Source organism: Peromyscus eremicus, chromosome 13 (genome assembly GCF_949786415.1).
Source record: "Peromyscus eremicus chromosome 13, PerEre_H2_v1, whole genome shotgun sequence".
NCBI classification, from domain to species: domain Eukaryota; kingdom Metazoa; phylum Chordata; class Mammalia; order Rodentia; family Cricetidae; genus Peromyscus; species Peromyscus eremicus.
This window is the reverse complement of record NC_081429.1, coordinates 28,453,647-28,514,594: the sequence shown is the minus strand read 5'-3', so window position 1 is coordinate 28,514,594 and position 60,948 is coordinate 28,453,647. Positions and strand designations below refer to the sequence as shown.

Genomic DNA, 60,948 nt, shown 5'->3' with positions numbered 1-60,948 from the left:
CTTCGGTGGTCAGGAGTGCTTGTGCTTCCTTTCCCAGTAACCAACTTCTACCCACCAGAGGGCCTTTTACTTTCTCAGTAAATTAACTATACTTCTATTACTAACCATGTGTCTCTATAGCAATTCAGTTTTTGGTCAATAGCTAGCTAGTTGGAGAACAGCTAGCCAGCAAGGATGCATGAAATGTTTACTGTTCAAGAAACATTTCTAAAATAGCATTGGTAACAATTCTGTTATTCATGTACTACTCACAAAGAAGAGATATTGTTTCCAAAAAAAAAAAAGCCTCAGGGATTTTTTTTTTTTTTTTTTTTTTTTTTTGGTTTTTCGAGACAGGGTTTCTCTGTGTAGCTTTGCGCCTTTCCTGGAACTCACTTGGTAGCCCAGGCTGGCCTCGAACTCACAGAGATCCACCTGGCTCTGCCTCCCGAGTGCTGGGATTAAAGGCGTGCGCCACCACTGCCCGGCACCTCAGGGATTTTTATACTCATGTATTTGTCATGACTAAATTGAACCTTTATCAGAATATAAAATTAAAATTTAGCCTATGAAAACATCTGCACCATTCTAAATGGTAACTACAAAAAGGTGTTGCCAATGGAAAAGTAAATTTGCAATTGGAAACAGTGGCTCATGCCTGTAACTGCAGCCACTTGGGAAGCTGAGCCTAGTACAGCTCTAGACTGTGTACTGCAAAGAAGTTTGCATCTTTGTAAGGTGATTCTTCTACCCACTGCCAGAATCAGTGAAAAAATATATCTTAGAGGAAATTAAAGGGCTAAATTACGAAACAGATGGACTTCGGATTCTCAGGAAATACAACCCACCAATTTATCACGTTTTTCCATTATTACACAGCTAGGATAGAATTTTATAAATACTTATTTTATCATCTATGTGAAATGAGCTGCTGTGAGTTCTGAGTTATAACTGGCAAATATCATAATCTCCCACAGTTATTTGCTCACTTACCAGCTGAAGGAAGAAGTAATTTTGTCAACGACAATCATCCTCTGGCTCGGCATGGTGGCCCAAGTTGATTAAAATTCTGGTAGTTAAAGAGGCTGAGATGGCAGAATCCCAGCAACTTACACACCGGTCTGGGCTCTAGCCACAGATTGCAAACCAGGTAGCGGTAGCCTCCACCCCTCCATTGTGGTTGCGCTGCCGGCTGGTTCTGTTTTACCCTGACAGCATACTGAATTTGAGGAGTGCACTGGACAGGGTGAAATCAAGGGGAAAGGAAGGCAGCGGAAGGACACTGAAAGGGATAGGAGGAAAACTTGTGTGGCCCCTGCATGCAGGGAGCAGGGAGCAGATGTGTGGCCCATGGAGTCCTGAGCCAATGATGCCTTTACTCTGCCCGCCCTTCAGCCACACAAAAAAACCTAGCACCAAGTCTCAGTCTCTCTCCCAGGTAAGCAGGGTCTGCTCATCAACATGTGAGCTTGGGCTCCTCACTTCACTTAGACCTGCAACATCCTCCCCTGGCTTTGTGATTCAGCCTCTAGGATGTAGGTGGGGATGAGGCAGATGAACAACCATCCTAGCCAATGGGCTGCTCTGGGTACTTCTCTCCTTGCCCAGCCCCATGCACAAATAAAGAGACACCCTTTAGTTGGTACGAATGCTGTGGGCTTGGAATACAAAAGGAATGGGACTCCCACTTCCCAGAGCTCCTCAACTTGCCTCTTACACCACAGGGAAGAAGTCACTGGTGAGGGGACAGAGCTCAATCCTGAGCTCCAGAGCTAACACTTGTTGGTGTCATACCCCCTGAAGTTCTGGAGCTTCAAGGAAGACTATGGACATTGGCCTGGCACAATCTTCAGTCCCCTTGGTTTTGTGGGTCTCCCACCATACCCCATTCATCACTCTCAACTTGAATGACTTTGAAATCCTGAAACTCCTGCTGGCACTTTCTAAGTACCATGATTATATTCTTATGCCACTATGTTTGACTTAGGTGGCATCTTTTCAACTTCATTTACAATGAGCAGTTACACTTAACTGTATTAAAAATTCATGTATCTCCGTGAGCCTGGGATTCACCATCTGTAGAATAAGGACAGAAATCTGCCCAGGTCCTTTGATGAATTATAACAGACTTAATGATAAAGAAAAGCACTATTGTTCATAGTTGGAAGACTTTCAGGTAGGAGGGCTCATGGGACTCTTCTGTTACAGGAATTAGAACCCGAGCCTGAGTCCTAGCTACCCTTAACCAGCCCAGCTCAGCCACTTAATTCTCAATAAGTGAATTAAAAGGGCTAAATCAGTTCATTGTGATGTGCCCAACTACAATACAGGTCCTCTGCAGGCAAGGTGGGTAAATCTTTGATGTTTTGGAATCCAAGTTTCTTCTGCAATGTTGGAGCATACATCTTCAACCTACAGGCCTAGAATATCTGACAGACTTATCTGTGAAGCAGGATTTTTGAAGGACTGTCCTGCCTTGTCTGGCAAAGTTCAGCAGTCACTTTCTTTTCTGTCCTGCTCATCCAACTTGGACAGCATGCTGTCAGCATTCAGTTCAAGGCAATGGCAGTTCCTTGCCAAGTGGATAAGTTTTGCCACAAAGGAAGTAAACTCCTTACGGAGTTTCTTCAATGCCCATCATCTTCTCTGAAGTAGATCAGTGCTGCCAGCAGCAGACATGTCTCACTGTCATAAAAAACTAATGTTACTAAAACACCTTAAATGTCATATTCTGTAGATCTCTAAAGCATTTGAAGATCACTTGCCTATCTAAAATATATTTCTGTTTGACCTACCTAACATGACTACAAGTTTGATTATAATAAATGACTAACTACTAACCTGCATTTCTTTATTATCATAATTTGTAATAATAACTTGAGAAATTTACATTACATGTCAGATGAGCTGTATAGGTACAATACCTTGAATAAGAGTAGAAATGTATGTACAGTATGTTATAAACAAAATAATTTTAAATTTGTATCAATATACAAAAATCCATATCAATGTAAAATATTTAAATTAGTAGTTGCTTTTTTGCTTTAAACGTAGATTCAACAATCTACCATTTTATCTTATTTCTATATCCCCCTTTTTGAATCTAATCTCCTTTGTTCAGCTTTTTTCCTGACCATTCCCAATAACAACTTGTAACCAACCCTCCTAACCAATAACAAATATCCATAACCCACTGAATGCCCCAAAAACACCCACATCACTTCTTGGGAATTTGGGTATCATGTTCTTAAAATTACTTCTTGCTGTCTGGGATAAGGGCACCTTTAGGAGACCCTGAAAAAAATATGGATAATTGTCAAGTACTGGGAGAGCTAGCTATATCATTTGTTATCCAGTCTTTGTGCAAAGTGAAGAGCTTGTCTCAAGTACTGGCTACAGTAGTCTGTGAGGCTGGATCATCTCAGCCAGTCAACTTGAAATTCTCATGAGCAGTTTGTAGTCCAAAGCAGATCTTTAGATGGTGTTTGTCAGCTTAGTGTCATTACCACAGTCCAAGTGGAATCATTGTAGTGGCGCCCCATCCTCCTGTTGGAGCGTTAAAAGGTTGCTTTTAGGCATGGTCATAGTTCCCTACAGAAAACTTAAACATTTTAAATGTCATATGCAGTAGATTTCAAAGAAGTTAAAGGACTAGAATATGTTATATACATCCAAACATACAAAAACTTAATTCCTAGTTACCTGATAGAGACTCAAACCCAAAATCATGTACAGGAAGCTAGATGAAGCCCTTTTCTTGAATTAGTTAGTACTCTATATGACCATAAATATCATGACAAAAAGTTTAATATATATTAATCTTACAAATTTTGATATAATATTTATACCTTAATGTGGTGATATATTGTGTACCCTCTGTTTTCTGAGGATCAGAGAACAGAGCCAGCCACTAGATTAGACATTGAGGTCAGGCAGTGGTGACACACACCTTTAATCCTATCACTTGGGTGGCAGAGATTTATCTGGATCTCTGTGAGTTCAAGGCCACACTGGAAACAGAGCCAGGCAGTGGTGGCACACACCTTTAATCCCAGTACTAGGAAGAACACATGCATTTAATCCCAGGAAGTTGTATCTGAGCAGAGAAAGATATATAAGGCACAAGGAAACAGGAAATCATTCTCTTTAGGCTTAGGATTTCATAGAGTTAAGAGCTAGTGGCTGGCTGTTCTGCTTCTCTGATCTTTCAGCTTTCACCCTGATACCTAGCTCTGGGTTTTTTATTGTAAGACCATTTAAGATTCAAACAACACCAAGAAAATTTTATGAGTCAAAATATAACCAAAGGATTATGGGATTAATGTCAATAGAATAGTCCCTTAATTTTGGCTTCTCTTCTGTCCCATATCAGGTGGCTCTTGTAACATAAGACTGAGATTTTGGATTTTCCTTTTAACAAGAATGCTTTGGTTTAGAGGAGAGAGCTATGCTCCAAATTGAAAGCCAGCTTTAATTTCTAAAAGAACTGGGACTACAAAAAGACCATTTGCATTATGCATCTGTAAAGAACAACAGAAACTAACACTTGGGAAGATTTATGAAATTTTATCCTGTTGGAAATGTGATATATCAATAGGTCAATTTGCTCTTTTTCTTGGGACATTTTTTTTTTTTGATGATCTGTCCTTTTTCTTCAGATATCTCATTAGTCCAGTGGTCTTCCGATTCCTTGGCTGATTACCTCCATTCTCCTGGAAAGACAAAAACAAAACCCTGCCCTAACCCTAACTTTGGGGATTCTCCCTTTTGGCAAGTTATAGCTGATCAAATGAAAAGCATTTGTTAGTCTTATAACTTAGTTTAGATTGAATGGTTATGCTGGTTGATGAACTATCATCTTTTCTAATCAAGAGGTCATTCTTGTTCAAATCTAATCTTTATCAATGTTGATGGTTCCTTTGATAGCATTTCTTCTCCTGTAGAAACAAAAGCAAAACTTCATCCCCAATGTAATACATATCCTGATTTCCATTCTGCGGTCAACACATCTTTAAAGTATATATGCTGATTTAATTCTGTAGGGTTTTTTTTTCTATTATCCAATGTCCTTCTGCAGCTGTTATTCCTTTCTCATTACCATCTAGAAAATTAAGTTAATACAGCATTATGCAATCTATCTCTGTGAGTCTTTATTAACCCTGTTTATTTAGCATATCCTTTACAGTTCAATTAGATCTTTCTATAACTGCTTGCCATATAGGACTGTGTGGTATACCTGTAGTATACTTTATGTTGTAATATGCAAAAAAAATTTCATTTTACTAGAGACAAACAGTGGAGCATTGTCATTGTTAATTTGTACAGGTATACCCATGATGGCCATAAGTTCTAACAACTGTGTGATTATAGAATCAGCTTTTCCAGAACTCAAAGCAGGTGTCCATTAAAATCCTGAATATGTATCTATGATGTGGTGAACATATTTTAATTTTCCAAACTCTGCAAAGTGAGACACACCTATTCGCCAAATTTTATTTCTTTGAGTACCCTTTGGGACACTTCCTGCAGATACTGGAGTTTAGTTATACAAGTACCAAGTAGGGCATTTTTTTTTATAATTTCCTTGGTTTTTTGCCAAGTGATGGAAAAATCCTTTTTCAGGCCTTTGTTATTGACATGGTGTACTCAATGAAATTCTGAGGCCTCCAACACATTTCCTACTAATAAGTGATCGATGTCATCATTACCTTGTGCTAGAGGCCTGGCAGACCTGTGTGGGATCTGATATGTGTCATATATATGGGATGATTTCTATTCTTCACTAGTTCCTGTAATCATACAAATAATGAAGTTAATTCTGATTCATCAGGAAGAAGTTCATCAGTTTTGATGTATAAAACAACTCTTTCTGCATATTGAGAGTTAGTAACTATATTAAGAGGTTCTATAAAATCCATTAATACCATCAGAATAGCATATAATTTTTACTTTTGGACAAAATCATAAGGGCTTTGAGCCACTTAAATTTCTTGATTTATAACTGATTTATAACCTGCTTTTCTTGTTTTGTTTGCATCAGTATAAAATGTAGGGGCTCCAGAAATTGGTGTTCCCTACACAATGTGAGGGAGGATCAAGTTAGTTCTACTGATAAAGAGGAAATTTCAACATTAACAAAAGGTACCACAATTTCTGCTGGGTCCATTCCTGTCAATTGACAAAGTTTTAATTTTCCTTTTTGAATCAACCCAAAAACCTTTTCCAAATATGTCTTTAACTTTTTACTTTGTTTGTGTGATTAAAAATATCCATTCTAACATACTGTCTTCTCGCTGCATTAAAATACCTGTAGGGAAATGTATAGAGGGTACAACAACCAGGATGCAATAAAGTTCCAGATCCACAGGATCCACATGTGCATCCTGTAATTTCTTTTCCACCAAAACCAATTCTCTCTCAGCTTCAGTTGATAATTTTCTTGGAATATTTAAGTGTTTGTCATCTTGTAAAGTTTCAAACAAATTACTCAGTTCTTGAGTTGTTACTCCAATAGTTAGCTGTAAATAGGTAATGTCTCCCCGCAATTTTTGAAAGTCATTAAGAGTTCTCAATTGATCTCTCCTGATTTATACCTTTTTTGGGTTTAATTTTTGTAAACTTATATCCTAAATAATTAGTAGAATCTCGTCTTTGTATTTTTTCAGGAACAATTTTGTAATCCCCAACAAGGCAAATTTTTCTTTAGTTCTTCAAACATTTTCTCTAAAGTATCTACATTTGAATCAGCTAGTAAGATGTTATCCATATAATGCTAAACTATAGATTGAAGAAAGTGTACATGAATTATTTCCAATGACTATTGAACAAAATATTGGCACAGGGTAGGGCTGTTTAAAATCTCTTTTGGGAGAACTTTCCATTGATATTTCTTAACAGACTGAGAATCATTTTAAGTAGGCACCAGAATGGCAAATTTTTCTCTGTCCTTTTTCTTGTAAATGTATAGTGAAGAAAGTGTTTTAAATCAATAACTATAATAGACCATACTTTAGATAACAGAGAAGGCAGGGGAATTCCATGCTGTAAAGAGCCAATTGGCTGAATCACCTTATTAACATCTCTTAGATCTATTATCATTCTCCATTTTCCAGATTTCTTTTCAATAATACAGGGGAATTCCAGGGAATGTTCAATTCCTCAACATGTTGAGCATTTAGCTGTTCCTGTACCAGTTGTTCTAAGGCCTGTAATTTCTCTGATGTCAAAGGCCATTGTTCCATCCAAGCAGGTCTATCAATCAACTAAAAGTAGGGCTGTTGGTACCTTTGAAAGATCAATGGCTGTTGTGCCCTGTTTTTGTACAACTTGAATGGTCAATGACTATTCTTTATAATACCTTCTAAGAGTTTCCCCAGAAACATACATTAATTTATGATTTCTTCTCTGTCTTTCTGGCCTATACATTTGTGTCACACTTTGTTTTACCCAAGATAAAAGTTCCAGTCCCTAAAAGCTGAACATTTACCTCCTGAAGAGGCCAATTTGGATGCCAAGATTCTGTGGCAATTATTGTTACATCTGCCCCTATCTACATACCTTCAATTACACTGTCATTTATTCATACTTTTAGCTTTGATCTTTGATCAGTTATAGAAATCTGCCAAAATACTTGCATTCTCCTGAAATTTTTGTTTTTATCTTCTAAAGCTTTTCTATCATCCAGAGCAGTATGGTTTTTTACAATAGGCATTACATCCTTTAATTGCTCTGAGGAGGAGTTTCCCCCATGGTGACCGGGAATGAGTGAAACAAATTTGACATGGGGGCCTGTGAGAGGCCCCCCCTAAGGCATTTTCTGACTGGAAAGGGTTATCTTGTCTGTCCCTTATTGATCTGCATTCATTTGTCCAATGTCAGCCTTTGTTGCACCTTCTGCATAATCCAGAAGGGAGGGATCTTCTCTTTGTATTTTCCCAGAGAAAATATTGTTTCTAGGAATGCCCTGTCTACAATCCCTTTTTAGGTGATCTTGTTTGCCACAATTAAAACATGTGACATTTTGATTTTTCTTCAAGCTTCTGGAAATCATCTCTCCCATTCAAGCATCATCATGGTTATGAGATATTGACTGTATCTCAATCCATTCCTCTATAGGTACTGATCTTGCCTTTAAAGGCCTAATTACCCTTTTGCATTGTGAATTAGCATTTTCAAAAGCCAAAGATTTCAGTTAGCATTTGTCTAGCTTCCTGATTTGGTATCATTCTATTTACAGCTGAAATCAATCTTTGTAAAAAAAAAAAATCAGTAAAGGTTTCTTTTGGGCCCTATATAACTTTAGTAAATGAATCAGTTCTCTTTCTAACTTAAATTCTGTCCCAAGCATTCAAAGCTGCTTCATGGCATAGAGCTAGGGAGTGGTCATTATATAGACTGTCTTTGTGCATCAACATAATTGCCCTCTCCACAAAGTTGGTCTTGGGAGATTTCAATACCTCTAGCCCTACTTCATGTTTAATGGTCCTACCCTCATCTTTCCACCAGGTCCTCCACTGGAATTGAGGACAAGGCTCTAATACTGCTGTAACCAAGTCTTTCCAGTCTTGTGGGACATTTCTGTTACTAGTGGACCATGAATTTAATGCCTGCTTTACAAAAAGGGAATTCATACCATGAGACTATTGTTTCCTTAAATACAGTCAGCTCTTACACAGCATTGGGGATGTGTTATTTTGCAGTTATTTCTGTAAGGTGAATGGATAAATTAAGGTTGATTGTTAACCTTGGGCTGTTTCTCTCTAATTTTTTAATGTAATGTTGTGGTTAGATTTCCTTTAAATTCCTCTGACTGGGCCTGAATATCTCTACAGACTATTTTAATAAGCTTTTCTAAGATCTATATCTTGGCACTCATTATCAACCAACTTTTTTAGGGATAAACCAAGAATTATCAAACCAAAAATAAGAATTATCAAAATGATAAGTAACATTATGTCCATCTCAGTTGTTGATTATCCCTCCATTTAATTGTTCCATTTTTAAACCATCTGTAATCATACAGAGACCTAACTCCCTCTATTGTAATAGTGTTTCCCACTTTTTTAATGTGGGGAAAAAACTTTTTTTAAAACTAATTTCCTCCTTTAACAACTCCCAATTCTCTCACCAATTCTGCTGATGACAGTGAAGATGATGGTGAAGTGTGAGGCTGATTGCTGCTGCATAGAGCAGTAGAAGCCTGGCCAGGTGTCAAGGCAGCTACCTAGTATGGCAGAAGCCTGAGGAGGGGGTCCAGAGAAATCCCACAACCCACCAGGAGAGGGAGCTGGCTGTCTGAAAAATGCACAGGAGATGGTGGGAAAGAATCATGTGCAATGGAAGCTGCCTGGAGGCAGAGCTGGCCAATGGTAAGGGGCTAACTTCAGAGGGATTTGGAGCCCAAGCGCCTATAGAGTTTGCTGCAGAGAGCCTGCAACAGAAAAATCCCAAACTTGCTCAGAGGGCTTGGGGGGGGGGAGAAAACCTAGCCCATGAAGCAGTGACTCTGGTGGGAGCCCCTATGTGTAGCTGTGGCTTGTGCCAGTGGCTACAAAGCCATTGGCAAGTGGCTTTTTCATGAATTCATGCCCCAAAAGTTAGACACCAGATGAAGTGTGATCCTGATGCATCTTATCAATAAAAACCAGGAGTCAAATATTGGGTTAATAACCTGAAAGATCAGAGAAGCAAAGGAGCAGCCACTAGTGACTTCTTAGCTATCCAGATTCTCAGACAGAATGGGGGCTGAGATCCTGTCTGCACCCACCTTAGACTCCTATCTCTACCTCCTGATTGCTGGGATTAAAGGTGTGAGCCTCCCAATTGCTGGTATTAAAGTGTGACACACCACAGACTGGCCTCTATGGTTAACTTGTGGCTAGCTCTACTCTGATCTCCAGGCAAGCTTTATTTATCAGAACACACACGCACACATGCACACACACACACACACACACACACACACACACACACAAAATCATACAACAATGTCCTGCTGAAGGAAATATGTAACTGGGGGTATGCTTTCATAATTTACATCTGCACACTTTTTCCAGTTCCCACTCTCTGGTCCATGCTGTGGGTTGAGTATGTGAGATCATAGCCTCCTGCTATAGATGACATGTCTGACACCTGTTGCCATGCCACTTTCATGGTTATCCTGTATCCTTCTGGAACCAAGAGTCAAACTCTTTCATAAGTTGAAGCAGACATTATGTTTTATCACAACAGAAAAGGAACAAATACACATTCATACCTGAATTATTTCATGTCACTGAAGAGATGTATGAAACCTAAAAGGGTTACTTTATTATTTAAATGTGTAGGGTTTCGTCCATATGAGTTTGCAGGTACAAACAAAATAGAGGCATTATAGTGCTTGAATAGATTGTTGACATTGTCAGATTTTTTTTCTCCAGAATACTCTTGTATAATGTAAATGTGTTGGGTAAAGATATTACCAAATCCTTTATAGCCAGATTCCCTTCAGTATGAGTTTTTTCACATTCTCAAAGACTACTGTGGTATGTACAGGCTTTAACAGAATGATTGCATTTAAAAGAATGCTTTAGAGTAAAACTTTTTTACTCTTGTTTAAAGACTACCATGAAGTGCAAAACCCTACCACACTGACCTCATTCATAGGGTTTCTCTGCAGTTTGATTTTTTTCTCATGATTTCAAAGACTGCAGTAATGTCCAAAGGCTTTAGCAGATTGATTACATTCACATGGTTCCCTCCAGAGTAAGTTTTTTTGTGTATTTGGAGTCTACTGTTACATGTAAAGGCTTTCTGACATTGATTACAATCATAGGGTTTCTCTCCTGTATGTGTTCTTTTATGCCTTAGAAGATGACTATGATGTGCAAAGGCTTTACCACATTGATTACATTCATAGGGCTTCTCGCCAGTATGTGTTCTTTTATGCATTAGAACTTGACTGTAACGCGCAAAGGCTTTACCACACTGATTGCACTCATAGGGTTTCTCTCCAGTATGTGTTCTTTTATGCATTAGGAGATGACTGTAACGTGCAAAGGCTTTATCACACTGATTACATTCATAGGGTTTCTCTCCAGTATGTGATCTTTTATGTACTCGGAGACTACTATCACATGCAAAGGCTTTACCACACTGATTACATTCATAGGGTTTCTCTCCAGTATGTGTTCTTTTATGCGTTAGAAGATGACCATGACATGCAAAGGCTTTCCCACATTGATTACATTCATAGGGTTTCTCTCCAGTATGAGTTCTTTTATGAATTTGGAGATGGCACTTTTGTGAAAAAGCTTTTCCACATTGATTACATTCATAGGGTTTCTCCCCAGTATGTGTGCTTTTATGTTTTTGGAGACTACTACTAAATGCAAAGGTTTTACCACATTGATTACATTCATAGGGTTTCTCTCCAGTATGTATTCTTTTATGGGTTAGAAGATTACTCTGTCGTGAAAAGGCTTTACCACATTGATTACATTCATAGGGTTTCTCTCCAGTATGTATTCTTTTATGTATTTGGAGATATCTGTGTTGTGAAAAGACTTTACCACATTGATTACATTCATGGGGTTTCTCTCCAGTATGTGTTCTTTTATGGGTTAGAAGATTACTCTGTCGTGAAAAGGCTTTACCACATTGGTTACATTCATAGGGCTTCTCTCCAGTATGTATTCTTGTATGTGTTAGAAGATGATTGTGACGTCCAAAAGCTTTACCACATTGATTACATTCATAGGGTTTCTCTCCAATATGTGTTCTTTTATGTGTTTGGAGACTACTGTCCTGTAAAAAGACTTTACCATATTGATTACATGCATAGGGTTCCTCTCTGGTATGGATTCTTTCATTTCTTTGAAGATGATTATGATATGCATAGACTTTAACACTTTGAATGTATTCAGAAGGTTTCTCTCCAGTATGACTTCTTTCATGCCTGTAATGATAATTGGCACATGTAAAAGCTATACCACATTCATTACGCTTTTGAATATATCTGTATGAATTAATTTTACAATTTGGTCTAATTGTAAAGAGGAATCACATCTGAAGGTTTTATCACTTTGTTTACACTCATGTTGTTTCCCTTCATTAAGGGTTGTTTTGCATCTTTGAATATGCATGTGATGGTAAGATCCTTTATTACCTGGTTTACATTTATAGCACCTTTTTTCTATATGAGATTTTTCACATATTTGAAGAGAACTGGAAAAACTCAGACCTTTACCACACATATTGCATTCACAAATCTTCCTATAATGTGAGTCATACTACATTTGCAAACTGAACCAGGACAAGCAGAAGTATTTACACATTCCTAGTACTCATAAGGCTTTTCTGCAGTGTGAGTTTGTTGATGTATTTCCAATGAAGCTGGAAAAGCAATTACTTGAAAACTGGAATCACATTCAACAAGTCTTTTCAAAGTGGGGACTGCCACATATTTTCTAATTGTTCTGAGAGGGAGAGGGGTATGTGGCTTCTTTTGATATCCCTATGTTCTTATGGCTTGTATCCAGAGTGACATATGATATACTTATTAAAAGGAGAATAACAAATAAAAGTTTTCCACATTGCATTCACACAGTTTGACTTTCTGTTCCTCATAGACATATGGTATAGGGATTAAGGTTTTTCCACAACAATCCCCCATTGGCTCTTAACTTTAACTACCCCTCCTCTCACTAAACTTAAGCAAAACTACAAAAAATATATGAGTAACACAAGCTTCACTGTGGAGTATTTGCTTATTAGAAGGTTTTGGACATATACTTATCACCTATTCGATGTGCACACCTTTTGTAATATGAGTGGTATGAAACTAAAAGGAGTGGCAATTCTACAGCATTATTCTCATGAGATTATAATTCATATGGTAATATCTGTTAAGGTATTGTTTCCTTATCTTCTTAAAGTAAATCCTTCCAAACACAATTCACCTACTTCACATTGAGGTATATGATTTTGTGAAAAATTAATAATCATCAATGCACTTTAAGCTGTGTATATTTACATAGTTGCTTTCTTTAAAACTTCCAGATACATTAAAATTTCTTCAGAGGCATATTTGTATTAGCTTGCACATGAAAATTACCTTCCATGTCTTCTAGAACTTTTACAATGTTCTTCAATATTATGATCTTCCCATTTGTACCCTAAAATATAGTACCAGAAAATGTATATTATTGGAAATTGTGCAAAATTTAACTTTTAATTTAATTTAATTTAATTTGTGCAAAAATTGTCTTCAGTGAACCTAAGCACCATGCCTGGTTTATTCACATCATCCTTCCTCAGTCTCAATCGTAATTACAGAAAAGCATCAATAACCAAGAAACAGTCGCCTATTTATTATCAAATGTGAATGAAAATTCACAGTCTTACCTATAGCAGTGAGGTTCCAATAGGTCTCCAGCATCACATCTTTGTAGAGACTCTTCTGGGAAAGATCCAGCAAAGCCCATTCTTCCCGACTGAAGTCAACATGCACATCATCATAGGTCACTGCATTCTATAATATCCCATGCATGTGTACAAAAGAAAGTGATACTGACAACATTGTAAATGTATACTTATTTGAAAATACAGTCATATAATTCTCATGCTTCCCACACTATTCCATGACACAGAAGTTCTAATGTAATACCAAGTCACTTTAGAAGGAAACTGAATAGGAGGGTCACCCCTGTTATTTCTGCACCTGAGAAATGCCTATTAACAGACATAGAGAGACAAGTAAACAGATCAACAGTACTGAGTACACATCAAAGTACACATTCTATGAACAATTACTAACTACGAAAAAAAAAAAAAGGATGGGCAAGCTAGGTGTACTTGCTAATGCCTCTAATCACAGAACTCAGAAAGCAGGGGCAGGTATGTCTGCCTCTGAGTTGAATGTTAGCCTCATTTATGCAATCAGTTACACACAGCCAGAAGTATATATTAAGAATCTGTCTCTCCTGCAAAAATCAATCAAACAAACAAAAAAAGAAAGAACTCAGATTTTTTTTTTTACTGAAATTCCTACCAAGAGTTATGTATTCACTTCAGTTCTATAATTCATCTTCCAGAAACCTGAAGTGCCTACCTAAACTGTAACATTAATAAGATCTTCCTAAAAGGTACTGCATGTTTAAACAGGTAAAAACGGACAGATGAAAACATGAGCAATGTAAATACTGATCATAAATAATCAACATAGGGCAGGAGAAATGGCTCGGCAGTAAAGAGCTCTTGCTGGTCTTGTATATAGGTGGCCTCAATTACCAGTACTTACATGGAGGGTCACAACTATCCATTATTCCAAGCTCAGGGGTTTTGAAACCATCATTTGACTACTGTGAGATCAGGTACCCATGGGGTACAAATCCATGCATATAGACAAAAGATGCATTTTCATTTAAAAAAATTCAAAACAAACAAAATAGGCAAGAAGAATGTCACACACCTGCAATCCAATGACTCAGAATGCTCAGGCAGTATTAGCATCATGAATACATGCCATCCTGGGAAAGAGAATGATATTCTCTGCGAAATTTCAAAACTCACAATGCTGGTGAAGCTCAACACATCAGCACATACTCCACATATACAAGAACCTACATTTTAGGCCCATCACCCAATAATATAAGAACAAAACAAAACCCTGGAATGTTGGCTCACCTTTAATCCCACCACTTGGGAGCTAAAGTCAGGTAAAGTCTGAATTTGAGGCCAGACTGGTCTACAGAGCTACTTTCAGGATAGCCAAGTCTACATAGACAAACGATGTCTTTAAAAAAAAAAAAAATAGCAGGCTGGCAAAATTATGTATTTGCTTCTACCATATCTTATGTGATTTAGGGATAGAGTCTATAATGATGGTGAAGTTATGATAGCACAAGAAGGAAGCTGGCTGATCAGTGTCAACCACAACACAGCAAACACAAAGAACGGGAAATGGGTTGAGGCTATAGACACCCATCTCCCATCCCCAATGAGGAATTTCATCCAGAAAGGTTTCTCCTACTACAATCACCCAAAAGAGACCCACCAAAGAGAGACACATGCTCAAATACATCATCTTTTTTGGGAGGTTTTTCATTCAATCAAAAAGAACTTGGCCCAAGTCACTATAGGCTCATGGTCATCCATGAAAGACATGCATGTAGTCACTTCAATGATCCTCAAAGTCTACAACAGCCCTTATTGCTGTTCAAATATCCAAAATCTCTTCTGACACTCAAGATGAGCTCTCGACTATGACAGCTTGTAAAATCAGAAAATAAGTCCTATCTTTCCAATATACAATGGCACAAAATACCCATAATGAGGGATGACTGAGCTAAGGCGAGACTGAAATCCAGCAGGACAACCATCAAATCCTATAGTTCTGTCTCAGAAACATGGGGATTCAGTTATAGAAGGCTTAGAAAGCCCTATCCCTACAACTTCTCACACATCTCTCTCTTTGGTTATTTCGACTCCATATACACAGCTCTCCATGGCAGATGTTTCATAGCTTGGCTATCTCAACATTTTTGGTCTCAAAATATAGCCTAGGTTCATCTTAACAGCATCATGCAATGAACTCTCACAATCTCCTCACTGGGACTCTGACTCTGCCATATACAGATGCCTACAACAGTGCTGAACTGAAACCACAGATAAGATCCATGACCTGAAATTTTGCATCTTTTTTTGTTTCCAGAATCAGTACAACATTGATGATTCCTCCAAATTTGGCTTCTAAGTTGTGATGGACCCTGTCATGCTTGGACCAGAGTTGCAGCAGGTTTTGTATGAAGTTGCTTCCTGGGACTAGGAAACATGTTGCCTAATCCTGCCATTAATTGAGGGCATAGAAGGATGGATTCTTACCTTAAGCCACCTTGCTAGACTTTCAACATAGAGCAGGGTCATCTCTTTAATGGTGATAATCTCCCTGAAAATTCCTGCCTCTGTTTCAGCACTTGGCTGCCATCTGAAACTACCTAGTACTGTTTTTCCCTACAACTCACAGATTTTCATTTATTTCTTCTTGTTGCTCCCCCCCACCCGTAGTCCTGAATGAGTCATCAATAATAGCCATCTAAGAGATTCAATATTCAGCCCATTATTTTTTTTTCTTTTTGGTTTTCAAGACAGGGTTTTTCTGTGTAATGTCTCTGGCTGTCCTGGAACTTGCTCTGTAGACCAGGCTGGCCTCAAACTCACAAAGATCCCTCTGCTTTTGCCTCCTGAATTCTGGGATTAAAGTTGTATTCCACCCAGTTCAGTCCATTATTTTTTAATTCTGCCTTACTCATTTTCTCAGGCCATGGACATAAGAAAGGTTTGGGACCAAAATATCACACAAATTACCTCTAGCTTAATTTATCATGGAGTCTGTTTCCCACTGAAATTCTATGACCTGGACCTCCACTGTCTGTCATTACTCTCAACACTCATCTTCCAGATTCTACAAGAGCAGCTAATTAAGCTCTGCATACAGTATTCTATGGCTTTTGCCATCCAATGTCCTGATATCTTCCACATTCCTCTAAAAGATAACATTTTCAGGTTCTGCCCAGCATCAAAATCACTTTTTGTACACTATTTTTGTTCCAACTTGCTTCTCTGGTGCTATGATTAAATTCTCTAACCAAAAGCATATGAATGGTAGTGAATGGGTTTATTTGGCTGATTCTGTCAGATCACAATCCATCATTGTGGGAGCTTAGGACAGAAACTCAAGTTAGCAACTGAAGGCAAAAAGAACGGGGAAACTTTGTTTCCCGGATTTCTCTCTTACTTGGCCATTGTATCAAGCTGTGGTAGCTCTCTTATCCAGCCCAGGCCTACTTTCTTAGGGATATTGCCACCCTCAGTGGAAGGGACTTCACATATCCATTATCAATCAACACAACCTCTCAAAGACATAGCAATCAGCCATTCTGGTGGGGGTACATCCTCAATTGATAGTCCATCAGATGACTACAGGGTATGACATGTTGACAGCTGGAGCTAACTAGGGCACAGAGACAATAATATATAAGAAAGTTTTAAAAACCTAAAACTAATGTACTAGCCACATCAATAATTTAAATAGCAAAAATACAAATATTGATGATAGTAACAACTGGAAAACAGAGATATGCCAAGAAATGAGGAGAGGCAAGCCTCTAAGATCAAGAAGAGAAAATTAAAATTGTTTCTCCCCAAATGAATAAAAACTCAAGGAACTGAAAACATAATATAGTAATTTTTCAGAATACAAAAATAGGTAAAGGCCTATCATTCCCCAGAGAAACATCACTATAGTTACATTACAGCTAATAAAATTAGCAACATAGATGGCACCACTGATTAAAAAGGGACACAAAGACAGACCTAGAAATTTAACATGATCCCTTAAACAAGAACTCCAAGACTCTAGCCAAATTCAAAATCAAAAAAATCACCGACCACCAGTCACCCTGTGCACTCCAGTTTTCTCCTTTGCAATAACAGAAAATGGGCTGGGTGAGGAGGGCTGTCCCACCAAAACTGGATAGATTCACTTGAAGCCTTCTGATGTTTCTACACTGTAGAAAATAGTTTTGACTACTAAAAATATCTCATTCTCTTTTGATAAAGAAAAGAAAGTCTGTTAGGATAACTTAGAAATCATTTTGTTTCCTATGACTGAAGATTGGGTGTAAGTCTGCATCAGAGTGAGAAAATTAAAATGTTTTCAAACCAAATTCGAGGTAATAGATTTCTACATAAACATTGTATGATTTGTATTATGCACCTAAAGCAGCTTGTTTTGCTCTCGTTGCTTTTTAAGTCACAAGTATTTTGAAAACAAGTTTATCCCCATTTTATGTGTATGTTTGTGTGTGTGTGTGTGTGTGTGTGTGTGTGTGTGTGTGTGTGTGTGAAAGGATGTTTTCCACGTGTGTAGAGGTGATGTAACAAAGAAGAGGATGTCAGATCCCCTGGACCTGGAGTAGCAGGTATTTATGAGCCTCCCTACTTAGGTGTTGGTATATGAACTCAGGTCTACTCAAAGAAGAATACTAGCTGAGTGACATGCCCAGCCCATATAGTACTTTTTATCCAATAAACTATAAGTCTTTCACCGATAAACAACAAAAACCTAAATAAGTAAGTAAGTAAATAAATGATGCCTGGGAATCTGGTGAATCAGTGTTAAGATGTTGGGTAAGGGACCAAGTAGGCTGCCCATGAACCTTCCCACTCTCTGTTACCCAAGACCCAATAATTTGGGTTGCCCCTAAGGCTGTAACAGAACACCAGCTGCAGCTTCCTCTCCCCCTGTCTATGTCTCCTGTGAATTCTATAGACCATCCCCACATGCCCTTCCCTTCTTGCCTCATCTCTGTATCCCAGCCCCCAACTCAGGCAGACAACACCTGCTCAACTACTTACCACATCTGTGAGAAGACCAGGTAGGCTCTCCAGTCTACTACATTATCTATTACCCAAAACCCAATTTGCACAGCTGCCCTACAGCTGGAATAGAGTGCCAGAGGCAGCTTCCCCTCCCCTCCACACCTTCTGTGGATCCCTAGGATAATCCCCCCTGGCCTCCCATTCCCCTAGCCTCCAACACCAGCAAGCATTCTCCCTTGAACATACCAGCCAAGAGGGCTAGTAAAAAAGGCAGCACTTAGCCAACATACACTCTGAAACTCCAGACAGCAAACAAAAACCCAGGAACAAAACTCCCATCCAACAAAGATGAAACCAGAAATCAGCACCTAGACCTATAATCACCCAAACCCAGATGCCTAGACACCAGCATAGGAACATAATTCATAACAGACAAGGAAATATGTCACAACCAGAGCCCAACTACACTATCACAGTAGTTACTGCCTATGCCAACATAGCTGAAACAGAAGAAAAAGACCTTAAAACTAACTATATGGAGATAACAGAGGTCTTTAAATAGAAAAATGAATAAATCCCTTAAATTAATTCAGGAAAACACAAACAATAGGAGGAAATCAATAAATCCCTCACAGAGAGCCAGGAAAACACAAATAGTTAGGGGATACCAATAAACTCCCAAAATAAAGCCAAGAAAAAAACAGTTAAAGGAAACTATTAAAACTGTTCAAGACCTGAAAATGGAAATAGAAGCAGTAAAGTAAACACAAATTGTAGGAATCCTGGAAATGAAACAAGCCTGGAAGGAGTTTCAGGACTGTCTTCCTAGCACTGGGCAGCAAGGTCAGGATTAGTTGTTCAAAGCAATTCTCAAATACATTCTATGAGGCAAGCTTTAGGTACAGGAAACATTGCTCTAAGCTAGTCATTCTCAACCTTCCTAATGCTGCAACCTTTTAATACAGTTTGTAATCCTGAGGTGACTAGCAACTATAAAATCATTTCTATTGCTATTTCATAACCGTAATTTCGCCACTGTAATGAATTATACTATAAACATCTGTGTTTCCTAATGGCCTTAGGCAACCCTTGTGTTAGGGTCTTTGATCCCAGGAGTTGTAAACCACAGGTTAAAAAACACTGCTCTAAACTGATATAGATAATAAATAGAAAGAAAAGAAAGAAAGAGAGAGAGAGAGAAAGAAAGAAAGAAAGAAAGAAAGAGAGAGAGAGAGAGAGAGGGAGGGAGGGAGGAAGGAAGGAAGGAAGGAAGGAAGGAAGGAAGGAAGGAAGGAAGGAAGGAAGGAAGGAAGAAAGAAAGAAAGAAAGAAAGAAGAAAGAAGCAAAAAACAAAGAACACTTAAGAAAAAAAAAATGGAATGAAATTCTTAATGACCGGGAAATGTTGGACAACAGAAACAAACAGATATTAGAGCAGGAACACATTTAAAGAAGATGAAATTTAAAAAGTGATACCAATAACTGACTTGTTAAAGAGATAAAAATAACTGGAAGAACACTTAGCTATACTGACTTTAAGAAAGACTAGGCCATTCTCTGGTAGAGAGAATGCCATTAATAAGATATTGTATGACTTAGTCCCATGTAAAATGTTACCCACCAATTATGTCTGTCTTCATGCACATGGAAGGAACTAATACATGCTGGGAAATTACACAGAAAACCACTTACCATGCCCCATCAGATCCTTCTTTATGATGGAGACGCATGCAGCTCACTGCCCTAACCTTCAGTCTATGATTTAGCTATTATCTACTCTATTTCCCCGTATACTGTAGATAGTACACTGTTCCTCCTCTTCTGGTCTAAAGGGAGAAGCCATGCTACACACACAAATCCTTTTCCTGTTCTACAATGGACAGTCCACTATGCGACTCAAACTGATAGTTTTAGAACTCTGTGCTGCTGCAGACCTGTAATCCAAGAATTTAGGGTGGTTAGTCAGAAGGATAGCAAGGGCAATGCCCTGTAAGGCTACAGACAAACTTGAAGTCCACCTCAATCAACATCAGAGACTTTGACTCAAAACCACTTTTCAAAAAGGCTGGGGATATAGCTGTTCGAGAATTAATATACCTTTATGACACACAGGACTTAATGGTGGTTGTGACCCTATAATGATCCCTGGAGCAGCATGTTAGAGGCATGTTCTTTGATGGGGAGGGGGCTTTTGGCTGATTGTAAATCAAGATTTTCTCTGTTGTGGGAATGTAGCTTAATGGTTGATTAATCCTGGTGGACAAATATTTATATCCTAGCATCCTAATTTCTAATAGGTCTGTTTAGCCTAATACTTTCATCTTTGGGATATTTGGGAGGCAACCCTCTCTGCTAAATTCTACTTTATGTGACTTATTTATGTGACTTAATGTCTCCTACAGATTGGAAAATCCTCATACTATCAGTTTTATTACCAACAAGTCTAGTCCTCTACAGCACAGTTTAACAGTGGAGTGCTACTCTACACAGGAGATACTGTTTACAAGCTGAACAAAATTAACTCCAGAGAGATCCTAAACCTAAACGTTAAATGTCAAAAGTGCAGAACTTCTGAAAGATACTAAAGAGACCAAGGCTCTCCAAGTTTGGCAAGTCTGCCTTCCATAGCTACAATATAAGCACTACAGGTGCCTCAGTTTCACAAGTGAGCTCAAGAACAAGGACTATTTCTAAGCACAGTCCCTTCCCAATGCTCTGCATAGATGCAAACCCAGGAATGAAGTTATTCAGAGGGTGCCATCCTGGCCCAGGGAGTTGCAAGGATGATGCAGGGCATGCAGAATCACACAGGACTCTGCCTCTGGCTGCTGGCTCCCACCCAGCCCCAGGGAGGACCAACCAAACCAGCTCTAATGGCTCAGCCGGCTGCTCCTCCCTGTCTGGAGATAGTGGCCCCTTGCTCACCAGGGTATCTGCTGAGCACCTGCACTCTCCCCACAAACATTATAAACAAAGTCCATGGTGTCCAAAGATTGCAAATAGATCCATATCTGTCACCATGCATAAAACTCAAGTCCAAGTGGATCAAAGACTTCAACATAAATCCAGTTACACTGAACCTGATAGAAAAGAAATTAGGAAGTAGTCTTGAATGCACTGGCACAGGAGACCACTTCCTAAATATAACACCAGTAGCACAGACACTGAGAATAACAATTAATAAATGGGACCTCTTGAAACAGAGAAGTTTTTGAAGGGCAAAGGACACTGTCAATAAGACAAAACAACAGCCTACAGTATGGGAAAAGATCTTCACCAACCCCACATCTGACAGAGGGCTGATCTCCATAATATATAAAGAACTCAAGAAACCTGACATCAGAATACCTAACAATCCAATTAAAAAATGGGCTACAGAGCTAAACAGAGAATTCTCAACAGATTAATCTCAAATGGCTGAAAGATATTTAAGGAATTGCTCAACATCCTTAGTTATCAGGGAAATGTAAATCAAAATGACTCTGAGATACCATCTTACACCTGTCAGAATGGCTAAGATCAAAAACACTGAAGACAGCTTATGCTGGAAAGGATGTGGAGCAAGGGGAACTCTCCTCCACTGTTGGTGGGAACGCAAATTATACAGCCACTTTGGAAGTCAGTATGGCAGTTTCTCAGAAAACTGGGAATTAATCTTCCTCAAGACCCAGCTATAACACTCTTGGGCATATACCCAAGGAATGCTCAAGCATACCACAAGGACACATGCTCAACTATGTTCATAGCAGCATTATTCCTAATAGCCAGAACCTGGAAACAATCTAGATGCCCCTCAATTGAAGAATGGATAAAAAAAATGTGGTGCATTTACACAACTGAGTATTACTCAGCAGAGAAAAACAATGATATCATGAAATTTGCAGGCAAATGGATGGAACTAGAAAAAATCATCCTGAGTGAGGTAACTCAGACTCAAAAAGACAAACACAGTATGTACTCACTTATTAGTGGATATTATCTGTAAAGTAAAGAATAACCTGGCTACAACTCACAGACCCAGAGAGGCTAGGTAACAAGGAAGGCACAAAGGCGGATGCATGGACTTCTCTGAGAAGGGGAAATAGAAGAGATCTCTTAAACTGGGGGAGGGAGGAGGTGAGAACATGAGGGATCAGGCTGAGTAGATTGGTGAGCAGGAAGGAGAAGGGGGTAATAAAACAGATGTCTTGATATGGGGGGGGGCATTTGGAGTTAGGGAGAAACCTGGTGCCAGGAAAACTCACAGGAATCTACAAGGATGACCCCAGCTAGGACTCCTAGCCATAGTGGAGAGGGTACCTGAACTGGCCATCTCCTGCAATCAGATTGGTGACTACCCTAATTGTCATCAGAGAGCCTTCATCCAGTAATTGATGGAAGCAGATGCAGAGATACATGGCCAAGCACTGGGCTGAGCTCCAGGAATCCTGTTGAAGAGAAGGAGGAAGGATTGTATGAGCTGGGGTAAGGGGAGGAATGCATGTATAAAGGTCATCACAAGAGAACCCACAGAAACAACTAACCTGGGCTCATAGGAGCTCACATCTCCGGACCAACAACTAAGGAGGCTGCATAGGATCTGCCTAGGCCCTCTACATATATGTGATAGTTGTGTAGCATGGTCTATGTGTGGGACTCCTAGCAGTAGAATCAGAGCCTGTCCCTAATGTATAAGCTGGCTTTTGGGAACCTATTCCCCACACTGGTCGCCTCACCAAGCCTTAATGCAATGGGAGGAGCATAGTCCTACCTCCACTTGATATGCCATGCTTTGTTGACACCCATTGGAGGTCTGACCCTTTCTGAACAGAAACTGAGGAGGAACAGATGGGAGGAGGGGAGGCAGAGGGAGGGAAAGGGAGGAGAGGAGGGTGGGGGAACTGCAGTTGGGATATAAAATAAATGAAAAAATTTAATTAAAAAAAGATAAGCAGGAGGAGCCTTTTCATAAGTGTTCATGCAGCAGATTGCTTCTCGGGACTCTAGACTAAAACAAGAACATCTGTGTGGTGGATCTACCCTGCTCTGCCATCACTTGTATAGCCTAACCATACAAAAGCTGCATTACATGAGCTGTCACTCAAAGTTCCCTAAAGAAACAAATAACTAATTCCAGCCATGCAGTAGAAAGCTGTCTTAAGGCCACTAAAGCCAAACCAGGCTGCTCTGCTGTATGTGCCAAGGGTGTGGGGATGGAAAGAAGGACCTCACACTGCAGTTGTGATGGATCCCTGTCCTAAGTCCCTGGGCCAATGTTGTCCTCCTCCCTTCTCAGACACAACCTTTAGTAACTTACATTTCAGGATGAAGTTGCACTTGGGCGAACATTCTACACCAAGAAATGTCCAATGTAAATCTTAAGAACTACCTTAAGATTTAAAAGGAAGCCGGGTGGTAGTGGCGCACGCCTTTAATCCCAGCACTCGGGAGGCAGAGGCAGGCGGATCTTTGTGAGTTCGAGGCCAGCCTGGTCTACAGAGTGAGATCCAGGAAAGGGGCAAAGCTACACAGAGAAAGCCTGTCTCGAAAAACCAAAAAACAAACAAACAAACAAACAAACAAACAAATAAATAAATAAACAAATAAATAAAGATTTAAAAGGAAAAAGAATGTAAGATGAAAGTTATGGTGAGTTCCTGCCATTTCTATGACCCTACTCTGAAATGTAAAGTGTCTTAGTTGGTAAAAAAAAAGACTAATAATTGAGCTGAATTTAGTACACTATGAATAAATGGAAACATTACAGAAAAATATGGGTCCCCCTTTTGGAGTGTGTGTGTGTGTGTGTGTGTGTGTGTGTGTGTGTGTGTGTGTAAGTCAAAAGACAGATCAACTTCTAGTGCTATTACTTGGGAGCCATCCATGGTTTTGGGTATTTTACTGTCTAAGCTATCTACCCACCTCACCCCATTTCCATTTGGATTCTATTGAAAAGTAGAACTTACTTCTCAAGCCTTAGCCACCCCTTTATTGTACTTGTCTACAAATGATTATCAGTAAATAAATTATATCTCCTTATCATCTAAAAAAATTAATAATTTTATCTAAAGTAACAATGTAGCCAATTACTCAAATTCACTATATCCACTGGTCTGTGCAGTTGCTAGCACCAGTTACCTTGTCAGGATTGCAAGAGATTGCTACAGCTTACTCAACAACATCTGAGTTACTCTGAATCATAGCAGTTAGGAGATAGAACCTAGAAAATGGAATTTTAAATAAAACTGGTTTAATGTAGGTATTTGTAATCTGCAGCTCTACAGAGTTTCATAGAAGGAGGAACTCTCAACTTGGCATCATGTGGAATCTTCATACTAGAGGGATTATTTGCTAGTATATGTACTCTGTATTTTTTAAAGTTTAAGGAGTTCCCTGTCACCTGCCTATACCAATGGATGGTAATATCATTTGTATCCATCTTAAATTGCCAACTTTGTCCTGTGGCAAAGACATCTTGCTGATATCTGGCACTAGAGAAGTTTCTCCCTTAAAGGAGACTGGATATATAAACTAGAAATACCAGTCCTGTAATGACTGAGAATTAGTGTCACACCACTTGTTGTAGTTTCTCAAAGGTACCAGTTTAGTGTCATCCTCACTCTGGCATCAGTCAACTGATATTCTACCCAAACATCACACTGCATACACACACAAGAAGAGTTACGTTTTCAGTAAATACAACAATCATAACTTTCCTGTGACTTATAGAGCAGAAGCCCTTAAGTACATTACACTAATATTTTTTAATCTAGTTAAATAGAAATTAGTTTCAGATTGTCTTAAACAGTCAAAGTAGACCATCCAAATGTTTGTATTACAAAATAGAAATTCAATAAAATTACACTCACTGGCAATTTCTCTAAAAATAAAGCAGAATTGTAAAAATAATGACTTGACAGAACCTATAAGACAAATGACTTGTTATAATTTTTCAAATATCAAAATTGACAAGCATACATGTTTAGACCATGTGTGTGCCTATGAGTTTTCTAAAATTAAGAAAAAGTACCAGAGTTGAAACATTAAGGCACTAAGAATGCAGATTGTGGATATGGTTCCTGCACTTCAAAGCTATGGGCAGGAGGATCAAAATTCAAAGCCAGCATGGGCCACTGTCTCAAAAAGATGAAAAAATAAAAACATTACTGAGCAGCTGGAGAGAAAGCTCAGAGGGTAGAGGTGCTTGCTGCCAAGTCTGCCCTGAGTTTGATTCCCAGGCACCACATGACAGGAGGGAGAGATAACTTATGACCTGTATACATGCCCCCCAAACACAAATAGAAACTGCAACTGTTAAAAAAGGAACGAAGTAGGGACATTGAGGCAGGAGTATACTCAGTAAAGCTACTACAATAAAACTTTGTGTCAACAGAAACCAAAACAAAAAAATCAGACTATTTATATTTCAGCCTCACTCTGTTGATGACAAAATATTTACTGTGATTTTTTAACTCAAATGAGGTTTAATGAATGTAATTCTCTGTGTTGTTTTAAAGTATGATATTTTTAAAGAAAGAAAAGTATTTCTGTTTTCACTGGACCAAAAATACTTATTAGTCAATCAAATTATTGAAATACAATTATTAGTATATTAAATTATGTACCAAATTTTCAACAACATTTGTTAAAATGTAATGAAGCTTTATCATAAGAAGGGCAAGGGTTGAAACATCTCTTTAAATAGCAAACACTAGCATGTAACAACTTGGTCTAGAACTATACATGTATACCATACTATAATGTCCACTGTCCTAAATTTGACATTACAAATTAGTTAGGTAAAAAGTAACCACTGAGGAAAGTTTAATGACGGTATTATGAGTATCAAAGCCAAGTTTTAAACTAATTTATCCCATAGTAAACACTACCAAATAAGTTTTCAGTTTGTCTCACTTCTGAGTTTAGAACTTAGCACCATAGAGAGAATTTCCAAACTCCCCTATCAATAGTTTTTCATTTTATTTCCTTCTTTGTAAAATTGTAACAATAAATATACTATTTATGCTACTTTCCAATGTCAACACGAGGGTCAATTGTATCTCAGCAGTTTCTATTGTTAATTCAAAACACTCTTTAAATATACCTCAATGAGCATAAGACCACACTGAACATCATCTATTAAAAAAGACTCAGACATAATTAAATTATATCTAGAAAACTTAAATTATTTCCAATGATCAGTAATGAATAATTCTCCAAGATGCTAGTATATTACACAAGTTTTCAGTACCTTTTGATGTTTGGGGTGTCTCTTTAGACTTCACCAGCTAAGATTGTATCATCCATAAGGCTTTTCAACATTTTGACAGGATTTCAGATTTTCTGATGAGGCATGCTCAACATACCCACTGAATATATTAGAAGATGAGAACACATTTCCAGAATGTATGGGATAAAAAAAAAATCATATATGTAGAAACTTGAAAACCTTTAGAAGCAATATTTACTTTTTAAAACATGAAGTTTTCCTATCTTCTAAAAACAATTTTATTGAAGTTCCACAAATTTAGGAACTCATATTTAACTCAAACATTGCTCAACATAAAAAAAAAAAATGGCATCTACCACATACTCCAAAAATACTTATTTACACTTAATTCCTGGAGGATGAGAATCGATATTCCAAGACTGAAGTTCTGTGATTCATGGGATCCCTACAGAGACACCACAGCTTTCTTTCCTCTGCTATTTGTACCATTCTTAAGTTTCTTGTTTAAGTTTTCCAAAATTGTAAGGATCCTCTCAAGACTTTCTTTTCTTTTCTGTTTGAACACAATGAAAATAAAAATGGATCCAGAAACTGTGGATCATTCCTCTACTCCCATAACTCAGTAGACTGAGACAGTAGGATAATCACATAGCAAGGCCCTGTCCCAAAGAAAGACAAAGAAAAAGTAAACATTACATGTACATGTATAATGAACTTCAAAGATATACTGAGCTCTAGAATAAAGTGATTCTATGAGAATCAGGTGGGTCTCTGGGGATTTGGGTCAGCCTAGTCTACAATATCAAGATCCATTCCAGCCAGTTCTATACTAAAAAACAAATTCTGAATTAAAAAAAAAAAAAAAAGATTATTTTATGGTATGTTTCATTCCTGTTGTAAAGAATTATGAAGTAATGGAGTCTTGGTATCTGTTATATTCCAGGAGAAGACAGACACATGGTGGAAGTGAATTACAAAGTGAGGTGTAATTTAGCAAATGACTAAGTTTGAAAAATGACTAACAAACTGCTTGCAAACAGAAGTAATTAACAAGGATACACATGAAAAGGAAACAAAAGCCAACAAGTACTTATGAGTTCACTTAAAAAGGAAAATAAAATTTTTTAAAAATTACAAAAATATAAGCAGCTAAACCACCACTGGGCCCAAGCGTACAGCTCCTTTCTCAGGACAGGCAAACATGTCCAAGATCTCCAGCCTAACCCTCGAACAGAGACATGTTTTTGACTCAGGTACCTTATGTAATAATGAACCTGAAGATGACTTGCTACAAATGGCTAGGAAGCGATTAATGACATTTCCACTGTTCTTTCTTTCAAAATGCCACAACTACAATCAATGGATTATGAGATTACTAGGGATATTGAGACCCTGGGAGGACATATAGAGAGAGTTCAACATTTATCAGTTGTACTCAAAGAAGATACCATTGCCTATACCCATAAAGTTAACAAGTTTAAAAAATGCTCTTTATTTGATGCGACTGGTAGGATATTTAGATTTGACTATCCTTGCTTCCCACGTGGAACTTATTCCACTAGATAAAGGCAAGCACTTGGCACTTTGCATACTTCGTGTTGGTTATTTTAGCATATAATTCCTTTTAGGAGGAATAAGGATAACAAGCGCCAGAGACTATTATCACACCAGAAGGAACAAACCAACTATGCAGGATTCCAGCAGACACATCTGTGCAAACTGACTGAAGAAACTTCTTCAGGAAACGTTTCATCTCCATGATGACACCTCAGGCCTGGAATACTGTATTCTAGATTCTTGGTTCATTCAGCCCCATAATGGCATTGCCATTTCTGCCAAAACACAGGGTCTATATACATTGATCATACATGAGGGATGGATGGCTTCAGAGATTCAACAGACTTCCTGATGCTTTATACTTATTATTTGTTTTTTTCCAAAATGTTAACATACAGAAACCTAAGAAACAACGATGGAAGCTAATTATGAAGATTACTGGACTCTTAGTTGGTTTTTTCATTAATAAAAGAAGAAATACCTCTCCCATGGCCATGAAGCACATTCTCCTACTTGACACTGATCAGGTTAGGGTGATACTATACAATGATTGGCTTAGCTCAAAGTTCAACAGCTCCAACCATACTATGACCCCATTTACAACATTTTGTTTGAAAGTGATTGCATTTCCTTTTATTTCTGAATGTGTTTTCAACTTGGTGCATACCAAACCTGGAGAAAATATAAATGTGGGAAAATATGTATATGCCACAGGGATCACAACAATTTCCTGTGATCTATACTGTTTCAACCATTTTACTTAATAATTGTATATTCTAGTGCCTAAGATTTATTTTCCTGCATTTATTTGTCTATGAGTAATTTGAGTATATAATGTATATTTTCCTTTCCTTTTGTGGTCTGAATTTGAAAATTGCTGTGAAATTGTTAATAATTCCTATATGTGGTCCCCATCACTGTGTATGCGTCAAAGGACTAGGTGATGGAATGTAATGAGCATGGGAAGGAGCCTTTTGGTTTTGCTTTTTATTTTATTAAAAGTTTTTATTTATTTTACATACTGACCACAGTTTCCCCTCTCTCTTCTCCTCCTGTTCTCTCTTCCCACCTCCCATCTATCCCCCATCCACTCCTCCTCCATCTCCATTCAGAAAAAGGCAGGCCTCCCATGGGAGTCAATAAAGTATGGTACATCAAGTTAAGGCAAGACCAAACTCTTCCCCCTGCATCAAGGCTGGACAAGGCAACCTAGCATGGGGAATAGGTTCCAAAAAGCCCAGCTCAAGTGCCAGGGAAATGTCCTGATCTCACTGCTAGGAGCCCTACAAATACACCAAACTATACAGCTATCACACACATGTAAAGAGAGGGCCTAGATCAGTCCCATGCAGGCTCCCTAGCAGTAAGTTCAGAGTCTGTGAGTTCCTATGAGCCCAGGTCAGCTGTCTCTATGGGTTCCCCTATCATGACCTTGATCCCCCTGGCTCCTCCTCCCTGTCTTCAACAGGATTCCCAGTGCTTCACCCAGTGCTTGGCCATGGATCTCTGCATCTGCTTCCATCAGTTACTGGATGAATGCTCTCTGATGCGAATTAGGGTAGTCACTAATCTGATTACAGGAGAAGGCCAGTTTAGGCACCCTCTCCACTATTGCTAGGAGTCTTAGCTGGGGTCATCCTTGTAGATTCCTGTGAGTTTTCCTGGCACCAGGTTCCTCCCTAGTCCCAAAATGACCCTCACATCAAGATATCTCCTTCTATCCACCCCCAACTTGCTCAACATGATCCCTCATTTTCCCATTCCCCCATTCCCCTCAGCACCCCCTGTTTATGCAGGAGATCTCTTCTACTATACCCAGCAAAACTTTCAATCACCATAGATGGAGAAAACAAGATATTTCATGACAAAACAAGATTTAAACAATACCTATCAACAAATCCAGCCCTACAAAAAATATTAGAAAGAAAATTCCAACCCAAGAAAGTTAGTTGCACCCATGAAAACACAAGAAAGGAAATACACACGCACACACACAAACACACACTACTACTACTACTACTACTACTACTACTACTTTTACTACCACCACCACCACCACCACCAAAACCAAAAAATAACAAGAATTAATAATCACTGGGCATTAATATTTCTTAATATCAAAAGACTCAATTTGCCAATAAAAAGACAGATGAACAGAACAGATATGAAAACAGGATCCATCCTTTTGCTGCATATAAGAAACACACCTCAACATCAAAGACAGACATTACCTCAGAGTAAAGGGTTGGGAAAAGATTTTCAATCAAATGGATCTAAGAAGCAAGCCAGTGTAGCTACCCTAATATCTAACAAAATAGACTTCAAACTAAAATTAATCAAAAGAGATGGAGGAGGATATTTTATATTCATCAAAGGAAAAATCCACCTAGTAAATTCTCAACATCTATGCCCAAATACCAGGGCACCCAACATTTCTAAAAGAAACATTACTAAACCTTAATCACATATCAAACCCCACACATTAACAGTGGGAGACTTCAACACCCTACTCTCACAAATGGACAAATCTGCCAGACAGAAACTTAATACAGAAACAAAGAACAAACAGATATTATGACTCAAATGGACTTAATAGACATCTACAGAACATTTCACTCAGACACCAAAGAATGTACCTTCTTCTTAGCACCTCATGGAACCTTCTCTAAAATTGACCACATACAAAGCAAATCTCAACAGATACAAAAGAATTAGAATAACCCCCTGTATGTTATCAGATCATCATGGGTAAAAGTTAAAGTTCAACAACAACACAAACTACAGAAAGCCTAAAAACTCATGAAAACTGAACAACTCTCAACTGAATTACCACTAGGTCAAGGAAAAAAATAAGAGAGAAATTAAAGATTTCTAGAATTCAATGAAGGGCCTATGGGAGGGCTTGGAGGCAAGAAAGAGCGGAAATGATGAAATTATAATCCCCAAAAATTATGTTAAAAAGTTGAAACAGGCTTTATGGCCATATTCTCCGGAGACCAGAGATTTGTATTAGAGCACACCAAGTACTGCCCATGCCATTCTCTGGGGCTGTAGATCTTAAACCTGGAAAACACGGTCATATTAGGCAGGGTGACAACATTTTAGCCATTTCTTCTATTTAGGTTGAACTGGTGTAACTACAGTAATTTGGTTTCATGATAAGTTCAGTTCTTTATCCAGATTCTTGATTGCCTGGTCTGTGGACCCAAGCAATGGCCAGCCAGGATATTTATGGAACATCTAACATTGATTCCCTCACTACTCATTGCTAATGTCAACTACTGGCAAAGCACGAAAGTTTCCACCCTCCTTCTTGCCCATCCCTTTCTGTGCTGTGACTACACCTATTTTACAGTTGGTCAGTTACACAGGTCTCATTTCATTTGCAAATTCACAATAAAATCTAGAGAAGTTGAAGGATACTCATTCACTGGTCTGTTTTTCCTTCCCACAGACCAGTCAAGGCCCAGCCTGGAAGGAGTTGCAGAACTGTCTTTCCAGCACTGGGCAGAAGAAGCAGGATTAGGTGTTCAAAGCAATTCTCAATTACATAGTGTGAGGCAAGCCTGAGCTACAGGAAACATTGATCTAAACCAGTGGTTCTCATCTTTCCTAATGCTGTAACTCTTTAATATAGTTCCTCATGATGTGGTGACGCCCACACACAAACACCATGAAATTATTTTGACTGCTACTTCATAATTATAATTTTGCTGTTATGAATTGTAATAGAAATATCCGTGGTTTCCTATGATCTTAGACTTGTCCTGTGATAGGGTCATTTGATCCCCCAAAGGGAGCTGTGACCCCCAAGTTGAGAACCACTGCTCTAAACTGATATAAATCAATAAACAGCACTTAAGGAAAAAATGGAATTCTTAAACTTGGAAACACTGGAAAATAGAAACAAAAAGAGACTAGGGCAGTAATGCATTTAAAGAAAATGAAATTTAAACAATGATACCAATAATTGACTTTTCAAAATGACAAAAAAATAATTGGAAGAACACTTAGCTGTATAGACTTTGAAACGGAGTAGGCACTTCCTTGGTATGAGAATGCCATTAATAAGAGACTGTATGACTTTGTCCCATGTAAAAACATTAGCCACTGAGTGCTGTAAGCTGACACATGGAGCAATGGCCTGTGTCTCAAACCTCTCAACTGACTTAACTGTGTCAACAGGATTGCACATACCTGCATAGGAGAGTTTGCTAATTGGAAACTGAATACTTTTAGTCCAAGCTATGCTCCCTATACTGTATACCCACCAATTCTCTCTGTCTTCATTCACATGGAAGGAATTAAAGCATGATGGAAAATTACACAGAAAGTCATTCACAGAGACCCCATCAGGTCCTCCTTTGTAATGGAGACCCCTGCAACTCATTGCCTTAAACTTCAGTCTGTGATCTAGCTATTGTCTAGTCTGTTTCTCCCTGCAGTGTACCCAGTACACTGTTCCTCCTCTTCTAGTCTGAAAGAGGAAGCCATGCTCTGCACACAGATCCTTTTCCAGTTACCTCAAAGTACAGCTCACTATGTGATACAAACTGGTACTTTTAGAAGTCTGTGGTGCTACAGACCTGTAATCCAAGAATTGAGGATGGCTAGTCAGAAGAATAGCAAGGGCAATGACCTGTGGGGCTCCAGACAGTGTTTAAGAACACCTCAGTCAACATCACAGACCTTGACTCAAAACCACTTTGCAAAAAGGCTGGAGATGCAGCTGTTCTGGAATTAATATGCCTTCATGGCAGACTGCTGTTCGAATCTTAAATGGTCTTTTAACAAAAACCCAGAGCCAGATATTAGAGTAAAAGCTGAAAGATCAGAGAAGCAAAACACTAGTTCTTACCTCTGTGAAATTCTCAGCCTAAAGAGAGTGAGGTCCTGTTTTCTCACTCCTTATATACCTTTCTCTGCCCTGCCATATTACTTCCTGGGATTAAAGGCGTGTGTGCTTCCCAAGCAAAGGCATGAGATCTCAAGTGCTGGGATTAAAGGTGTGTGCCACCACACCTGGTTCTGTTTCTCTCTGATACTGGATCAATATCATATAGCACAGTGTAGCCTTGAACTCACAGAGATCCAGATAGATCTCCGCCTCCCGAGTGCTAGGATTGTATGCCACCACTGCCTGACCTCTGTGTCTCATCTAGTGGCTGGCTCTGTCCTCTGAGCCTCAGGCAAGTTTATTAGGGTACACATATATCACCACAGCAGTCCAGGACTTAATATTGGTTGTGACCCTGTAATTGCCCCGTGAGCAGCATGTTAGAAGCCTTTGATGGGGAGGTGAGCCTTTTGGCTGCTTGTAAATCATGGTTGTCTCATTTGTTATGGGAATGTAGCTTAATGGCTGATTAATCCTGGTGAACAAACATTTACATCTTATCATACCAATCTCTAACGGGCATGATTAGCATACTGCTTATCTTTGGGGTATTTGGGATGTAGCCCTCTCTTATCTAAATTCTACATCGTGTGACTTAATGTCTCATAAGAATTGGTAAATCCTTATACCATCAATTCTACTCTTCTATATCACAGTTTAGTAGTGGAGTGCTACTTCACACAGGAAATACTGTTTACAACCTCCACAGAATTAACTCCAGATGGATCCTCAACCTAAACGTTAAATGTTCAAAGTGCAGAACTTCTGGAAGATACTAGAGAGACCAGGACTCTCCAAGTTTGGCAAATTTGGTGATGTTTCTCCACCTGTGACAATATATGCACTACAGACACCAGCATTTCACAGTGATGTCAACAACAGGGATATTTCTAAGCACAGTTCTGCTCCCAGTGCTCTGCGCAGACACAGTCGAGGGAGTGAAGTTGTTCAGAGGCTGCCAGCCTGGCCGAGGGAGTTGCAGGGATCACACAGGACCATGCTGGACTGGGCAGGACCAGACTGCAACACGCCTAACTCTGTCTGGCCACTGGCTCCCACCCACACCCACCGGCTTTGGAGCCTCAGCCGGTCGCTCCGCCTAGTCTGCGGACAGCGGCCCCTCACTCAGCAGGACCCGTCACTCCTCCCCGCATGAGGACAGCAGCCCCTCGCTCACCATGGCCGGCCACTCCTCCCTGTCTGTGGAATGCAATGCCTCGCTCACCATGGTGCAGCTGCTGAGCTGATCCGGATTCTCCCCAGAACCCAAAGCACAGCACAGGCAACAACTTCCGACTTCCTCAGAAGAGCTAAGACATTAGCCTGGATCCCGGAAGAACCCTCCCATCTGACTGGCGGGTCCGCTGGAGGCTCTGATTGGCTAATGAGGTCTGAGTGACAGACCAGGTGAGCAGAAGGGACACAGCATACCGGTTCCCAACCCTGGCTTCCAATCTAAGGACAAACCTATCCCACATTGGCCGGACATTTGTGCTAAATTCAACAGCAAGTCTCCTGTTAATGTAAATCAATGGGTCCAGTTTTAGAGGAAGTATACAAATTCAGAAGGAGGCTAATCAGCCAATGTTCCATAAAAGGAACACAGGGTAACTCAAGAATATTATAAACAAAATCCACAGTGGCATTGGGACTGATAACCACAGCCCCTTGTGTGGAAAGTGGTGAGTTCTCAGGATCTGAAGCAACACTTTCCCAAAGGCCCCAGCCCCAGACCATTACAAACTCTCCCAAGCATATTCCCAGTATTAGAGATGGAGCTCTGTTTTTGCTCTATACATCAGGGCCTTTGAGAAACCTCCCAAAGCCTAGGCAGGTTGACAGACTCAGCGAGGCCTAGTTTCAAGTATCTTCTGGAAGTTCTGCACTTTGCATTTGACATTTAGATGTAAGATCCATTTGGAGTTAATTTGTGGAGGTTGTAAATGGCATCTCATGTACTGGATAGCACTCTACTATAACCTGTGATGTAGAGGAGTAGAATCGGTGCTATAAATGATTTACCAATGCTTAGGAGAGAGTAATTCACACAAAGTAGAATTTAGCTAAGGGAGGGCTGCCTCTAAAACACCCCAAAAAATAAGTAGTATATTAATCAGGGCTGTTAGAGATTAGAATGTTCGGATGTAAATGCTTATTCACCTTTTATGTTTACTGGTATTGACCACATTCCTGTAGTAAAAACAGCTAATAGGATGCTCATTCATGCAGAGGACAAAGAGACTGTCTGTGAAAAAAAATCTCATTATAGTAAGCTGAGGAATCATAGTTCTAAGAGGGATTTCTTAGTTATATTGTATTGGATATTGTAAACATCAATTTTGTGATGTTTTGTTATGTACTTGCTGTTTTTGGTATGGACTATACATGTTAAAATCCAAAAGCATGGTTAGAGTAGTGATGCTGTGTATTTATTATATGAAGACTGTCTTGTGTTTTCTCTAAGGTTTAGTTTAACAAACTGTACCTAGGAAATATTAAATTATTACATTACCTTATACACAGTTTTTATTCAGCTTTCTTTTATTTAATTGTTGTTGCTTAGCACTATCTTAAGACAAACAATTGGTACCTTCCTATGATCAGCTATGCCTGTTTACATGCCCACCACCATGTTTGCTGACTGTTGATATTCCATAATATAAGAAGGTATCTGTTGTTTGAACCTTTGATGATCTTTTAATTAAAAAAAACCCAGAGCCAGATATCAGGGTGAAAGTTGAAAGATCAGGGAAGCAGAGCAAGCCACAGCCAACCTTACCTCACCAACTCCACAAATCCTCTGACTGAAAGCCTCTGAGTCCTTACCTGAAAGGATCTCATCTGGACTGCTAAAGTTCCTGTTCCCTCACACCTTGTATATCTTTCTCTGCCCCAGCCATGTCACTTCCTGGGATTAAAGGCATGTGTTCTTCCCAGTACTAGGATTAAAGGTGTGTGGCACCACAGCCTGGCTCTATTTTCAATGTGACGCTGAACTCACAGAGATCCAAACGGATCTCTGCCTACCCAGTGATAGGATTAAGGGTGTGTGTCACCACTGTCTGGCCTCTGTGTCTAATCTAGTGGCTGGCTCTGTCCTCCAATTGCCAGGCAAGTTTATTAGGGTACACAATATATCACTACAGGTATGTTCTCCTTCTAAGTATACAGCCTTTTCCCCAGGCAACTGTATGCAATTCAGCCCTAATGGCATGTGCCCTTGTGGTTTAGAGGAGGAATTAGAATACACAGCCTGAGAAAGACTTGGGATAGGGTGGATTCTGCATATACACCTATGAAAAAGCCATCTTTTAATGTGGGAATTTACCTTGAGTACCATCAGGCTTACTTCCTATGTTCACTGAGAAATGTAATGTAATGGGGAGTGTAAGGGCAGTGGAAGAGCAGAGAGGTGAGCTCCACATATGCAGCTATGGGAGAGCCATTGTACATACTAGGGAGAGACAAACAAAATTAAAACATCAGAAGGCTTCAAGCGAATCTCTTCAATTTTGGTGGAACATTGTCTTCTCACAACCAATTTTTTATTATTGGCAATGGAGAGAACTAGGGTGCACAGGGTGAGTGCTAGCTACTGATCATTCTTGGAGTTTGATTTTTATTAGAATCTTGTAGTTCTTGTTTAAGGGACCATGATATATTTTTGTAGGTCTGTCTTTGTGTCTTGTTTTGCAAGTGGTGCCATCTATATTGTTGATTTTATTATCGTCTAATTATATTGTTCATTTTCTGGAAAATTATGCACCTTCACCAATTTTTATATTCAGAAATTTTATTATATGATGAGTTCTTTTAGTTTTTGTTGGCTTGGGAAGTTTCTGTGGAGAGACAGTTTTAATTTTCTCTTCTTGATGTTAGATACTTGTCTCTTTCCATTTCCTGGCATATCTGTTTTGCTACCTTCTTGTTTGGGTTTTTGTTGCTTAAGTGATTGATATGGTTAATACATTAACTTTGCATCTTTAAAACCTATTCATATATTATAGTCTCTTTTTCCCAATTAGCCTCAGCTGTCAACATGACATAGCTTAGAGTCATTTGAAAGAACATCAGTTGAGGGCATGTCTAGATCAGAATATCTGATTTCTGTGTCTGAGAGAGATTGGGTTGATTGATGGTTGATGTGGGAAGGCTTTTCCACTGAGTTGTCAATATCTCTAAGCAAGTGGACCTAGGTGGGACAAGAGACTAGCTGAGCATGAGACAGTGACAAAGCAAGAGAGAAGCCAGGAAGCAATGTTTCCCCATGGTTTGCTTTCAGTTATTAGCTTCAGTTTCTATCCTAAGCTCCTCAACGATGGACTGTGAACTAGGGGCATAAACAAAATAAACCTGTTCATTATCTGAGTTGCTTTTGGTGAGAGAATTTAATCATAGCAACAGACAAGAAATTTAGAACAAAAAGTGGTACCTCAAAAGTGATTTTGTTGCTACAAAGAACCTGGGAATGTTCATTTTTGGAGAAATGTTGAAGATATCAAAACTTTAGGTGCCAAAAGCCATGAAAAGCTGGACACAAAGCTTAATTGGCTGTTTTTGTAGGACCTAGAAGATGGAAATGTTGAGAGTAATGGAAGGCAGTGGAGGTCAAGGTCATAGGATTTTAGTGGGAAATAGTCTCTTCAGGGAACCTTGGAGTTGGCCTGGTCTACCTCCCTTGAGAGACATGTGTCATAGATTTTTCAGGTTAGAGTCCATGGCTCCTGGGGAACAATGTGTCTTCCAGTTTCTGAGAGATTGATGCACTCCCTCAGGCAGTGAAGTATTCAGACTATTTTGTGTTTCTCTAAATGTTCCCTTAGAAATCAAGGAAACATGGAGGCTTAACAGGACAATTGGTCTTAATTTCTTCATGCTGGGGTTGTATGCCATATACTCCTCTGAAGAGTTAAAAATTAGTGTCAGATCTGAAGAGCTGGGTTTACTGCTTCTTGTAGAGTTAGAAAGGAAAGTGGTTGAGCCAATGGGAGCTATATAGCAGAGGCTTCAGAGACGGAGGGAATTTTTTTCACATCCATTTCGCCATTCACACATTTGTGGGGGTTGATTTAAAAACAAAACTCAACAAGTCTGAAGTAATGGTAACCAAATTTAGCTGCTTGTCAGGATTGCAAGAAGAGCTTACTCCAGCTTACTCAACTCAGAGTTACTGGGTTACTCTGAATCATAGCAGTTAGGAGATGGAACCTAGAAAGTGGAATTTTAAATCAAATTGGTTTGATGTAGGTATTTGTAATCTGTAGCTCTAGAGTTTCACGTAAGAGGGAACTCTCAACTTGGCATCATATGGAATCTTCACACTAAAGAGATTATTTGCTAGTACATGTATTCTGTATTTTTTAAAGTTTAATGACTTTCCTGTCACCTGCCTATACTAATGGATAGTATTATAATTTGTATGCATCTTAAATTGCCAACTTTGTCCAGTGGAAAAGGCATCTAGCTAATGTATAGCACTAGAGAAGTTTCAAACTGATATTAACAACTGCATAGACCAGTGGATATAGTGGATTTGAGTAATTGTAGCCACTGTTGCTTTAGATAAAATGGTTTTAAGCACTAAAATCTTCCCACTCATGAAGTTGACCTAAGATGGTTCAGTAACGAACTTGAGTTAGTTCAAGGCTGCTTCCCACTTTCTCTTCTATCAGGTTCAATGTAACTGGCTTTATGTTGAGATCTTTGATCCAGTTGGACTTGAGTTTTATGCAGGGCACTAGATATGCATCTATTTGCATTCTTCTATATGTCAACATCCAGTTATGCCAGCACCATTTGTTGAAGACACGTTCTTTTTCCCAATGTATAATTTTGGCTTCGTTGTTAAAAAACAATCAGGTGTTTATATGTATGTGGGTTTATGTCAGGGTCTTCGATTCAATTCCATTGACCCACATATTTATGCCAATACCAAGCTGTTTTTATTACTATAGCTCTATAGTAGAGCTTGAAGTCAGGGACGGTGCTACCTCTGGAAGTTCCTTTATTGTACAGGATTGTTTCAGATATCCTAGCTATTTTGTTTTTCCATATGAAGTTGAGTATTGTTTCTTTGAAGTCTGTGAAGAATGTGTTGGCATTTTGATGGGGATTGCATTGAATCTGTAGATTGCTTTCGGTAAGATTGAAATTTTTACTGTGTGAAAACTACCAATCCATGAACATGGCAGATCTTTCCATTTTCTGACATTTTCTTCAATTTCTTTCTTTAGAGACTTAAAGTTTTTGTCATATAGGCCTTTCACTTGTTTGGTTAGACTTACTCCAAGACATTTTACATTATTTGTGGCTATTACAATAGGGTGTTGCTTCTCTGATTTTTTTTCTCAGTTCTTTCATCATTTGTATATAGGAGAGATACTGATTTATAAAATAAAGCCAGGTGTAGAGGTGCACACCTTCAATCCTGTCACTTGGCAGGCAGAGGCTGATGCAATTCTGTGAGCCGGAGGTAGGTCTGGTCTAGGTAATGATTTCCAGGGCTGTGTACAAAGACATTACCCACTCTTACCCCTATCTCAATTAAATAAATGAATAGAAAAATAAAGCCTGGCGGTAGTGGTGGTGGTGCATGCCTTTGATTCCAGCACTCAGGAGGCAGAGCCTACCTTACAGAGTGAGTTGCAGGATGGCCAAGGCTACACAGAGAAATCCTGTCTCCAAAAACAAAAACAAACAAACAAAAAACAAAAAAAGGAGGAGGAAAAAGAGGAAGAGGAGGAGGAGGAGGAAGAAGAATAGGAATTAATTGTGATTAACTTGAAATAAAACAAAGAAACAAGGGAAGACAGTGCTGGAGGGGTCTGACTTACAGGGGAGGGGTTGGATGGGATAAAAATGAAAGCCTCATCCTCTTATGACTTTGCCCGCTCTGCCTTCACAAGCTCCTCCTGAATCCTCCTGCCCAGACAGCCCTCTTCCTTTGGTCTTCCAAAGATTCAGCCAGCCATCAGACACAGTGGTGGGAGCTACCTAATCCCTATCATGCAGTATGGATTCAGCTGTCATTGACAAAGGTCAGCCCATTAGAACCAAGGGTCCTGGTGGAGGATTAAGCCAAGACATAAGGCATATTGGAGTTATTGCCTCCTTGAATGAATTGACTCTTTCTTGCTGTATATTTTATTGCTGCAGAAGCCATAGCTTTTCCCACCTGTCACAAATTTGGAAATTATTTCCCACAGTTTAGTAGTGTTCTGATCATTTATTGGGTACAATTTCCCCTATGCATTTAGGGTATTTAGATAACATCCCCCAGTTATGTGTGAAATCAGTCACACAGTCAAAACCTGTATCCTACAATCAGGTCCGTTGTCCCTTTCTCTATTGTAAATATAGAGATCTGCCTTCCTGTAATTATCTTTATTGACAGGCATTTGGTCAGTGTTAGTGTCCAGGCAAAAGTATCTCATTTGAGACACTTTCAGACACAGCAAGGACATAGATTTACTACATGTCTGAAGTTATTAATTCATAGCCACTTAGATAGATAGAAAATAGGCCTGCAAATATGAGAAGTGATGAACTAAACTAACCTCACACTAAAAGATTCTTAACTCCTTGTACTTACTTTCACCTCTGTTTAATAACACAAGATTTTCGTTTAGGGATTTATTGCTTGTGTTTACCCTAAGAAAATAATGAGAAAGGTAATCAGCCATTTGCTCATTCCCAGAAGAAAGTAAACTTTTCCACAGGCTTGCTGAAGACCTGTGCCACCAGAGGCCAGAGTAGCTGGAAGATCCCAGGTTCTTTTTCTTGTACAAATTAATCGTAAGTCCTCTCTTTGCTCTACAGCCTTAAGCAATAGGTGGAATCCTCAGATCCAAAAAGTTCCTTTTAAGCAACTGACTATAGCAAAAGTGCAACAGCAGACCGAAAGCTGCACGTATTCCTCTATTGCTTATGAAGGTTGCCTAGTAACCAAGGACTCACCCCACCCACTGGAAACGTGGCATTCGAGCCACTTGGATTGGCACAGGGAGAAAAAGGCAGTTTTTACCTTATTTGTGACTTTTACTGATAATGGGCATTTAGCTTTTGACCTAGACACACTTAGGAATGTAGTTTAAGCACACAAATTCCCCTCTTAGATCCCATTGCTAACTGAATCTCTAGTTGACCTCATCAGGGAGCCTCCACTAATCACTCTCATTTTGTGCTGTAAATGAAAGCTGACAGTTATTGCTCTGTGCGTAAATCTTATCTGCCTTAGTGACCCTGAGAAACTCAAGCCTCACATTGCATTGCGAAAAGAATTACTGTTGTAAATGTATATAAGCTGGTACCCTTGCTGTAGAGAGGACTTGTTGTAGAACAATAAAGAGACATGGATAGAAAGAATGTGATATGAGGGGATTCATTTACTTTGCCCTCAGATAGTCAGATTTTTCCTTCACTTATTGTAGCATCGCCTTTGGAACCTGAGAGGAGGTCTTTAAGGCTGGCCCTTAAAAGCCTTTGTTAACACAGTGAGCTAGAAAATTGGGCACCTGCTGATGATTCTCACCTGAGGCCTGGCCCCTTGTTGAAAAGCAGAGAGGTAAAGGACACAGAGGAGCTGCAATGTCCACAGTGGTGATAGCACATCCTGTTGCCCTTGCAGACTGTTTGTTCCTGGCTTCAGGAGTGCCAGATCAGTCAACCTGATGTCCATGTGCAGGAGAGCAGCAAGGGAAAGAGAGATCCTGAACTGTCTCTGAGAGCCCAGAAGACTTGGGCAAGGGAGCTTAGAGCCTGTGAGACAGTGTACAAGTGTTATGGGGAGGGTTCTGGTTTCCTCTACTCAATACCAGCAGAGATGTGGGTTCTTGTGCTCTTTAGTCCCATCCCACTATAATAGTGTCATTAGCCTATCATAAAGAATGAGGTCACTACATGTGCACATGCGTGTTACCACATACATACCATGTTTGCATGCCTGATAGCCTGCCTGCCCACCTATCTGTAAAAAATGCAAGTGCCTGGTGCCTTTGGAAGTCAGAAGGAGGGGGTGGGTCTGCTGAAATTAGAGTTGTGGATGGCTATCAGCTGCTTGTTGGATGTCATACGGGTGATGGGACATGAACCCACAAAAGACAGGGCCATGACAGACCGGTGGGAGGAGAAACAGGCTATTACATTTTAGTGATTCAAGTTACATCTGAGGAGCCTCTTAGTGACATGAAACGAAAGCAAATCCTTTCAAATGTTCATGTTCTCTGAGGGGAATCAAATGGTTGGAAAAAAAGGAACAGGTTTTTTTTTTAGGAGTTCCTAAATCCTCTCAAGGACACCCAGATCAAATTAACCCTTAAATGGGGTGTGGAGAACAGCAAGAGTTCACTGGGCACCTGTCTCCTGATGAATTGCTTCAAGTTTTTTTTCAATTTATGATTATTTTGGCTATAAGATTCTCGTCTTTTATGATGATTTAAGATTCCAGCTTTTATTTAATAGACACCATGTAGTGGGTAGCTGTTCTAGCTATGGCCTTGAAGCACCACCCCTAGTGAGGCAGCAGGTAACTGCTACACCTGCCTATGACCCATTACTCTGATAATGGCTGGAGAATCTATAGCTAGTCCTATTGAGACCTAACTACATGAGATTTCTTACAGAACCCCATAGAGATACCGTTACCCCCTAAATAGCAGGAAACAATTCTAAAAAAAATGATGCCCCCTCTCCCAAAGGTTTCAAATTTTCTCAGGGTTATGGATAAATGGTTATAGGATTGGGGGTGGAAAACAAAAAGTTAGTATCAATATTCTCCTTAAAAAAAGAAAAAAGGGAATGAATAGGTATAGCATATTAAGATAGATTATTATGTCTACTAGTAAATTAATCTAGCAAATTTTCAGCCTTGGATAATTTGCACTGATATGGATGCTTATATATTGATACAAATGTAAACTATTTTTAAATTCCTATTTAAAATAAATTGTATATTGATACAAATACAAAACTATATTTGTCGTATGTGTCATATTATACACATATTTCTACTGTTCAAAATATTTTGCATATTGATACAAATGTAAAATTATACTTGTCATACTGTACATATGTTCTACCTCTGTTTAAGATATTTTGTATATTGATACATATCAAGGATTATTGTCATTGCATATTTCACTATACATTTCTACCTCTGTTTAAGATATTTTAAGTATTGTCACAATTTTGAGGTCATTGTCCTTTTACTGTACATCTATTCATAGACTGTTTACCCTGTTTATATGAAGCCTTAGTCCTTAGGTTATTTAGGTAGATAAGACTTACAGAATTTGTCACCTATGTTTGTCATATTTATAGTTATGTTAGTTAGATTGTCCAGATTTACAGATACATAGGCCAGATGGATAGGTAATCTTCAAACACTTCATAGACCTAGAGTCTATGGTGTTTAAATGTTTTGATAACTTAGAATTCTGTTGACATGAGACACAATCACTCCTGGCAGCACCAATCTAATCCCTAGAGGATGCTGGGCTTCTAAGGCACTCCACTGGGAAGTTTATCTTTTTCTTGGCACAAAATGGCCTGCTGGGCAAAGAACTGCCCTTGCCTTGACTGCTGACAATATGAACACTGTCCTTTCTGGATGAGCAGGACACAAGGAAAAGTAACTACTGAACCCTGCCAAGACAGGGTAACATGGTCTTTCAAAATTCCTGCTTCTGAAAATGATCTGTCAGATATTCTAGGCCTGTAGCCAAATAGGATGCCCCACCAGTGCTAAGAAACTTCAGGTGGCTCTCCAGGCTGCCAGCTGTCTCTGCCTATTCTCACAAGATTTCCAAACGTTGCTTGCATGCTTTTCCCATTTTCTCAATTATTATATTCCTTCTCAGGACTTTGATGGGGTTGAAGACTAATAGTTGCAGTTATAATGTTGTATCTTAGATAAAACATATTAAATACTAGATTTAGATTCTTCAGGATAGGACAGCTTTTGGAATAATCTCTGTAACATGCTATTTACCTGTGTTCTGGACATCTCTGAACTTTAGTATGTGTCTCTTGTTTAATGTTGTTCTTGTTGGTTGTAGTTTCATTTTCTTTGGGTCATTATCCTTTATTTCTCCTGGATAATCATTCCTATTGTATATAGTTTTATGTTAGAGTAGAATTTTCTTATACAGACAAAAGGGGGAGATATAGTGGGTAGCTGTTCTAGCTATGGCCTTGAAACACCACCCCTAGTGAGGCAGCAGGTAACTGCTACACCTGTCTATTACCTTGTAGTACCTGCCTCTGGTGTATGGCCACCAGGAACCCTTAAGACCTGGGATGCATGTACACAGATCTCTCTCTTTGCGTCCTTGTGGTTTTAGATACTGAGACCTTGGACGAGGCAGATCAGTGTGCGACTTGGCTGTGCTTTCCCAGACCCTATGATAAATCTCCTGTGGTTGTGAGTTAACCCTTAATAAATTTCTTTGTTGATTAAATAGACTCTATGGATTTCTTGCATTAGACACCTGGTCCCTCTAGTCTCATTGGCTGTACAACTTTGATCACAAAGGCATGTTGGATTTCATCAAAGAATTTCTCTGCATTTTATATTTTAATTTCCATTGTTATTACTAGTGGATTCCTGATTGATTTGTATTTTTCCTAATTCTCGAACATTATACCAAAGGCATTTAATTTGTTTATATTTTTCATAATTTTTTAAAGATTTATTTATTTATTATATATACAATGTAATGTCTACATGTATCCTTGCAGGCCAGAAGAGGGCACCAGATCTCAATTGTATGCTGAAGTCAATTATTTGAGCTCTTAGATTTTTTTTTTAAGATGGGCAATTAGAGCTATAAATTTACTCATAAGACTGATTTTACTATGTGCCAGGAATTGTGTAGTGTTGCGTTTTCATTTCGTTGAGAGAATCTCTCTCTCTCTCTTTCAATCTAGGTTTCTGTTTTGTCCTATTCCTCATGCAGCGATGAACGAGTTGTTGGATCTCCAGTCCCATGGGCCCTGATGTCCACATCTGTCCTCTGAGTGCGTCTGGTAGGAGCATGATACACAGTCTTACAGGCAAGAAAAGTTTAAGATCATATCCCTTCCTAACCCCTTGTCCTTGTGCCAGAAACTATAGAAAAGAAACAGTAAAAAATGAGGACTACTTAGATATGCATATTTCTTGCCTTCCAGTTAAACATTAACTTCTTGGAGATGGGGAAGCCTTCATTGCTGATTTGAGTTCAGTCATTTTCAGGTTTCTCAGGAAAAACTCTTACTTGGTTTACTTCACATTTTAACTTTTATTTTTGAGACAAGGCCTGTCTCTTTATTTGTACTCTAGACAAGTTATCTCACTGCATGGCCCATGAATTCTTTCTGAGCAATGCAATGAAAGTAGTGAGCTACTCCAAATTATTTTAAATATACTAATGCGGCTGCTGTTATTATATAGCACAAACAGGGAGACATGCATAAAAATCCTGCCTTGTCAAAGAGCAAAGGGGACTTCTTTGGCAGGGAGGCTTTTTATAGATTGGTGCTGAGTCTCTTGTGTGTGTAAATTTGGACTTATTGTGCATTTTTAAACTATAGAAGGTTGTGAGTCACTATGTGGTTGCTGGGAATTGAATTCAAGACCTCTGGTAAAGGAGCCAGTGTTCTTAACCACTGAGCCATCTCTCCAGCCCTTTATTGTGCATTTTTAAACTGTTATTACTATTGTGGTGGTGCTGCAGTGGCTTATTCCAGAGATCTGAACCCCAGTCCCTGGGTGTGTGCAATGACTGATGTTGGGTCTGTAAGTAAATTGGTTGCAACAGCTCTGGGTTTGGTCCCAGATTTTGGCACCAAAATGTGAGTTTTGCAACTCTGGGGAAAGGTGTCTTAACGACCTGGGGAGTCAGGCAACCCCTTGAGCTGCTTAGGACAGCTCTGATGGCTGAACTGCAAGGAGACAGTTCAGCCCTGGAGGGCAAGGTATCCTGGACACCTCGAGCTGCTGAGAACAACAGCTCTGTCCTGAAGGTGTCCCAGACACCTGGAGCTGTTTAGCACAGCTCTGACGACTTGGAACTACAAAGAAGCAGCCCAACCCTAGAAGGGAAATTTTTCTGACTTCTTGGGAAAGTCAGGCCTGAAACTGCTTCAGCAGGGAAGGGTATTCTGACTGTTTGGGAAAGTCAGGGTATACCTGGTATGATGGGGGATGATCTCCCCATAGGATGTAGCAAGGGACTGGGGTTCAGATCTCAGTTGCTGACAGTTACTGTCCAACCTGGACCAGCAGAACACAAAAAAGGTCAATGCCAAACTTTGCCAAGACAGGAAAGTCTGTCAGATATGCTAGGCCTATAGGCCAAAGATAAATGTCCCAACATTGCAGAACTTTGGATGACTGTCTAGGCAGCCTGATGTTTCTGTCATTAGGTAACATTTCACCCTTCTGGGATCTTTGATGGAGTTGAAGACTAGATAGTTACAATTATAGTTTTCTTTAGTTATGATAAAAGATAAATTAGGTACAAAACTTTAGACTCACAAAGATAAGATAGATAATAGGGTATTTTCTTTAATTTTGCCAAATACAACTAGACTGGATGTTGCAACTGTAATTCTTACTTGATAACTGTTTTGTTGTTTATAATCTTACTATGTTAAAGTTAAAACCTTCCTTTTTAATTAGACAAAGGGGAAAATGCTGTGGAATAATCATTTTGTACACTGAAAAGATTTGTCACTTGAATTGGTTTAATAAAAATGCTGGTTGGTCAGTAGCCAGGCAGGAAGCATAGGTGGGGTGACCAAACTAAAGATGAAGGGAAGGAGAAGAGCAGAGTCAGGGGGTTGCTGGCAAACACAGAGAAGCCAGATGAGAATGTCGTATTGAGAAAAGGTGCCAAGTCACATGGCTAAACATAGGTAAGAATTATGGGTTAGTGTAAATGTAAGAGTTAGCTAATAATAAGCCTGAGCTATTGGCTGAGCATTTATAATTCCTAGTTAGCCTCTGAGTCGGTTATTTGGGATTGGGTGGGCAGGACAAAAACTCCACCTACAGATGACCCCCACATTGGATATGTGCTCTACTGTTCTGAGTCCTGTCTTTCTAATGCTCCTTTCTCTGACACACCCAAAAAAAGTTTTATCCAGGCATGGTATCCCAGAGCCTTCCTAAATCTAGACACAGGAAATAAATAAGTAAATATTTCTCTGTAACACAAAACTAGGGTAGGTAAGCCAAGAGAAGCCAGAGGTATTGGCTTTCCTGGAGTGGATAGGCATAATAGATAGATAAATAAATAAGTAAAGATAAATAATACAATTAAAGTAAAATAAATAAATAAATACACACATGAATATTATTAACTTGTAATAAAACAAGCAAACAAGGGTCAAAAGTGCTAGGAATCTGATTTATTAGGGAAGAGGTTAAACCCTGGACTAGAATACCCCAAGCTCTGGGATCCAGGCAGCTCCATGCCATTCAGGTCTCTTGTTTATTTTATTTATTAAAAAGGAAAAAAAAAGAAAGACGGAAAGAAAGACAGATGAAATAAACAGAAAGAAGGAAAGAAAGGAAGGAAGGAAGGAAGGAAGGAAGGAAGGAAGGAAGGAAGGAAAGAAGGAAGACTCACTTTGCAATCAGCATCCAGGCTTCTTCTCATGCCACCCCAAGTCCCAATCACCACCAGAACTTGCTTTGCTCTGTGTATTGTAGCAGCACTCCAGTTCTACTGCACTGTTCACTGCTGAAGATAGAGCCCTGGTCCAGGTCGTCTTCCCAAACCAGCACCTGAAGCTTCATCTCATCCCCAGCCCAGTTCCCCTTTGCATTTATTCATTTTATCTCCTTTTTAATGCCATGTTAATTATTTTAATTTTCATTGTGAAGGGAGGCCAGAGGCTTTGGACTCTCTCGGGTGGGAGGACATAATAGATGAATAAATAAATGAGTAAAGATGATACATAGATGATAGATAGATAGATAGATAGATAGATAGATAGATAGATAATAGATAGATAGATAGATAGATAGATAATAGATAGATAGAAAAGTAAATTTAGTCAGATGGTGATGATGTACACTTTTAATCCCAGCACTCAGGAGGCAGAGGCAAGTGGATCTCTGTGAGTTACAGGCCAGCCTGTTCTACAGAGTGAGTTCCAGGACAGCCAGCACAATGAAACCCTATCTCAAAAAAAAAAAAAAAAAAAAAAAGTAAAGTAAAACTAAATAAAGAGACATAAACACACACACACACACACACACACACACACAAGTATAATTATCTTGGAATGATATGAACATGCACCACCTCACCCAGCTTCCTTTTTTTCTTTAACCCCAGGAAGGTTTGTTTGTTTTTAATATCTTGTTCTGTTACTTTTATTGTACATTGACCTCATCAAGATGGAAGCAAGCACGTGATGGCAGCTATCTTGTCTGTTGACCTCTCCAAGATGGAGGCAAACATGTGACTCCACCGTCATTTTGGTTGATGTAACCTGGTAACAGGCACCAGAAGATAAACCCTGTTTAGAAATACCAAAAAAAAAAAAAAGAAAGAAAAGAAAAAAGAAAGAAAGAAAGAAAGAAAAAAAAGAAAAGAAAAAGAAAGAAACAGAAAAAGGAAGACAGACAGACAGACTTTACAATCAGTACCCGGGCTTCTTCTCATCCTACCCCCACTCCCAACAACGACCAAAACTGGCTTTCTTCTGTCTTCTGTGGCAACACACCAGATTATGCACTGCTGTGAGTAGATGCCAGTGCTTGGGGCACTGTTGTGGGAATTCATTCAGTTTAACCAATGACCTTTGGGCTATCTGACCCAATGGGAATGGCCCTTTCTGGGTAGTGACCAGTTAAAAGTGAGGAGAGAGTGTGATTGTGCTCTCTCTTAGGTGGTCAGAGAAGACCGGATGGGCAGAACGGAGGACAATGATGGCTATTTATTTTGTTCTGTATCCATGAGTGTATTATCCCCATTTACTATCTTAATTAAATTCTTGATGTCCTTCAACAGACTCTCGTGGGTTCGCATTACAAGTGATCTGAGCCCAATGGTGCCCAGCTAGTCCCCATTAAGGCTCCCCGCCCCCGCCCCCCACCCTGGACCGCCCCCAGCCTCCATGGCTGCTGAGCGTTTCCTACACCCCACTGGTCCTGCAAGCCCCAAGCATTCCCAGCTCAGTTGCCTGGGCATGCATGCCCCACAACCCCATCAGTCCTGCTAGGCATGTACACGCGCAGAAGCAGGTTCCCATTTCATCGCCCATTTACGCTGTGTGCCACTATGCCCCAGCCCACACCCAGACTCCATCTTTTGAAATACCCGCTCTAAGCCCACTCCTGACCTGCAACTTACCGCGATCTGCCGCCAGAGCTCCCAGCTCCCAGCAGATCCCACCCTGGCCCAAGCAGCTCCACTCTGTGCATGCCCGTCTGACACCAGCCCTGCTTGTGCCAGCGCTTCACCAGTGATGAAGCACAATTCCACTCTGCTCTCAGCTGCCTGTAGGTGTCCTGGCCCAGGCTGCTCCAAGCTCCTGACCTCAGCTCACGCCAGCCGCTCGCACCACATGGTCCAGCGGTCCGCTCCAGCCAGCCATTTTTGCTCAGAAAACAGATTCTGCTCTGCTTCAGCATGCGGGAAGAAGCTGAGACTTCTCAGCTGCTTTCTCTAACCAAATCTGTTCAGTGTCATTCCTTTAAGTTTTGCTTAGAACTCACAGGTCCGTCAAATTCAGGAGCTCCAAGCTAGAGCAGAGCTACAGCATCCCAGGACCTGATTTGGTGGCACACCTGCGACACCTGCTGGCCATACATCGTTATTACATCCTAAAAAATATGGCATAAAATAAACTATCCGAATCTGCCTGGTCAATTAAGAGCTTTACACCTAGGACAATCTTCCAAGGATTTTATTTGAGATAAATTACTTGATAATTTTGAACTTTAAACTGATAAACAAACAAATAAATAAATCTTTCTTTACAAATTTGGAAACTTTTTTTAAACCAATGGCAGGTAACATCAATGCAGATTAGACATTTGCATATGTCTGTTATGGATGGTATACTAGGAGAGATAAATAACACATTTTTAGCTATAATTGCTATTAGTCTGGCAATTCATATCATATCCTTAAAACATGTTTGATAAAAGTGCCAAAAATGAGAAACTGAAATGATGCAGACTTTGCAAAGTGGTAATGAGAAATTAGTCAAAAAAAAAATACATGCCATGGAGAATCATTATGAGAAATTGGTGGATAGAACACTGGTTTTGGGAGGGAATATGCATGCCCTATAGATAATCACTATGGATGAAAAAGTAGCCTTGGTGGATAAGATAAAATCTTTGGAATTATGTACGAATCATGAGAACAAGAAACTGACTGATTTAATGAAGGCTTTGGAAGCACTCACTGTTCAGGAGGTTCAGACCCTACAGAAGTCAGTTACAAAGAGATCCCAAGCCTTAGAAGAACTTGTTAAAAACTGATAAAAAAAAAGGCACAGGTAAAAGAAGTTAGAGGGGAATTAACCTCACCAGTACCTGACAGAGTTAGAGATGAGCTGCCTATGGTGGTCAGCAAACCTGCTATGATTTATCCTGTTACTGTTTGTGAAAGGCCAGCAAATAACAATTATCCTGAAGGACGTGCACATTGCAAATGGGGACCTATACATATGAGAGATTTAAAAGATATTAAAGAAGCAATAGTTTCCTATGGAATGCATTCAGCATACGTGAGGCAGATATTAAATACACGGTCCTCTGGGAATAGAATTGCTCCAAATGACTGGACTCAATTAGTCTTTGCAGTATTAGAATATTGTTCTCAGTTACAATGGAAAAGCTGGTTGAGAGAAGGTAAGGGCTTTGAGCAGTAAGGTTGGGTTAGAGTTTTTGAGATTTCTCAAGATCAAATTCTTGGAGAGGGCTGTTATGCTGATGTAAATAACTAGGCTACTTTCAATGAATACATCTTGTCCCTATGCTGTACAACAGCCTTAAATGCTTGTGACAAGATTCAAGAATCAGGAAAAAGAATTGATTCATATACTAAAGTTATACAGGGTTCAAAAGAAACCTTCACTGACTTTTTGCATAGATTGGCTAAAGCTGTAAATAGAATAATATCAGATCAAGAAGTTAGATGAGTACTAGTTCAATTTTTGGCTTTTGAAAATACTAAATTAGAATGCAAAAAGATAATTGCACCTTTAAAGGTCAGATCAGCACCCATCAAAGAATAGACCCAACACAGTCAATATTGAGTCTCATAACTATAGTGATGAGGCTTGGATAGGAGAGGTGATTTTCAAAGGCCTGAACAGACATCAAAGGCTCAAATGTTTTAATTGTGATAAACCAGGCCATCTAAGAAGAAATTGTACACAGGGTATTCCTAGAAACAATGTTTCTCCTAGGAATGACCCAAAGAGAAGGCCTCAACCTTCGGGATTATGCAGAAGATGTGGCAAAGGATGACATTGGATCAATGAATGAAAATCAACAAGAGATAAACAAGGCAACCCTTTACCATTGGGAAATGCCTTGGGGGTGGCTCTCACAGGCCCCCAAGTTGAATGTGGTCTGGTCATTCACAGTCACTGTAGAGGAAACTCCACTCCATAACAATTCAAGGATCCAGTGCCTATTGGAAAAAACCATACTGCTTCGGACGATAGAATAGCTTTAGAAGATGAATAAAAAATTATAGGAGGAACCATAAAATGATTATTTTGGCAGACTCCTATAAATGACCAAAGACCAAAGCTATGGGCATTAATAAATAATATTGTAATTGAGGGCTTATTGGACACAGGGATGGAATGTGACTATAGTTACACTAGAATCATAGCATCAAAATTGGTCTCTTCAGGAGGTAGATGTTCAGTTTCTAGGGATTGGATCCTATCTCAGGTAAAACAAAGCTTAAGATGGGTTTAATGTATAGGACCAGAAGGACAGAGAGGAAATTTGAGGCCATATGTTTAAAGACATGCCATTAATATAGTAACATAGATATATGAAGTCATAATGTTGCTGAACATTTTTATTCCATAAATTATCCACTACTATAAGTAATATCTGAGTGATCATCAAATGTTTTACCTCTTTTTTTATTTCACTTTTTGAGGGTGGGGTAATATGTGCCATGGTACACATGGACAGACAACTTGCAGGAGTTGTTTCTTTCCTACTACCATGTAGGCTCTGGGCACTAAACTCAGATCATCAGGATTAGCAGAAGGTGTCCTTGCCCACTAGGCTTCTCCCCATTTACTGCACTTCCAGGTCTCTAGGGCAAGACTAATATTATTCACTGCTCAAATATAGATACCTGCTAAGTGCCAAGCACTGTTTAAGAGTTCCATGCCTTACACTTGGTCCACACAATAACCTTCTGATACAGTTTCAACTGTATGGTTGAGTTAAATGAGCCATGTGTTATCAAAACAATGTCCTATTCTTTGTAGTTCTCAAGTGTGATTCTAACCATCATTTCTAGATTTTCCCAAGTAACGCAAACAATAATAGGTCCAGCCTATATTGTTTGCTCCCAGGGTCTGTGGAAGAATCTAACAACCAGCTGAGGATTCTAATCTGAGGGATATTCAATGAATCTAAGCACGCTGAGCTTGTTAGTCCATTCACTTAATTCTTCTAACTCAGTTCTATCTATACAGTTTCTTTTCTGCTCTCTTACTTAGCTCCTCTCAGTTCCTCCTGCTCTCAGTCCCTTCTGCTGTTCTCTCATCATTCTACCTAGTTCTTTCCATCTTTGTCCTCATCTTTGTTCTTCTTTCCATCTTTGTCCTCATCTTTGTTCTTCTCCATCAATTCTTTTTTTGCTGTTCTCTCATATCTATCTAGGTCTTTTCCTTCTTCTTTTTTTCTTTGTACCCCCAAACACACACACACACACACACACACACACACACACACACACACACACACACATTCATTAACAACTTGTTAGTAAAAACTACAAAGTAAACTCTTAGGGACAAGTATTCTGATAAGAGTCACACTTGGCAAAGACTTGGTCAGCTTAATTGGTGATTGACAACAGCTGTAGGTTGTAAAAAGTTCCAGCTATCTCTTAAAGGGATAGCTACAAAGGTTACAAGGAAAGAAATTAAACCAATGAGAGATTTAAGGAAAAGGGAAAGAAAATGTGTACTATTTTGTGATTAATAATATCCATATATGGTTAGTCAGTTAACAGCCTTTTTCTGTTAGTCACCTGAATCTCAGGACCTATATATAATTAGTCTACTGATCCTAAAATCTTGCATTAAAAACTGGTGTAGAAATAAATACAAAGTGTTAATTGTTTTTTGAATCAGAGTGGGGAGGTGCTGGTGGAGGATGCTTAAGGGAACATAGGTGCTATTGGTCTCTTGAAGGACTAAGATATACCAAGGCCAGACACCTGCACTATCACTTCTGGTTCACTATAATTCTTCTGAAGAGTTTTGATCTAACAAGGCCAGGCATCTGCAATTCCACTCTGTGAAAGTTCTACGAAGACACTTTGTCTGGCCAGTATTTACCTTGTCAGTGGCTAAGGATGGAGAGTAAGACCTCTAAGTGTCTACAGTCCACACAGAACAATAGATCTAATATGAAGCATATTTTAGTATGCTTCTATTCATAGAAATTGTACAGTTAAATAAGAAACCATCTTCTAGACTATCCACGATTATGTGTGCCCATAAGATTGAGATGCAATCGTGAGATTACATGTACACATAACATGGAAATACACGGTAAATGGGGAAAATCCTAGCTGTTATTGCACAAGAAGTTTACAACAAGAAACAGCCAGTTCATTCAAAAGGCAGTGATTCCATAATGCCTTGTATGATGGTTTCCTCTAACAGAACCCTTGGTTCTAATAGGTTGACCTTCTGAACTGTAGTTGTCACTGCTGTATACTCCAGCAGCTCTCAATACCCAAGATACCAAGAACTTCATCTTCTCAAACTCAAATACCAAATTTCCTATAGTATAAAATGTCAAATGCCAGTGAGTATCTGATGTTGACTGAAAGAAATGAATTAAAATTGAAGAAAAAAATCGACTTCTATATTGCAACTACGGGAATATTCAGCGAGGGTGAGGCAGAGGACTTTTTTTAATAGTAGTGCTAGGAACTGAACTTACAGCCTCACACAGCCAGACAATGGTTTTACACTCAGCTATATTCCCAGCAGAGGACATTTTTAAATGCAAAGTAAGGGTTACATTGGGTATTTTGAAACAATAATTCTTGACCACAATATCAACCCAGGGTTGAACAGACAGTTGCTGGGCAGATGGGTTGTTTATACAACTTTGCAGTGGCCGTTCTGCAAGCTTGTTGGCTTAGCAGTCTTTTGTGACAGTTTCTACCAGGTAAACAAGCATAAGGACTCTTCCTTCCTAAGCTCTCAGCTTACTCTTGTGCTTGGATTGATACAAACAACTTCATTTTGATTTTTTGACAACTTTTACAATACACACACAGGATGCACATGCTGGAAGCACATGGGTCCTTACACTCACAAAAACAGGAATGATAAACATGCAGGGTCCTCTTTTCCAGGAGAAAGATCTATAACCTATTTTTACACCCAGAAGGCTCATTGAAATAGAAGTGACTAATAGTCTGGTGATCTGCATTATCCTTAGAGCCAGGCCATACTGAGCTCCCACAAACAGGACTGGGGGTGGCTAATAGTCTAGGTGACCTTTGCATTATCTGTATGGTCAAGAGCTCCCCCAAGTTCCCACACCACACCAGATCCTTCCCTAGGCCCTTAAGGTAATACATGTAAGCTGGGCAGTGGTAGCATATGCCTTTTACCCCAGCACTTGGGAGGCAGAGGCAGAGGCAAGTGGATCTCTGGATCTCTGAGTTTGTGGTCAGTCTGGTCTACAGAGTGTGTTCCAGGACAGTCAGGGCAACACAAAGAAACCCTGTCTCAAAAACTGGAAAAAAAAAAAAAAAGATAATACGTGTAGCCTCTCTGTAGAACCAATATTCTTCTAAGAAGTGACATTTACTTTGAGTTGAGTTTCCATGTAATTATGCCTCCTTGTGCACAGGGGATTGTATTATGCCAGGAAACTTTTTTCCAAATTGTACTGTGCTTAAATATGCTTACAATAAACTGCTCAGGGTCTGACTTTAGAAATATGAACCAGTACTGGCTAAGTCATGTTGAACCAGATTTCCTACTTGCCTCTCGAACATTGTTCCTCTGCTGACCAGAGCATTTGCAGGGACCCCCAGAACACATCATGAAACAGAATGAATGAAACAGAAAATTAAAACAGATCCTGAAACTTTTTTGGGTCACGGACTTTCCAAAATATCTGAAGATTGGTATCTCATCCCTAGAAAGGAAGATCTTTGTACAAACAAAATAATTTTGGATATAATATTAAAAGTTGTTAACTGGTCTCAGAAATCAAAACACATATTATTTGTCAGTAGTATTTCCAGGTAAAGTTCTAATTTATGTAAAAGGAAAGTGGAATGAGTAAACCACAGCAGGTGGTTTAAATTAAATGAGACATTAAAGTGAAGCAATAATGTTATTATAGGTAATAATTACAAAATATTTTGAGGCCTGGCATGATGATAAATACATGTAATCCCAGAACTTGGGAGGCTAAGGAAGGAGGGTCACAGGTTCCTGGCCAGGTATTAAAATAAAATAATAAATGGAATAAAACCTACAGCTCTACCCACTTGCTATATGTATTCTAAGATATGTATTTACTCATTTATGATTAACCATGATCATTCAAGTTACACACTACCACCAGCTCTAATGTATAGAGGAGACAGTCTATTTGTTAGGCACAGAGAAGGCACACAAGTCACTACACTTGATCATTACATTTTCTTCATAAAGGATTTCCTTAAAGAGGAAGATTTCCTGGAAAGAGCTGTATTTACCTCAGGGCACACTTGCTCCCAATCATGAGGAGAGGCTCATGCTCTGCTGTATCCGATGCCCAACATTCTCTCAGGTCTCTGTATCCAGAGAGGTTTTATGTCTAATTTTTCAGAAGTTGTTACTACCAACATCTTAAGAATAATCCTAATCAAATCAAAGCCTCAAATAACTTAGAATTGACAGTAAGGTTTGCAAGCAGGTAATCCTCATGCTTCAGAATAGAGACTAAAGTAGTATTTTGAATTTTTATATCTTAAGTTATTTCAATGAAACTCAATCATGCTAGGGATATCGTGTAGCTTAAGTTTTCCTGCCTGGCCCACAGTCAGGGCAAATCTCTCTCACCTGCCAGTCCCACAGCCGCTCAGACCCGACCAAGTAAACACAGAGACTTATGTTGCTTTCAAACTGTATGGCCGTGGCAGGCTTCTTGCTAACTACAGCTCAAATTAATCCATTTCCATTAATCTATACCTTGCCACATGGCTCGTGGCTTACCGGCATCTTCACAAGCTGTTTCTCATCGTGGCGGCTGGCAGTGTCTCTCTGACTCAGCCTTCCACTTCCCAGCTTTATTCTCCTCCTTGCCCCGCCTATACTTCCTGCCTAGCCAACGGCCAATCAGTGTTTTATTGATTAATTAGCAACACATTTGCCATACATCCCACAGCAATATCGCTCAATGATAGTTTGTCTACCATGCTCAAGGCTCTGGGTTCAATCTCTAGCATCACACAAAATAATACCCACACTCAAAATATTATCATCTAACAAATAAGTTTTTGTCCATATATCTAGATACTTTCTATTCTTTCTGCTCAATGTTGACCATAGGCAAGTATATTTCAAATGGATTACTGGCAGTGTAAAATATGTTTCTTTGTTTTGCATTATAGGCATTCTACTTGTTACTAGCTAAAATGCTTATGTAAGATGTATAAAACATGCTAAACTCTATTTAGTGTTCCAGAAGACAAGTAAAATTAAGTCAACAGTGGTGTACAAACTTGCTGGAATATTACTTCCCATCACTTGGTGCAATAACAGTTAACTTATTTTTTATTATCAGAAACAATGCTTCACTCATTTGTTTCTGAAGGGAATAATGAAGCTGTATCATTTCTCAACTTCTTTAAACCTTCTTAGTTCTAAGGCTTGGTCAAGAATGCTCCCAGGATAATGCATTTAGTAGGAATTTTACAAAGAACAAAACCTGATTTGTATATTGGAATGAAATTTGTATATTCCCTCCCCCCATCGAGGACCCAGTCTGTGGAATGCAACAGAGTGCTGATAAGATTAGAAGCATTTCTACATGGTCTAATTTGCACAGCTTCTCTTCAGCCATTCAACTCACGGTGAAAGATGCTCTGTATTGCATTAGTAGATGCTTTCTCTGGCATGATTTGCCCGGTTGGCAGCCCTGCCCCACACTGGTGACATAGGAAGAGCTGCTCTCAGTTTGAGCTATCTGATGGACCATACATGGAGAGTGCTGGCTGAAGATAATGTCACTCTGGCTGAACTTAGAAGCCTCCTGTCCAGTGTGAACTCACTGGTGCTTAATGAGATCATTCTTCCCGATAAGGACCTTCCAAACTGACAACATTTCATATGGTTCCTCTCAAGTAAGAATTCCCTGATGTACAATGAGGGCATAACACTGGCAGAAGGACTTTCCACAATCAGTACATTCATACGGTTTCTCTCCAGTGTGGGTTCTTTGATGTGGGAAAAGATGAGAGCTTCAACTGAAGCATTTTCCACAGTCATTACACCTGTCTCTGTTTCGTAAGTGCTGGGAGGTAAGGTGTGTGTTGCGAAGCCCAGCTCTCTCCTCAGCATTTTAGATATTGCTGTCTTAATGATTTCCCTCTAAGATCCTCCATACTATATAGAATAGGAGTGGGAGCTAGAGACAAAGCCCAATGCTGCCACCTGAATCAGCCTGAGGAGTTCTTTTCAGAGATCTCTACTTAGATGGAGCTGGGGCCCTTGACTTTGCCACAGGAAAGAATTCTAAGATGAGTCAGTATAAACCACACTTACAACTTACTTTAAAAGACTTTAACATAGATTTTAGCACAGGTATTAAGGAAGATAGACAGCCCCTTACACACACACACACACACACACACACACACACACACACACACACACACACGGGAAAAGGATAGTATTCATCCAGGTGTGGGTGTTAGTTTCATGTGGGGTCTCTGCAAACATCAAGGCCAGCAAAGTGTTGATCTGTGTGAGGAAAGAAGGAAGTCTGGTTCTACATGACTCAGTAACCTGTGTTGGTTCAAACTTCCAGAGTCTAACAGTGGGAAGTCTATTTTAGGCATATTTAAGTACAATACAATTTGGAAAAAAGTTTCCTGGTGTAACATAATCCCATGTGCACAATAAAGCTTAAGGTATAATTAAATGGAAACTCTGAAAAGTTCTGTAGATAGGCTACATGTGTTATCTTAAGAGCCTGGGGGAGCTCATGTAGTCTTACTCATGTAGATAGCACAGAGGCCACTACATTATTAAACACCTCCGTTCCTGTTTGTAGGTGTCTTATGGGGCCAGATGTGGCCTGGCTCCACAGATAGTGCAGAGGTCACCTAGGCTATTAATCACCTTCATTCCTAGTCTTCTAAAAAACAGGTCAAACACCTCTTCCTTTGAAGAGACAACCTTGTGTGTTTAACATTCCTATTAATGTTTTATTCAACTCTGTTTTATCTGCAGTACACTGGTTGCTAAGTTTCTGAATTTGTCATCTATGTTCTCTTGGCACAATAAAGTTTGATCTTACACTCTGAAAAAAAAAGCTGTGTTGCTATATTTATACAATTGAGAACTGATTTATATAAAGAAGCCATAGGTGAAAGAAAACACAAGTAGAGATGCAAGAAATGATTCTATGCTAAAAAGAGTGGTATGCTATACTAGAGCTCAACTAGAAAAGAATAGAAACAGGGTAATGAAAAGGCAAGTCAATAGAAAGGCAATTCTAACAAGGTAGTAAGACATTATTCCTCTATGTGACTGGTGATGGACATTAGGTAGGTAGCCATAGTGCTCATATAGATGAGGACTCCATTTCAGAGGCTACAATCTCTTGCAAGCCACATGGCCCATAGCCTATGACAGCTCCCATCTGGTCCTCACATGGAGAAGCCTTGTGGTGAATCCCTCTCTCTACCATGCAGGGTCTGAAATCTACTCAACATTTCAAAGAAACAAACTGCTAACTCATGCATCTGACAAATCTCAAATTAGCTGAGCATTGTCAAAGAAGTTATAGCCAACATATTACATAATTCCATCCATGTGACATTTGAGACAAGCAAAGTCCATGGATAGAGAAAAATCAGTGAGGTCAAGGGCTGTGGGAGACAAGGAAGTACTGGCTAGCACATCACTATGTTCGAGGGTGCTGGGTCTGTTCTCTACCTTTTTAGTTTTTTGTTCTTTTCTAAATACAAAGTCTTATGTAGCCCAGGCTAGCCTGGAGCTCCTGCCTCTACGTCCAAAGTGCTGGTATAACGGGTGTACACTATCATGCTCAATTAATTCTACAGGTTGAAGGAGGTAGTATCATACACCTGTACATCAAAATGGAAAGATCTGACTGTAAAACGTAAAAATCAATACAAAACACTTTATTATTTTAGTAATTATTTTTAGAGTTCTGGAGGTGTAACCCAGGGATTAATAAATATTATGCAAGAAATGATCTGTGGAGTCTCCCTCTTCCTTGTGGTCTGTTGCCACCAGGCCACGAGGACAAAGGGAGCAGAGGCAGCGAGTGGGGCTTTGTCTGGTCTGTGAGCACAACAGAAATAACCTTCCAGGAGACTGCTTCAGTGTTCCAGCTCAACTTTACTCCAGAGTGAGAGGAGATATGAAGGATGAGAACAGTGGCTGGGGCATCACCTAATTTGCATTCGACAGCACGCTCCTATCATAAAGCTGGAGCACAATATCTAGTTAATCCTATGTGGCAGCACAGCCCTATCGTATAGTTACCGTATGTGGTAGCAGGGAGAGAGCATTTGCAGGAAACTGTGTCAAAGGTCTCCACTAAGTTAAGTCAGGCATCCAGTCTCAGGGACAGTCTCCAAATAAGGTCAGGCAGAGAGCAGGAAACCCATGCTGGGTCTCTTGCCCTGAGCTCAGAGAGAGCTGTCCTGACATGGTGGGCTGCAATCTTTAACCAGCAAGGCCTCCCAACACTGTACCACGGAGCTGTGTTTCCAATCCAACATAAACCATTTTAAAGGAATGTTCAGTGAAGTTTTGTACGGTGGGTATCTTCTTTCCCTTCTAGATCCCTTTATCTGCTGCTCTGGAATTAGCTGAAATAAAGGCCTCAAAATTAACAAATTAATGTGTAGTAAACATGTTATCACAAAATACCCACTCTTAGACATGACTACATTCTGATGAATGATGAGAGGTCACGACCATCATGGAGGCAAAGCTGAGAGGCTAGAGAAGGGAATGTGGATCCCACCATTTGTTCATGACATTTGAGTTTAACATGCTGATTATATCACTGGCATGTCATGGCCTCCCACAATAGTAGCATGGCAGTAAATTTTAAGTTATTAGTTTGTACGTCATAAAAATGGTTTACATTACTTCTAAAAACATTCTTAATTAATAGAAGTTTTAGAAGTAATGTCAAGCTATAAAATAAAAATAAAACAAAGCAAAATACTGGGCTGCTTGGCTAAGGGCAAGGTGTACTAAGAAGGCCTCTCCTTCCTACAGTGATGGGCAGTGTGCCCTGCTGAACAGCACAGGGTAGGTGCTGAAGTCACTGCTCCCCAGACCCTGGTCATTTTGTAAAGCTCAATTACAAGATTCTTCCCCCACTTCATGGGACCATAAGCTAATATCATAATAATTCAACTGAGTATAAGTAAAAAAGTAACATTTCTCCTTAAAAACCAATAGTAAAATAAAATTACTATGCTATACAAAAAACATTATATTTTTA

General features: G+C 39.4%; 1 protein-coding gene and 1 long non-coding RNA gene across 3 annotated transcripts; one reads left to right on the top strand and one right to left on the bottom strand.

Moving 5' to 3' along the window:
* Window positions 1–10,263: 10,263 nt before the first annotated feature.
* LOC131923090 (zinc finger protein 431-like) lies at window positions 10,264–34,334 on the bottom strand. 2 transcript variants are annotated; one of them, XM_059277985.1, is made up of 4 exons: window positions 34,180–34,334; window positions 13,363–13,489; window positions 13,073–13,133; window positions 10,264–11,914 (listed from the first exon to the last, which is right to left on the bottom strand). In XM_059277985.1, exons 1-4 carry the CDS (start codon window positions 34,228–34,230, stop codon window positions 10,618–10,620), a joined length of 1,536 nt encoding a protein of 511 aa, XP_059133968.1. In that variant the 5' UTR covers window positions 34,231–34,334; the 3' UTR covers window positions 10,264–10,617. The 2 variants fall into 2 exon arrangements, with proteins under 2 accessions (XP_059133968.1, XP_059133969.1); XM_059277986.1 differs by lacking the exon at window positions 34,180–34,334 and adding an exon at window positions 22,639–22,764.
* LOC131923091 (uncharacterized) lies at window positions 20,748–28,592 on the top strand. Its single transcript, XR_009382504.1, has 2 exons — window positions 20,748–22,261; window positions 27,492–28,592. It is a non-coding gene; the product is annotated as an uncharacterized LOC131923091 (long non-coding RNA).
* Window positions 34,335–60,948: the final 26,614 nt, after the last annotated feature.

Bases quoted from the DNA above. Each gene is read 5' to 3' on its own strand.
- LOC131923090 (XM_059277985.1), bottom strand. From the start codon at position 34,230: ATGGTGAGCGAGGCATTGCATTCCACAGACAGGGAGGAGTGGCCGGCC. The intron at 13,490-34,179 runs GTGAGCGAGGGG...GGGATATTATAG, and splicing joins GGGAGGAGTGGCCGGCCATG to AATGCAGTGACCTATGATGA. The intron at 11,915-13,072 runs GTAATTTTCATG...TTATCATTACAG, and splicing joins AGTTCTAGAAGACATGGAAG to GCATGAAAGAAGTCATACTG.